The sequence below is a fragment of the Salmo salar genome, chromosome 03 (genome assembly GCF_965601325.2).
Source record: "Salmo salar chromosome 03, fSalSal1, whole genome shotgun sequence".
In the NCBI taxonomy this organism is placed as follows: Eukaryota; Metazoa; Chordata; class Actinopteri; order Salmoniformes; family Salmonidae; genus Salmo; species Salmo salar.
The window spans coordinates 71,676,105-71,748,193 of record NC_138293.1 but is presented as its reverse complement, the minus strand read 5'-3'; the positions used below and the strand labels follow the sequence as shown (position 1 = coordinate 71,748,193).

At 42.5% G+C, this 72,089-nt stretch overlaps 1 protein-coding gene across 1 annotated transcript; it reads right to left on the bottom strand.

Annotated features, from left to right (window-relative positions):
• Positions 1 to 24,367: 24,367 nt before the first annotated feature.
• Positions 24,368 to 47,912, bottom strand: LOC106601407 (SEC14-like protein 1). The gene is made up of 16 exons (XM_014193602.2): positions 47,749 to 47,912; positions 46,795 to 46,886; positions 36,798 to 36,947; positions 36,443 to 36,574; positions 32,725 to 32,853; positions 32,134 to 32,341; positions 31,831 to 31,940; positions 31,480 to 31,669; positions 29,856 to 29,944; positions 29,644 to 29,714; positions 29,386 to 29,557; positions 29,092 to 29,226; positions 28,766 to 28,900; positions 28,309 to 28,563; positions 25,194 to 25,372; positions 24,368 to 24,937 (listed from the first exon to the last, which is right to left on the bottom strand). The coding sequence occupies exons 2-16, from the start codon at positions 46,855 to 46,857 to the stop codon at positions 24,832 to 24,834; spliced, it is 2,124 nt and encodes a 707-aa protein (XP_014049077.1). The 5' UTR covers positions 46,858 to 46,886; positions 47,749 to 47,912; the 3' UTR covers positions 24,368 to 24,831.
• Positions 47,913 to 72,089: the final 24,177 nt, after the last annotated feature.

The window sequence follows — 72,089 nt, the reverse complement described above, 5'->3', positions numbered from 1 at the left end:
ACTCCACAGCAACTCCATTACAGAAATATAGAGCAGTCATACTGTACCTTGCTAAACAATGCATACCAGCACAGGGATGACCTCAGCAGAGTATAAGTACCAGTTCTGCCCCACAGTCCTGGTGATGTGAGTCATCACAGACACATCATGTAGCAAAACATCTGGCTCCTGACTAAGATACACACGCCCCGTTTATACCTAGTTCTAACATGCGTCCTATGTTCAGATCTTGTCCACATTCTGATTGTACCAACATTTTTAGACAGGTGTAGATGATTAAAAGATCCATTGTGATCTGATTGTGATCAGATCTTATAAGTGTAAACAGACAAGATCAGGTCAAGAGTACAGGAAGCGTGTACTGTGTTTAAATGGGGAAAACAAACTCCAGTAGAATCAAAGTTCAGTAGGCTACGGCAGGTCAAGTTGAGTCAAATTCGAAAGACGTGCATTTCAAATCAAAACCTGAGCTGAATACTTATGAACAGCCTTTCTACGGGTGGTGCCCAGTAGGAACCTGGGAGTAAACAGTGTTTTCGTAATGCACAAAGAATGTGTTTGCAGTGACAACACAAAATCTCCATTAAAGATGCTCATTGCAGTCAAAAGCATGTGGCCTAAAACAGATTGTTCTCTGTCTGATCTCAGTCAGCACTACACCTGCTCTACAAAAGCCAGGCTCTTGGACAGCCTCTTGGTTCTGAGAGGGACTTGACTGTCAGTCTCAGCCCACCAGAGGAATAGTGACAAAGCTGATGAAGGCTGCTGAGAGCTGAGCTGCTGATGAGACAGATGCTGAGGGCGTCAGAGACCCAAACTAGTAAACACAGCTTAGAGATGCTCACATGGCTGCTGTGGAAGACGGGGAGAGTGGCACGAAGGCTGGTACTGAAAACATGCACTGACTGGTTGTCCATTAAGCCTCTTTCCAAAAGTAGTGTTAAATAAATGTAATAAGACAATGTAGTATCTTTATTAAAGAGGCTTTTACAATGAATGAGTGACCCATTTGTGTTAGGTCCGTAATGATTACATATGATCATTGAACTAGAGCACATTCAAAACACATTTGACATCAACCCTACGCAGGTCCTAAAACCTGGCACAGTGATATTGAATAATCCCTGGTATGACACAGGCAGAGGAGTGGTGGGACACAGCAATAATCCCAGGATGTGGCTCTCACCCCAGGTCACCATAGGGACCGGCTCCTAATCCAAGGTCACTTTGTCAACCAACCAGTCTGGTCATTACATAACATTATAACTATGTTACAACAGGACAATAACTGAATACATGGGGAAATGTTCCATTAAACTGCTATTTGTGTCCTTATATTTCTTGGATTGTAGAGTTTGTTTACAATATCAGGCTACATACACTACAAACAATTTATGATAGGCTAAATCCATTTACAGCAAGACAAGAACACATTCCCCCACAGATTTATTGTGTGAGTCAAACTGTGAAGAAATACTGGACTTGAAAGTGAGAGACAGCGCCATAAAAATGCAAATCCAAGGTAATTGTAGAGAAGAAGCGAAACAAACCAGATTATTTTATTTTGGACTGAGTGAACTAATTCCTTATTGATGTTACAGAACTGACATCCCTGAGGCCTTTTACCAAGTTATGTATAGTGGACGTAAGGACAGATGCAGTACTTGAGACTTTTGTTTTCAAAACATACTCTACTTTAGAATTTCATAGAACTTACTACTTGATATAAAATTACATCTATCACTCGTTGAAAAGTTCAGTCCTTTTGAGGACAACTAGTTTTGCTTTATTGCATTTATATTAATGTAGATTCTGAATGGGTAAGTAAACTAGCTCCAGCAAGACCTGTGAAGAAATAATAGGCACCACAAGTACTGAGGATCTGTCCATAGCCCTGCCTAGGCAGGGTGGTGGTGAAGGACAGCCTTGTCACTGGTTGCTGTCCATGGTCCTGTGGAGGTGCTGAAAGGACAGCTCTAAATTGAAGTCTCTGTGGTCACTAGGGATGTCCTCTAATGGTCCCACAATCACAATTAAACATTTTCTTTTGTTTTGAGTGACTCGATGTGTTGTTTATTCAAGGTCAAAGTTCTGAACACCCTCCTATCTTGATTCCGCTTTAGTGCATAATATCAACACGTTTATCAGATTGGATGGAGAAAATAATAAAATTTAAACCTGTAAACAACTATTTTTTATGCTGTCATGCAGCGTGTTTGCTGCATCGAGACAGAAAATCAGAGAGCTGCTATTCAACTTCAATAAGATCAAACAAGGGCATGATATGAAGCCATTCTCTCTCTCATTGTGGTAAATATCATTCTTCCCTGCCTCACAGAGAAAAATATTTTCAACCCAGACCAACGGTAAATGAGGACAATCCATTACAATTCACTTTCTTTGATGGGTGCAACACACTAACAAGTGTGTCCTCAACCCAGCCCCTCCCCAGCTCAGTGCTAAATTGTGTCGTGACTGATCTAATCTCTAGCTCATAAATCAAATATTCATGAAAAACCTGGTCAGCAACGGCGTTCCAATTTCTATGGACGTAGGTCTGTTTTGATAATCCCACAATGGCTACAATAATTTGATATCGAATTGACATACACATATATGAAAGGCCTCGAATGAGTCAGTGTTATCATGTAAAGTGTATCCTTACAGGCTTTACAAAGTAAACTGGGTGAACAGTGAAAACCATTTAATGCTTTTAACTAATAGTGGGTTTATAGAGATACAGACTGCTTTAGCCGGTGGTCTTATGACAGATAACCAGGCTTTGATACAGGCCCAGTAAGACCAGTGCAGTGCTCTATTCCACACAAGACGAGCCCTATGGGCTGGGTCAGAGGCCCATTTAGTCCCTGATGGCGTGACTCGCTCTGTAATTACATTATTGTCTCGTGGTGCCTGCGATGCCACAGCTTAACACTAACACAGGGATTATTGTTAACGTTATTTGATTATTTCATTGGCTACCTAGGTCAGCTTTCAGTATAGTAGTTAGAGAAGAGGCTACCATTTGCATTTCACACAAAATTAAATAATTATTTTGAAGAAATGGTTCCATTTGAATGTATTTGCATTATATGCTCTAGTAGAGCAAGTTGCAAAAACAAAGACATAGGATCAAACTCAGTGAATTACTTTAAACTGGACTTCACTGGCTCACAAATAGACAAAGCACTCACAAATGACAAAAGTTTGTGCTGACATCAGCAAATGCAGTCGATGAAAAAGAGCAAACATTTTCCCTCCAAATCCTGGTAACCAATTTTAAGGGAAGGCACAAAAATATCATGACCCCACATACAGATTTACCTGACATTTTTTCCTGCTGCAGCATACCTGACATATCTAGCCTTTAGAGGGCCTCTGCTGCTTTAATATTGATAATGCTCTGCTGAGGGGAAAACTCATTTTGCAGAGATGGAGGCAGGACTGTGCCTGTTTGGAGGAGAGTGTTTGACCTTTAAAATGAAATATGGCAGGCCTGGTAATTAAAAGAGCTTCTCCCCCTCACTTAGTTTGGACTACAGAGAAATATTTCCAGAACCTGAACCTCACTCCTGACGAGGAGGAGTCTACCGTGTCCGGAAGAGACTTCACCATACATTTTCTGGATTCAGGTTCACTCAAACATAATTTTAAGCTTTGTTTTACTATTGACAGTTACAGCTGATTTGTATATCAATTTGCTCTCCTTAAATAGTTGTCATCTGAAGTATTCATTTCAGTCTCTGAATTGTTTTAATCAAACTTTTCCCCACCTGCTCTGAATATCAAGGCATACAAACTACCATCTGTGTCCTGAATTAGCCTAGTGTGCATGTTCACCCAGCTATATCCTGTCCCGAGCTTGTTGTCCCTGGCTAAACTAGCTGGCTAGCTCAACTACGGTAGTTTTCATTGCCAAACTTAATAAATACTGTACCTTAACTTAAAAACTCATTTGCTAGTTATAGGATCATGTAACGAAGAAATTCGCTGGAAAGAGACTTGAAAATGATTTATTGTTTTGTGGAATAGTCAAGTACAGTTTTGCGATCCACCGGCATCATTGGTGTAGGGTTAGCTGACTGAGATACTGAGATACAAACGTCCCTCTCCCCACTTGGCTCCATGGGATATGTAGTGATTTTGCCAACACAGCCAGATATCTACACAGTCTTGTACCCTTAACTTTTTTTTACACTGACTATCTTATTTGTTGATTAAATCTGACTTTATTAATATAATGAGCAATCCAGGAATGTCATGAGTTAATTGACACGAGAAAACTAGAGAAAATAGCAACTCTACAGAGTGCCAATGGCTATAATGAATGGCTGAATTACTTTTGGACACGAAGGGTCCACGGAGCTCCTCCACCTCAGCACTCTGTGCCAGCCTGACAGAGGGAGTTGTTTAGGGTTAACTTCTAGCTCGTCTAGAAAACAGACATCTGTCACTGAGAGGACATGGAGAGCAGACAGCTTGAGCTACAGTAAAATAAAAGTATGTAAGGAATTGCATGAATCAGTAACACCTCTAAGTTAGACTGTAATTGCAAAATGTTCATACTTTCTCTCTGCCGTTTTCTCCCAACCCTTTAATTCAAGACAACTCTTACGAGTTAAGGTGAAGTAACTTTCCTGGCATGTGATGGCAGGCAAAGTTAAAGAGGAAAGGCTGTGGGATCCAGAGACAGACAGCAGTACTCTATGTTAAACATGCCACACTGTCAGATGCAATAGTCATTGTAGCCCTCTCTGCTGAGCTCTTGTTTTCAGAAGTGGGACAAAATGAGAGTACTGTCCAAGGTAACATATCCTTGCTTGATAAACACTTCATGGAGCTCCTCATCAATCAAAGCCATTCTACCGTGTATTCACTCATGTTATTCTTCTCTTGACAAAACAAATGGGAGTAGTGCTCTAACAAATGAATCCAGGCTGGAGAGGAAGGTGTGCTGTAAAATAATGAATCATAGGCTGCAGAGGAAGGTGTGCTGTAAAATAATGAATCATAGGCTGCAGAGGAAGGTGTGCTGTAAAATAATGAATCATACCGACGCCCACTACACTCAGACGCAGACGCAGACGCAGACGCACACACACACCACACACACACACCCACACACACACACACACCTAGATACATGTATGTTACACCATGGATGTCATTGTTAGAGGAATAGCATGAGTCCACTGCCTTTAACTCACGGGTGACGCATACTGTACCTTGTAGGAAAGAAAGGGTACACATGCTGTTTTCCTTACGGAATAGATGGTGTTATTTTTCCCTTGACCCAGGCTACTGTGTTGTGTAGTGTAAACTAGCTGTGGGTAATGGCACGTGTGGTAGGCCTTCTGAGTGGCAAATTGAGTGGAGGCTGGTTACTGATACATAAAGAGGGTTGCAGAGCGTGAATGGCTTCCTGGTGCCTCGTCATGGTGTTTGTTCATCGTTATGTCTGTGTGACTCTGATCCCCTGGCATCAGTCAGCCCCCTCTCTGTTCTACCATTCAGACCCTCTGAGTAATGGCCTGGGTGACAAAGCCTGTCTGGGTGCCATTTGTCAGCATTTGTGGCCAGCTTCACTGACTGGAAGAAGAGTGAAGTGATGATACATCTCAAAGTGGGGGATATTTAAAGATCAGAGCTGGCAACACAACCCTTGGCCTGGCCTGGCCAAAGATGTGGGCAACCCAATGTAGGGTACGTATGAAATCTACTGGGAGTTTTATAAAGTTGTTTTGTAAATGATTATTTATGCACTGACCTGTAAGGCATCTAAACCAGTCAAGTGTTACTAACACATGTCAAAGAGAACCCTTGAGAGTTCACCAGTTCACATACTTTGTAAAACATGGCATCATCTTACAACACCAATGAATTAAGAACCTTTCTTTGCCACATAACAAACTGCTATTTCTTCAGACTAGAATAGACTGAAAGATAACAAATCAAAACACTGGTGTATGTTCACTACATTCAATGACCGTATTTCCACCATCATTAGTAACTACAGGCAATACAACAGCTCAGCATTAACCCTGCCATCCCTCAGAGCTAATTCAGCCATTAATAACCACGGAGGATTGTTTCTCTAATGGGAGGGATTTTATGTTAATTTCACTGGACTCCTCAGCAAAGTCAGGGTAACTACCAGTTCTAATCTCTAATGGTTCTAATGCCCACTGACTTTCTTTCCAGTCATTAACCCATATACAAAACATTAGAACTGCTGGTGTTTCTTGGATTGAAAAGCAAATACATACTGCAGCTACCATGGTGAGAGTAAAATGTAAGACACAGGTAAGGGAGATCCTGTCCGATTATATAATATTTTTCAAAACGTAAATAGATAAGGATTATTTATTTGGATTGAAAGAGGTGCCGGTTCTCAGCTCCAGTGAGCTCCTGCCCAAGTCAAGAACTGAGTATTTACCTGTTTATCATAAATCACATATGCTGGTGTTATCTACATCATTTGCACAACAGCAGGTGGCAGCTGCCAGCACAGTGTTCTGAGAGGGAGGTTTGACTCTCTTATATACCTGGAAGACAGCAAAGGTAATCCAAAGCATTCTGTTTACATTGCAGAGACGCATCTGTTTGTGTCAGGTGGATGAGACAGGTGGCTCCAGACATGTAGAGAGGGAGGTGTGTGTGTGTGTGTGTGGTGTGTGCGAGTGTGTCCGCAGAGGGTAGAAAGTTGTGCTACAATCATGCGATGTCATCTGGGTGGAGCAGAGCACACACAAAGAATCTGGTCCTCAGCACAGAGAGAGGTTTGATAGAGATCCCAGATTCCCAGAGCAGAGTACAGCCTAATCTCTACCAGAAGGTACTGCGCCTGGAAACAAAATAACACAGATTGCTCCTCATGGACCCTGTATGTACAATATACACGTTCACACATACAGTACATGAATGGGAATGAACAAAGATCCCTCCCAGTCACACACACACAGTTTTCCCTTTGACGATACACAAATAGCAATCTTCGGATGTGATGGAAGCACTCATCATAATAGACAAAGGGAACCATCGTAGCTACACTTAGCATGATGGATTTTAGCTCCACATTCACTAATAGAATGGCTGAACATTGTCGCGCCATTGTAATAACATATCTGCCGCTATTGTGCCAATTTAGTTACAGATATGCCTGTTATTCTAATGCCTTTAGAGGCCTTGGATCTCTCTATTTCTTCACCTCAGTGTTCAGCCCTGTCCTCCCCCTCCTCGTCTCATATTGACATTCCATCTCATGTACTTCAGATCTTTGCCGTTGCTCTTGTTGTCATTGAAGATTCTGACGTAATGCTATTCACAAAGGCTCCAACAGTGCAGCCGAGGGGGAGGGAGGGGGCGGCGACAGCAGCCTTCATCTGTAAACTACTCAAAAGCCCAGTCCCTCATACTTACAAGTGCTAAAAACATCAATGCTTCCATCTCTGGTTTGTGATAAACATCAAACATGTCCAAAAGCAAAATGTACACTGTATAAGTTCATTTATGCTTTGGTCTTCTGTAAACAACGCCCTCACGCCTGTCTCTTTCAAATGCAAACATATGATACGCGCTCGTACGCACACATGCATGCATGCATGCACACGCACACACGCACAAACACACACAAAGAAAAACATGTTAGTTGGTGTATTTCTATCTGGTTTACTCATCTGATGTTTTTTTAAGTGTATCAACCATGTGTCATTTACAGTATCTTAATGCGATTGAAAATTCCCGACCATTTTGAATTCTGATTTGTTTCTATGAGAAATGTATAAATGCTTCTACAACGGCTGGTTTGGGATTCCCACTGTTAGAGCCTCTCCTGCCCATGATATATGAGACAACATACACATGGCCGCGTTCATAGAGGCATCGTTACCTAGCAACGCACTACGCTACTACTTTTACAACTACTAGTCTTAGCCCCTGTAACTCGTCATGGATGATTTTAAAGTTACTTTTGATTTGTTTTATCCACCAACGTTTAATGAATGGTGCCAACAAGAAGAGGAGGAGGAGGATTTTAAAGAAATAAAACAAGAAGAAGAGTTAGTAAATGTAGCATCACCTTTTGTTGAAATATTGATGGTTTGGGAAATAATGTTGATTTTAATGCTGGTAACCCGTTGTATAAAAGCAATAATACACTCGAGTCCATGTGTTATGACATTTTATCATGGTAAAATGTCATAACACATGGCCTCTCATGTATTATTGCTTAAATAGATAATTTCCAGTAATAGTTTCCTGTAAATGTTCAGATAAATATGAGGGAATATTACCAGAATTTACAACCCTACTCCGTGAATCCTTCCCGACCTTTTACCATTGTCCTCAGCTACCCTGTTCTTCTCTCAATGCTGGCCTGGATATTTAAATCAACCATCCAATTTACACCCCATTATCCATCCATCCTGTTCCCACTCCTAATGCCATTATAGTTTTGCAGATAATGCAGCCAGAGCTGAGGATATAGCAACGCTGGATCAGTAGAACAATCAAAAACAACCCAGGCAGGAGTCAACCTAGGATGTCTATCTTCTCCCTGTCCTCTTCCTCCCAACACCACGCAGTCTTAACACTACTCCACTCCACACACAGTCCACCCAGTAGGATCTGCCCATACAAAGAAGGCATCTGGCCAATGACTTGCATATAGAGGAGTAGAACTGGATATGTGTTTGTTTCCACACACCGTGCTGAGCAGATTGATGCTTTCCTTGCCTGGCTGGTTGGAGGTGCAATATTGATCCATGGGATAATACGGCAGCAGGATACTGTGTAGGAAAACATGAGATGGCTCCCAAGTCAATAAAACACCACATTCTCCTCAGAAGGCTATTTACTGTGTAATGGTGCTGAAAGACACCTGGTTCCACACCTCATAGAGAGTGTGATGTGTTTTATAGGCTACGCCTCAGCCCTCAATGGGTGAAATGAAAACACACTCAACTGACCCACATTGAAATGCTGAAAGTGTTTCTGGGAAAAGCCCTAATGTAATGAAAATGCTGAGTTCATCACGGGTTTGAACAACAACTAATCAAACAAACAGCAAGCACAGCTTATAAATAATCATGATGAACAAGCATATACTGTATGAGAGCAGTCATACAACCACATTCTCTTCCATTAGTCTTGTTTTTGATATCAACAAAAGTGAGAACAGAGCAGGAATAATATTCTGTAATAATCTATACCAAACAAATAGCAACTGCTATGATGGGGCTCAGTTCAAACACAGATACTGTATTAACAATGCTAGGACAGGTTAGATAGAGTTCAAACCCAGACTCTACATGCCACTCTATACCCTTGACAAGTCATTAATATTAAGTCCCCATTCATTTTACATTTTCATATTTTTTTTTCATTCATCCATTGATATAAAGCGGTCTCCACCCCTCACATGCACTGGTCAGCCCTGGACCAATAGTTGGAGAGGTCAAAGTAACATCAATTAACCAGTGTGGATGGAACAGAGGCCAGTTATTCCCAGAGTTGTAACCTTAACAGTACACTCTTAGAAAAAAAGGTGCTATCTAGAACCTTAAAGGGTTCTTACAGCTGTCCCCATAGAACACTTTGAAGAACCCTTTTTGGTTCCAGGTAGAACCCATTTGGGTTCCATGTAGAACCCATTCTACATGGAACCCAAAAGGGTTCTACCTGGATACCAAAAAGGGTTCTTCCTTGAACCAAAGAACCCTTCTGGAACCCGTTTTTCTAAGAGTGTAGCTGTGAGACCAAACAGCACAGCCAGCCACAGAGCCAGCCCAGCAGTAGTAGCAGGCAGGTAAAGTTTGGTACTTAGACCTCCCATTAGTCAGGCAGTCAGGCAGGCAGTCAGTCAGCCAGTGTGAGGAAGTGTGAGCTGGGCACTGCCCTCAAACTGCCGCCCCAGCCTCACCCCACTGACCCTCATTCCCAGACTCGCACAGGTGCCCGCTTGCATTGCTGTGCAATTGAACCCTGGTCTGACTAATTTGGGCCACAGGAGTAAAACCCATAAATCACCTTCCCCCGCTCTGTCTGTCACTAAAAAACCCTTCCCCGCCAGCTGGGAAGCACAGCTTGGCTCGCAGGTTAGCAAGACGGGAGAAGAAAACAATAACTCCAGCAGGTATTACCTCGTTATAGACTTAATAGGCTGGCAGGATTCAGAGGGAGGGCAGCAAACATGGGCGCCACTGATTGTTTTATTAATAACGAATTGATTGTAGCTCATAAAAAAGGATTTACAACAGAGAGAGCATGGCTTTGATTGATTCAGGTATTAAAAAGGAAGTTCACTATCCTCAACACAAAAACAATATGCCTATTGTTTGTTATCCAGACCTTGGTAAAGTATCTGTTAAACATCTGTACATTTGGCACATGGTCTTCAGTCTATAGGTGTGAGGTGGGAGCCACAAATAAACAATATAGTGCTAACATAGATAGGAAGCCTAATGTAAGTATAGAGAATACAGACCCTAGCCTGATCAATTCTAACATCAGTCACATCTTATCAGTAGATTGCACCTATGATTCCCACATAAGGCGCCAATCATGGCTCATGCTCGACTAAGTATGATTCATATGTGCACACTCATACCTACCCTCCACTTTGACACTCGTACCTACACTCCCCTTTGACACCCCTTCGACACATCTGAAATCAGGCTACTGATGGAACTTTTGATAAATGCAGAAAAAAAAAATCGACAATCAAAATAAACGTTCTACCACAGTGACCATGATATTTTTTGGAATACAATTTGATTCTGACTTTGGACATATAAAGTTTGTATGTGAAAACTATTTCTAAGAGAGAGAGAGAGAAACATTCAGCTTTTCCAAAGTCACTTCACTCGCCCATAAGAGGGAGGCTTGTGTTACCTGTGCTGGCACATGTACAGATCAAATATACCTCAGGAACCGCAACCTGGACTCATACATGCTGCTATGAGATCCTGTGGTATAATGGCTAAAAACAACATGCTTAATTCATTCAAACAGATGACAGTGCATGGCATGAAACCAGCAATCCAAGCACTTGTTGTTAAGCAGACTGAATGTGTGTCATTCGGACAACTGCGATGACAGCAGGGGAGAGATGGGGCTACAGCTTGGCTGGTTCAGATCGGAACAGACACCTCAATAACATCATTGATTTAGTAACACTTTATTTTAAGGGTCCGTAATAAACCATTCATAAGGCATTTATAAAGTATGTGTTCACCATTTATTAATCATTACTCTCACATTTATAAACAATTTACTAATCATTAGTAAAGTATTTTTGCAGCCCCTAATCTAAAGTAAGCGCTGTTTATGCTTTATTAATACTTTATAAATGTATTGAGTGACCAGTGTAATTTCTCACAAAAAGCTGGGCATGCTATTGGTAGATATTCCAACAGTACCCGGTAAAAGCATAAGCGCACAACATAGGATGTTTAAGGAAATATATATACATTTGTGAAGTACCTTACTAACTTTTACAAATGCAGGAGTAATGAATAATAAATGGTGAGCAAACTGTTGGTAAATGCCTTATAAATGGTTTATAAATGCCTTATAAACGGTTTATAACGGACCCTTAAAATAAAGTGTTACCATTGATTTTCAGTGAGCAACAAACTGATTGGATTGGTATCTGAATCTTCAAATGAAATGGTTAAACGAGACAGGTTGTTAGCAGTGAACTGAGATAGTTACACAGCAACATGTAGTCATTGAAGGGCTTGAACACAAAGAGCTGAGGTGGAAGCACCCAGATCAGGACACAACCTTAGGGTAATGGGGCTGGGCTAGATAATAACACTGGTAACTGTTCCTTTCTATTGCTCTGCACAAGGCAAGGTCTGGGGAAACTATTCAAACTGAAATTACATTTTAGCACTGCAGCCCTCGGGAACATTACAATGAAATTCTGCAAATTTCCAACACTCACCTGAGGCAAAGACCATAATGAATTTTTATTATTCTGTGCAGGCAATCAGTACAGAATTGAGTGAGGACTGTGAGCATTTAAAGCTGCAATGGATCATTTCCGTTACTGCAGTCAGAGAGAGGGAAAAGGACAGTGGGGGTCCATTTTGAATCATCTCCGTTATCACACAAGGGGACGAATACACTAAGCTCAGCACAGTTCAAGTCAACCAGGAGTACCAAGATATCCCAAATCCCCAAACTCTTTATCTAAATCCTCTCATATATCAGGTGTACATCTGCATTGCAGATCAGTAGTGTACTCCATCAGTCCCTGTGCATGTGCCACTTTGAAGACTTCCTAGCTCTAATCACGTTGAGTAGAGGAAATCCCCAGCCTTGGCATGAGCACACCTTACGCCGGTCCCTGCCACAGAGGCCCAGTCTGGACCCTTTCATCTACTGAGAGTGTGAGATGCGTTTAATCCGGACCCGGCTACCCTTGATTCTAACTGACGCTAGGATCAATCAGATTACACTGAAGCATATGCTGGAACAAAGGAGAGGAACGCCAAGGCATCTTGTCATACTATTCACTTTACAAGTACGAGTTATGGGATACAATTCTGACTGCACTGCTAAGAATAATGTAAACTGCTGCTTAAGTATAGGTTACAAACTTCCATCAATTTAAAGTGATGGTACTGTACTCAAGGACTGACCCCCCTCACCCCTCTCTCTTTCTCTGTTGTGATTAACCAGGCATGGTCTAATTGTCTCAGTTGAAGATCCAACAGACTGATCTAACATAGAGATCCTATTCAAATGCTATTATTATTCTAATTCCTAATTCTATGGTTCTAACCATGAACTTGTTGTTGAGTCATACTGATTAAAATGAATGATTAAAATGCCCACCAAATGGCACTCAGTCACTTTGTGATCAAAAACAATATATTAATGCAGTGGATGATATGACAGGAGTGAGAGAACAGGGTCTGACAGCCAGACAGAAACGTTTGCATCTGGAAGACGCGGATAATAAAGTGGAGATAAAAAGCTTTGTTTGACTACGTAGAATAAGAAACCCATAGAATATGCATGAGGTTGTTGGGCTCACTGCTCAAAACCTTTCTTATGAAAAGATTGAGGAGGGCTTAGAGACGACAGAAAAAGATAGATGGAGAGAGAGATCATGAGGACATACAGTATTGTACAGACACAAACATGGGGCTCCTGTCTGGTGCAGAAAAGCAGAGAGGTGACATCCGGTCCAGACATTGCAGCAGAGCAGAGTACAGAGCTGCTGATGAGAAGTGAAACAGCACAACCAGATGGATGAAAAACAGCTTAGCAGCTTGCTCAACCACAGAGCTGTAGTTTCTCCCAAACCCTAACACAACGATGGCATATCAATATTTGGCACATCTGAATTATATTCCTGTACTATCCAGTATATCTAACTGTGGCTTAAAATGTTTTGGATTAAATCGTTGATTAATGCTGATCAATTATTTCCTTAGTAGGCTATGTCCTACATCCTACCAATAGAAATCACTGTCGAGCACTCCATCACTACAGTTTTCCACTTTGATAACAGGGGGATTCACATGAAACTTGACACACGAGAGCATGATCTTATTGTGCTTTTTACAAGGTCACCTATCATAGTCCTCCTCAACACCGGATGTTAACGAGCCTTTTAACTCCGTTTACTGCATGTAATTCCTCAGCACTCCTCAGGACATCATAGAAATCAATTGCCAAGTCAGACGTTTGCTCTCTATAACCTGGACGGGACCTGCACATTTCATAGCGAATTGCTACCAATAAAAAAGCCAGAAAATGTGGTTGAGCGAGGCAATACTGGGGTATATTAATGTACTCCCTGTTTAGTGCAGTTCACTGCGTTGTTGTGTTGGTCTGAGAGAGGAGGACTGAAAGAGGAAGACAGAGAGAGGACTGAGAGAGGAGGACTGAGAGAGGAGGACTGAGAGGAGGACTGAGAGAGCCCATTTGGATCTGCTTAGTTTTATCAGTGCATCAGGGTGTAATGGCAATTTAATGGAACAGGCTTGAAAGCATTTTCCTTGAGAGGCTGACGGTGAGGTTTATCACTCAGTACACCCAACCACAGAGCCTAGTGATGTCCAGTGAGGACACACAAAGAGTGTCAACGAAATAGAAGTAGCAATGTGTTCACTCAGATCAATTCAGTTAAGAGATAGTTGAGTTATTTTACCTGATCCAGAGAGCAAATTGAAGATGACAAGGGAACTTTACAGGTTGAAGATTGGTCATGTGAGGACATGCCATCCATAACAGTCCCCTGGCTGTCTCTCGGTGCTCGTCTGCTTAGCCATCAGGCTAACCATACAGCCAGAGCCATCGAACAGATGCTCCATGTCTCCTATCAGACGTGCATATATGCTCACCACTAAACAACACAGCATCCATCATGTCTGCTGTGGCGAGCCACTCCTCCTAGCCAGCCTGCTGAGAGTGACTGGGGGAATAGTAAATACTACGTACACACACTGACAAAAGGCCATTTCCCATCATCCATCAGACTTAGACGACTTCTTTAGATGGGATGCAGGAAAACATGGAGTATCCAGACTAATGCTAATATCAGCTTTAAGGAGAGCCTGGCAGCAAGATCAAGTCTCATGGGTAATTGTCTGAGATGTATATCTAGTGGTAAGCCCCTCCTTCACTCGCAGGCTCTAACTGGCTTGTTGGGACGCTTTTTCTTCTTTTCACCGTTGCCAAGGTGACACAGACACACTACCATGACCAGATGACCAGACTGGACACCTGCAGTTGGACAACTCCTAGTGAAAAGAACTCTCCATTGAACGCAGATTGTGTTGACAAATACCATCTAATATAGAAAAATTAAGATTGAGCCCAGCTAAACAGTGATTCACTTTTTAAGGTATTGGGGGCAGTATTTTCATTTTCGGATGAAAAGCGTGCCCAGAGTAAACTGCCTAATACTCGGGCCCAGAGTCAAATATTTGCATATTATTAGTAGATTTGGATAGAAAACACTCTGAAGTTTCTAAAACTGTTTGAATGATGTCTGTGAGTATAACAGAACTCATATGGCAGGCAAAAATCTGAGAAAAATCCAACCAGGAAGTGGGAAATCTGATGCTTGTAGTCTTTTCAAGTCATTGCCTATCTAACACACAGTGACTTAGGGTTCATTTTGCACTTCCTAAGGCTTCCACTAGATGTCAACAGTCTTTAGAACCTTGTTTCAGGCTTTTGCAGTGAACAGAGAGCGAACAAGAAGGCCGGGAAGTTGGTGACTCAGAAAATTACATGAGTTCATTGGCACGCTTTCACGTGATGAGGTAGCTGTGTTCCATAACATTTTTCAAGAAATTGGAATTGTCCGGTTGGAATATTATTGAAGTTTTATGTTAAAAAGGCCCTAAAGATTGATGCTATACAACGTTTGACATGTTTCTACGAACGTAAATATAACTTTTTTTCACTTTTCGTCATGAAATTTTCGGCACGCTTCCTACATTTGGAGTAGCTTACTGAACACGCAAACAACAAGGAGGTATTTGGACATAAATTATGGACTTTATCGAACAAAACAACATTTATTGTGGACCTGGGATTCCTGAGAGTGCATTCTGATGAAGATCATCAAAGGTACGTGAATATTTATAATGCTATTTATGATTTTAGATGGCTCCAAAATGGCGGGTATCTGTATTGCTGGTTTGGTTTTCTGAGTGCTGTACTCAGATTATTGCAAAGTGTGCTTTCCCCGTGAAGCTTTTTTGAAATCTGTCACAGCGGTTGCATTAAGGAGATGTTTATCTATAATTCTTTGAATAACAGTTTAATATTTTATCAACGTTTATGATGAGTATTTTTGTAAATTGTTGTGCTCATTCACCGGATGTTTTGGAGGCAAAATATTTTCTGATCACGCGCCAATGTAAAATGGGGTTTTTGGATATAAATATGATCTTTATCGAACAAAACATACATGTATTGTGTAACATTGAGTCCTAGGAGTGTCATCTGATGAAGATCGTCAAAGGTTAGTGCTTCATTTTAGCTGTGTTTCTGGTTTTTGTGACGCCTCTCCTGCTTGGAAAATGGCTGTGTGGTTTTTCTTGTTGACGCTCTGTCCTAACATAGTCTAACTTTATGCTTTCGCCGTAAAGCCTTTTTGAAATCCGACGTGGTTGGATTAAGGACAAGTGTATCTTTAAAATTATGTAAAATAGTTGTATGTTTGAGAAATTTGAATTATGAGATTTTGTTGTTTTGAATTTGCCGCCCTGATATTTCACTGGCTGTGTCCCGACGCTAGTGTCCCACGTAGCCCACAGAAGTTAAACATGTTGAATAGGCATGTGTAGTAATTCCCTGTCTCCTCCGCCAGATCATCAATCAGACAGGATTGTCCTTTCCACAATAAGTGCATAATAGGTTTAGCAGATCAACACTGCACAAAGACTCTGGATGTACAGTCTTATCCTATCTTGACAGGCTATTTACAGCAGTCCATTCAGGCTGCATGGTGATGGGGCTCAAGCCTTCATCCCTGTCAAGAATTCCCAGCCAGCCAATATGGATAGTTATTGAGTGTGGAGCTTGTTCATTTCCTAAACAGGCCATTACTGGCAAGAACATGGTGGCACATATCTAATGTAATTCTGTCCCAGACAGATTACATTTTCCCTTCAAGCACTGCAGGGCCTGTCAGACTCCATCTACTGTCAGTCTGCTGTCAGAACCACTCTTCTCACAGTCCCCACGGACAGACAATAACAACAGCCCCATCTGCATCTCTGGGAAGAATGACTGTTCCTCTTTTGGACAGCAGAGGAAACGTTGGGTGCATCTCAATTGTCTACAATGGCTTCCTCTGTCCATCTCCTTTCCTTGCTTTGCACTGATTAGAATGAGCAGGGCAGGTGAAGCAAATTCCCAACAGACACCTACCAGGTTGCTTTCACCTATCCTGTGTTATAAGATTAGTTCAGATGAAGGAGAGGAGACGAGGGGAGGAAGCCACTTTAGACAATGAAGATGTCCCCCCCGTCTCTATGAATGTACAGCCCAATAACCCTTCCTGACCAGTCTACCCATACCACTACCCTGGGCTACAGCCCCTCAACCAGATGGACAATTAGTGTCACAGTGGATAGCAAATTGGGCCAACGGGCCTATCAGTCTCCTCCACTGGCCTTAACGATGTGTAATCAGGCCCAGACTGATGGTGTACTTACTGTCAGTGGGCCACATAAACACCAGAGAGGAAAGGCATCCCTCCACGGCCTGAAATGAATGATCTTAATCAACAGTTATGATGAAGCAGTTTGTTCATACGAGCTAGGAAGACACACGGGCTACAAACACAGACAGATTGAGTTGGTTGCCAGTATGCATCATGGGAGCGGTTACGGCCTGGCTTACAGTAACGACCCCATCAGTATAGTAAGAGGGTGAAGACATCATCGCTGCCAAAAAGCATTTTCCTCACAGAGCTGTGCTGCTTCTACTTTCGCTCACTTCTCCCTCCCTGGTCTCTGCTTCATTACAGCTGCATGGAAAGTGCATCTAAGGGCTCAGTACAGGTAACTGCCAAAATAAAGGAAACACCAACATAAAGTGTCTTAATAGGGTGTTGGGCCACCACGAGCCAGAACAGTTTAAATGCACCTTGACATAGATTCTACAAGTGTCTGGAACTCTATTGGAGGGATGTGACACCATTCATCAATGAGAAATTCAATAATTTGGTGTTTTGTTGATGGTGGTGGAAACCGCTGCTTCAGATGCAGCTCTAGAATCTTCCATAAGTGTTACATTGGGTTGAGATCTGGTGACTGAGACGGCCATAGCATATAGCATACATCGTTTTCATGCTCATCAAACTATTCAGTGACCACTGTGCCCTGTGGATGGGTGCATTGTTATCTTATGTGGGCATAGCCATGGTAGCCAAAATAATCGCCTGCTCAGCATATTTATACATGACCCTAAGTATGATGGGATGTTAATTGCCTAATTAACTCAGGAACCACACCTGTGTGGAAGCACCTGCTTTCAAAATACTTTGTAACCCTCAATTGCTCAAATGTTTCCATTATTTGGGCAGTTACCTGTACAGAACACTTCCAGAGGTTGCCGTACACAGTTGAATACTTTTTACCCATAGAGACTGAGAAGGGGAAGAGTTCACTGGATGAACAGACAGAGGACTAAGGAGAGTGGGACAGAACAGTGGCATTGTTGAGACGCCCAGCCACTAAAACAGACGTAGCCACAAGCTGCAAAACAGAAGCCCCTGACAGGAGTCCTGCAATACACCCTCCAAAATAACATTTCAGCACAGCATGAGACGGGAGAGAAAAGGGCCAACAGGCAGCCTGCCAATCCCAAAGGATGCCCAGAAGCTAGCTGTCCTGAATCTCTGTGTCTCGGTCTCTCTCTCTCTTTATCATCTGACCTCCAACCCTTTCTTTTTCTCTATTTCAGTTATTCACCTTGTCCCAGAGTATTGAGGGCTGCCATGCGGCCCGCAGCCTGCCGATACAGTCAGCCTGTGTTCACTGAGGCTTGGCAGGTAAGCCGGTAGAAGAAGGATGTCTTAGACAACGCCCTCTCCTCCCTTCCCCACGGTCTGATTGGCCCTGCCGGCAGAGACAGATATGTCCAGGTAATCACAGCAGACTTTTCCCTCCTCTGCACCAACCATGGTTCCATCTAGACTGGGCTCATTCTAATGGGTCAGGGAACACAGACTGAGAGCAGACTGCTCTGAGCTACACAGCTGGGCTCTCAGTCTAATCTGTTTACAGAAAATCGTATGCAAAAGAATATTCTAGCTATATTGACTTTCATGTCTTGTAGTACGTTCAGAATGTTTTTCAGTTAGTCAGTACCTAGTGTAATTCAAAGAGTGTACATTTTCTATTGCTATTTCACAACATACCAACCTGAGCCATTAATAATTGAAGAAACAAAAGATATTCATGAGCTGAGCCTGGCATTCAGGCTGAAATTGATGGGTGCCCCACGTCAGGGAAAATGGATGGCTTGATGTTCTCGTAACATTTAGGAAGGGCCAGCCTATACCTGACGCACCAGTCCCGCCCTCAGTTTAAGGGGTTATGGAACGGAAATGTCAAGTCTGGACGGCGGTCGGCCAAAAAAACACACCAGAGAAATAACACCAGGATTGATCTTCAGGAACCAATACAAAATGTACTTAAACATAACAGAGACAGATAGCTACAAACAAGGGCAATGCTTGGAAAATTGTCCTAAATTGAGGATAGATTGATGGCACTATTGTTCCAGGGAAAGCAATGCAGTAAGATATGAGAGATAGGATGAGGAATCAGAGAAATAGACTTGAATGTATCTATCTTGTTGTGGACAAATCAGGCCATCATAGTGTATTACAGAATATGAATTTGGTTATTCGACAGCTTTTAATACAACTGAGATACTCAATGTTCTCTGAGAATATGTGTTCCCATGGCTAAAAACTGATCAGTATTCTCTTATTAGACTAACCTCAATCAAAGCGCTGAGGCATGGAGTCAGAGCTGTAGAAACTTTAGACACCGCAAACTAACATGGCACAGGCATTACTTTAAACGTTTCTGTTCAACTTCTTCTTCCCTAAACATTATTTTCCAGACTCATCCGGAATTCTCCTTTTCAATTAACAGGAAGGTCAGGCTTTTCGGATGGAAGCGAAAGAAACACAGCCCTGGTTTTTAATGAGAAGCCAGACTCAGGAGCATGACTTTCTAGCCGTCTGTCTGGTTACACTTACTATGGTCATATGGAGCACAGGACTGAGAGATGGACAGAATGTAGCCTGGGGTGCCGAAAGAGAAGAGGGAGAAAGAGACAGAGAGGGACATAGAAAAGCAAACACATACAATGAGATGCCCTATTGACATCAAACAGAATGAGGCACAGTAAATAAGGTATAGCTAGCTATTCAACATGAATAGCACACAGCATACAGGAAACAAAGTGCAGAGTGGCAGGCAGCAATGACATGATGGTATCACTCTACTTTATATCAATGGCTTCCTAAGAGATTTCAGCCAACTCTGGAAAGTGGCACATGGTATAGAATCATCCCCCCAGCACTATGCTCATAATAGATCAACATCAGTGACTCATCCTGGCAAGATAGCAGCACTCCTCCCCAGTCTGGACTGTGTGTGCATCCTCAGCATACTGTCTACAGAGGTCCTCCCTAACCGCGGCAGCATGTCTATGGTTGAGGTGCCACTGCAACATGGCCAATGCATACACAACCCTGGAGATGAAGGTTATTTCCTGAAGTCAATCACCATCTCTCCACTTTAAAATCAATGGCTGAGCTGTAAGCATGGCTGAGACGTTCAAATTCCTGGGGTCCATCATCTCCCACAACCTCAAGTGGGAGGACAACATCACAGCAATCGCCAAGAAGGCACACCAGAGGATGGTTCAGGTCAATCATGACCAAAACCTCCCGCCACCTGGTTCACGATGATCTTCTCATTCATGGACTATGCACCCTGCACTATCATCCTAGAACTGCACATTGGTCTTTGCACTCTCTACACATCCTCATATGCACCAAACTCATAGATATTTCCCACCGCACATCATCCAGTACATTTAAAAAAAAATAAAAAAAGGTAAACATCTCTACATACATAATTTAAAATGTAGCTTAGTGAAGCTTGTAGTTCTTAGCTTACATAAGATTGTACATACCGCATGTTGATGTGTAAACTCTGATTCTACAGGTTGTCTGTATATCTTGTGCATTGTATACTCCGTGCTCTTACATTTTCTTTTATTTCACCTTTATTTAACCAGCTAGGCCAGTTGAGAACAAGTTTTCATTTACAACTGCGACTTGGCCAAGATAAAGCAAAGCAGTGACAAACAACAACACAGAGTTACACATGGAATAAAAAAACGTACAGTCAATAACACAATAGAAAAGTCTATATGTGTGCAAATGGCGTAAGGAGATAAGGCAATAAATAGGCCATAGTAGCGAAGTAATTACAATTTAGCAAATGAACACTGGAGTGATATATGTGCAGATGATGATGTGCAAGTAGAAATACTGGAAATACTGGTGTGTAAAAGAGCAAAAAAGTAAATTAAACAATATGGAGATGAGGTAGGTAGCTGGATGGGCCATTTACAGATTGAGGCGGAGCTAGTTTGTCTGTCTATCTTGTATATATACAGTTGAATTTGGAAGTTTACATACACTTAGGTTGGAGTCATTAAAACTCCTTTTTCAACCACTCCACAAATTGATTGTTAACCTGTTGGGGCTAGGGGGCAGTATTTTCACGGCCGGATAAAACATGTACCCGATTTAAACTGGTTACTACTCTTACCCAGAAATGAGAATATGCATATAATTAGTAGATTTGGATAGAAAACACCCTAAAGTTTCTAAAACTGTTTGAATGGTGTCTGTGAGTATAACAGAACTCATATGGCAGGCCAAAACCTGAGAAGATTCCATGCAGTAAGTACCCTGTCTGACAATTTGTTGTCCTTCTAGGGCATCTCTATCAAAAATACAGCATCTCTGCTGTAACGTGACATTTTCTAAGGCTTCCATTGGCTCTAAGAAGGCGCCAGAAAGTGAAATGAGAGCTCTGCAGTCTCTGGGCGAAAAACAGCAAGAGTGTTTGTGAGTGGTCAGGCAGGGAACACTGACACTGGAGCGCACGTGCACGAGAGGACTCCATTTATATATTTCTCTCTTTGAACGAATACAACGTCGCCAGGTTGGAATATTATCGCTATTTTACCAGAAAAATCGCATAAAAATTGATTTTAAACAGCGTTTGACATGCTTCGAAGTACGGTAATGGAATATTTTGAATTTTTTTGTTACGATATGCGCCCACGCGTCACCCTTCGGATACTGACCTCAACGCACGAACAAAACGGAGCTATTTCAATATAACTATGGATTATTTCGAACAAAAACAACATTTGTTGTTGAAGTAGAAGTCCTGGAAGTGCATTCTGACGAAGAACAGCAAAGGTAATCCAATTTTTCTAATAGTAAATCTGAGTTTGGTGAGGGCCAAACTTGGTGGGTGTCAAATTAGCCCGGCCATCACAGCTAGCTATCTACACAGAATATTGCAAAATGTGCTTTCGCCGAAAAGCTATTTTAAAATCTGACACCGCGATTGCATAAAGAAGTTCTGTATCTATAATTCTTAAAATAATTATGTATTTTGTGAACGTTAATCGTGAGTAATTTAGTAAATTCACCGGAAGTTTGCAGTGGGTATGCTAGTTCTGAACATCACATGCTAATGTAAAAAGCTGGTTTTTGATATAAATATGAACTTGATTGAACAAAACATGCATGTATTGTATAACAATGTCCTAGGAGTGTCATCTGATGAAGATCATCAAAGGTTAGTGCTGCATTTAGCTGTGGTTTTGGTTTTTGTGACATATATGCATGCTTTGAAAATGCTGTGTGATTATTTTTGGCAGGGTACTCTCCTGCCATAATCTAATGTTTTGCTTTCGTTGTAAAGCCTTTTTGAAATTGCAACTGCACATGGGGACAAAGATCGTACTTTTCGGAAAAATGTCCTCTGGTCTGATGAAACAAAAATAGAACTGTTTGCGCATAATGATCATCGTTATGTTTGGAGGGAAAAGGGGGAGGCTTGCAAACCGAAGAACATCATCCCAACCGTGAAGCATGGGGGTGGCAGCATCATGTTGTGGGGGTGCTTTGCTGCAGGAAGGACTGGTGCACTTCACAAAATAGATGGCATCATGAGGAAGGAAAATTATGTGGATATATTGAAGCAACATTTCAAGACGTCAGTCAGGAAGTCAAAGCTTGGTCGCAAATGGGTCTTCCAAATAGACAATGACCCCAAGCATACTTCCAAAGTTGTGGCAAAATGGCTTAAGGACAACAAAGTCAAGGTATTGGAGTGGCCATCACAAAGCCCTGACCTCAATCCTATAGAACATTTGTGGGCAGAACTGAAAAAGGTGTGTGCGTGCGAGGAGGCCTACAAACCTGACTCAGTTACACCAGCTCTGTCAGGAGGAATGGGCCAAAATTCACCCAACTTATTGTGGGAAGCTTGTGGAAGAAACGTTTGACCCAACGCTACCAAATACTAATTGAGTGTACGTAAACGTTTGACCCACTGGGAATGTGATGAAAGAAATAAAAGCTGAAATAAATCTCTACTATTATTCCGACTTCACATTCTTCAAATAAAGTGGTGATTCTAACTGACCTAAGACGGAATTTTTACAAGGATTAAATGTCAGGAATTGTGAAAAACTGAGTTTAAATGTATTTGGCTAAGGTGTATGTAAACTTCCCACTTCAACTGTATATTGTATACTCTGTGCTCTTACATTGAGGCAGAGCTAGTTTGTCTGCCTGTTTATTGTACAGCACCATTTCACCAAGTTAAATTCCTGTACATGTAAATGTGTTTGGAAAATAAAGGTGAATACTAATGTTTCTCAACATAGCTTGGATATGACAGAGATTTGGTCGACCCCAACACAATGCGGATGGTTACCCGATCAAGAGAACGGAATTAGACTGTAAAGGGCACAAAGTTCAATAATTAACTGGCCAATGAGACTTGAGGAAGTGTGGCCCCGAGTCGGAGTTTGTGGACAACATGTGTCCCAGGAGGTCATTAGAGCGGAATGAAATATTCAGCAAACATCCCCCTGGTAACAACAGACAGCACACTTCCTGTTTTACCAACACTGACAACCCAGCAGGGAGCCCAACAACCAAGCACTGCCAAGCAGGCCGCCTCTCAACCAAGCACTGCAGCCGCCAGCCATTTCATTGTGCACGTATCAGCAGCTACTGTATAACACAATACAGTCAAGGGCAACGGAACGACAAAAGGAAAAATAAATTAGTCGGCTTTAGCTCGAGGCATCTGATAAGTTTATGGAAATTAAAAGTTTTATGTAAATCACAGCCGCACACAATCACAGGGCGGGCGGAGGAACGCAATCCTGCATTTAAATGAGCAGGAAATAATAAACATGTAACAACCCAGTAGCCTGTACCACCTTGTTGACGCAAGGTCAAATAGTGTTTTAGAAAAGACATGACGGAGGTTTAGGAACCTCTCACAGTAATATCGCTGACAGACCATATCAGTTATAACTTATGCCTTTCTCTATTTCAGCAACACAACTTTAAAAGGTTGAGTACAAAGGAAGGAGTGACAGAGTGGCTGGTACGACAATCACTGGCTGGAGAAGGGCTACTGTAGTATGGTTGTGTGTAGCACCGTTCCTCATGTAACACACTGACATCCTATGGTGAATAAGGGTAACTTCAACAGTACCATCTGAAACAGTAGTCATCATTGTATTACACAAATGCTGAAAATAGGAAGTGCTTTATTGTTCAGTTTCAATAAAATGGGAAACATTTGTCACTTCCCTTAAAAAAGAAAGAGGATGATGATGGTTTGCAAGACAGCAGATGTTCCACTTCCAGAGCAATCTTAATGTCACAAATTATAGATACAGATTAAAAAATGTACATGTATATTTTAATAATATATTCCAGTGCTTTAAATCCAAGTACTAGAAGGTGCTCACAGGTAGGAACTCCACTGTTCCACCACATGGCATTAAGGATAGGCTATCCTTGTTCCACACAGTTCATAACAGTTCTCTCATCCCCTTGGCTAAGGTTAAGTCCTCGTTGGCAGGTGTTGGTACGGCACTGGTTTTTCTTTAAGGCAACAGGGCAGAAGTCAACAGTATCAGAAGTCAGTTAGATCCTAAATGGGATCTCCATGTTGCAAAACTCAAACTCCTTCACCTCCTATTGGCTGGATGCTACCTTGATACAGTGGAGCTGGACTGTGATTGGCTAGAGGTGGTGGTGGCGGCACTCAGCTGGGAAAAGCCGCTGTGACTGGACTCCAGACTGGTCATAGAGCCCCTGGACAGACAGACAGACAGGCAGTAGATTAAATATCCATCGAACACCTTTTCTTAGAGCACTGTTTCCTTAAGAATCTTTATAAAAACCCTTATAAATTACCACAAATACATTTCCCCCACACAACTACACACTGCCTAAAAAAACCAAGCTAGCCTAAAACATTTACTCACTGACATGCAGCAGTCCTACACACTAAGCATCACTATAATAATACACTGCGTTAAACAGTATAGTATAGTGAATGGTTACTGACCTGAAGTCTTTGGAGCCCAGCACCTCGGTGTAGAACATGACCTTACACTTGTGGGAGGAGACCTGCAGGGAGGCCAGCACGTCGTCCACCCGGGGCAGGCTGGAGGTAGAGCAGGCCGGGGAGCAGTGGAACCGCCATTGGAGGATGTAGAACCCGGGCCACCGCGTCACATGGGAGCCCTGGGGAGAAGAGGAGGGGACAGGTGAGGTGGAGGGTTAGAGGCAGCATTTCCATTCAAATGCCGGCTATAGCGAATAGCACATTCAATATCTAAAATGACAGACTTTATGTAATAGAAACCCATTAGAATTCCCTCACATGTAGGAAAATACTTCTGAAGGCGTGCCCACTGCCGATTGACACCACATGGAAGTGACTGTAATGATTATTGAGCTACGCAAGGAGGAAGGAAGGATAGCCTACCAACTGAACGTCAGCTCCTTGCATGTCTCCCTCTGTCCCTCTGGCTACTCGACCAGGCATGAGCCTAGAAGAGGGAAGCTAAATGACTTCATCTAAATTCTCCTTGGTGGACATCTCTGTAAATTGTCTTTTAGATTCATCTAGCAAAACGTAATAAAATACTTGAATATTTATCCTCTGTATTCACACAGCTTTGTCTGTTAGACTCACTGGCACGGGAAACTTTGTTGATAAAATGTTGCAAGTTTGCTAGTGAGAGTGTGAACTAAAGACAGACAGCCAGAGTAGACAGATGATGGGATTGAAAGACAACCTGAGCCAACTTCCATGCATTGCAATGTTTTTATTTGTCAGCTTTTAGGTGTGTGTATATGTATGTGTACACACACACACACACACACACACACACACACACACACACACACACACACACACACACACACACATATACTGCTCAAAAAAATAAAGGGAACACTTAAACAACACATCCTAGATCTGAATGAAAGAAATAATCTTATTAAATACTTTTTTCTTTACATAGCTGAATGTGCTGACAACAAAATCACACAAAAAAAAAAATCAATGGAAATCCAATTTATCAACCCATGGAGGTCTGGATTTGGAGTCACACTCAAAATTAAAGTGGAAAACCACACTACAGGCTGATCCAACTTTGATGTAATGTCCTTAAAGCAAGTCAAAATGAGGCTCAGTAGTGTGTGTGGCCTCCACGTGCCTGTATGACCTCCCTACAACGCCTGGGCATGCTCCTGATGAGGTGGCGGATGGTCTCCTGAATCTCCTCCCAGACCTGGACTAAAGCATCCGCCAACTCCTGGACAGTCTGTGGTGCAACGTGGCGTTGGTGGATGGAGCGAGACATGATGTCCCAGATGTGCTCAATTGGATTCAGGTCTGGGGAACGGGCGGGCCAGTCCATAGCATCAATGCCTTCCTCTTGCAGGAACTGCTGACACACTCCAGCCACATGAGGTCTAGCATTGTCTTGCATTAGAGGAACCCAGGGCCAACCGCACCAGCATATGGTCTCACAAGGGGTCTGAGGATCTCATCTCGGTACCTAATGGCAGTCAGGCTACCTCTGGCGAGCACATGGAGGGCTGTGCGGCCCCCCAAAGAAATGCCACCCAACACCATGACTGACCCACCGCCAAACCGGTCATGCTGGAGGATGTTGCAGGCAGCAGAACGTTCTCCACGGCGTCTCCAGACTCTGTCACGTCTGTCACGTACTCAGTGTGAACCTGCTTTCATCTGTGAAGAACACAGGGCGCCAGTGGCGAATTTGCCAATCTAAGTGTTCTCTGGCAAATGCCAAACATCCTGCACGGTGTTGGGCTGTAAGCACAACCCCCACCTGTGGACGTCGGGCCCTCATACCACCCTCATGGAGTCTGTTTCTGACCGTTTGAGCAGACACATGCACATTTGTGGCCTGCTGGAGGTCATTTTGCAGGGCTCTGGCAGTGCTTCTCCTGCTCCTCCTTGCCCAAAGGCGGAGGTAGCGGTCCTGCTGCTGGGTTGTTGCCCTCCTACGGCCTCCTCCACGTCTCCTGATGTACTGGCCTGTCTCTTGTTAGCGCCTCCGTGCTCTGGACACTATGCTGACAGACACAGCAAACCTTCTTGCCACAGCTCGCATTGATGTGCCATCCTGGATGAGCTGCACTACCTCAGCCACTTGTGTGGGTTGTAGACTCCGTCTCATGCTACCACTAGAGTGAAAGCACCGCCAGCATTCAAAAGTGACCAAAACATCAGCCAGGAAGCATAGGAACTGAGAAGTGGTCTGTGGTCCCCACCTGCAGAACCACTCCTTTATTGGGGGTGTCTTGCTAATTTCCTATAATTTCCACCTGTTGTCTATTCCATTTACACAACAGCATGTGAAATGTATTGTCAATCAGTGTTGCTTCCTAAGTGGACAGTTTGATTTCACAGAAGTGTGATTGACTTGGAGTTAAATTGTGTTGTTTAAGTGTTCCCTTTATTTTTTTGAGCAGTGTATTAAAACAAAATGTAAAAAACATCGAAAGCCAGCAATTACCAGCTAACAGAAACACTGGTCAGAGATACTGCCTAGGGATGAAGAGACCAGATATGAGCACAGCACAGAACTCCCATTGACATCAGTGGATGTTTCAGTTACACTCACGTCTTAGGATTCAGCCCTGAGGTTAGTGGTTAGTTTCCGTAGTGTAGTGGTTATCACGTTCGCCTCACACGCGAAAAGTCCCTGGTTCGAAACCGGGCAGAAACATGTTTTTTGGGGGCTCCCGATTGGCACAGCGGTCTAAGGCACTGCATTCTCAGTGCTAGAGGCATCACTACAGACCCTGGTTAGTTTCCAGGCTGTATCACAACCGGCCGTGATTGGGAGTCCCACAGGGCGGCGTACAATTGGCCCAGCGTCGTCTGGGTTTGGCCGGGGCAGGCCGTCATTGTAAAATAAGAATTTGTTCTTAACTGACTTACCTAGTTAAGTAAAAGGTTAAAAAAATGTATACAAATAAAAAGCAGTACATGTTATCACGAACACATATATTCGGAAACGTTCAGAAACACAGCCAATTGAACACACCCACTTACACAAATCAAAATGAGGTACTACCAATCATCAGACCCACCTGTACCAGCTGTGGATGTGACGGTGCCTGTTTCAGTCTCTTACCTGAACACTCTCTCCCTCCTTGCAGGTGAGTGCTGTCTCCACCATACTGTAGTCTTGCCCCAGAATCCAGGATCTGTCAATCAGCTGCATGTTGTTGGTGGCTGGCGACACGATGCTGCTGTGGGCCCCCTGGACGTCCCTCTTGGGGGGCTGGGGGGCCCTCCTGGAGTGGTAGATGTTGAAGATGACGTCCCCTTTACACACGTCAAAGTCCCAGGTGATCACAGAAGAGGGCTCAGAGATTTCGATCAGCAGCTGGAACAGGATTGGTAGTGAGTGAACACAGTAGGACAAAACTACAGAGAAAAGATCATTAAATCACTGTAATAGGTTTTTACAGCTTTTTGCTGGTGTGTTGTATTTCTCCACTAGGGGGAGCAACTCAACCCACTGTTTAAGCAGAGTCAACTGAGAAGCTAGAAAACACATACTGTAGTTACTGTTTAGATCAGGTTACCTCATGTGGGGCCCCCTTGAAGACACTGGCAGTCTTGTAGATGGTGTCTGTCCACAGCCGCAGCTCCTCACTTTCCAGCGTCTCTGCTGTTCTGTACAGAGATTTGGGGACCATACCTCCTTCAGGGATCTCACACTGGATATGACATGACAGACGACACAAGAGACAGAGACAAAATCAGCCCCAAGTTCTATCAGCACACACAGCTAGGAAAATGGTTAACTATATTATGTACTAGCAGCATTAGCCATTATGAATTCATATGCATGTAGAAGGGTACTGTATACAACAGCCAGATGAGACTCCGGTCTGCCAGACAGACTCACCAGGCAGTCTCCTCCCAGGAAGTCAGGGATGACCTCTCTATCGATGTAATCCACCAGACCTCCAGGCCCCTGGTAGTCATTCGCAGCATACACCAGGAACTTCTTCCTGGTGTTCTCGTCAATGAATGGACTGACCTGAGAACAGAGCACAAACACTCAGGGTCAAAGGACGTCTCATATGTTTGCTCTGCACATGCAATTGAATACAACTGAATATGATCAAGTTGGAGAGAAAGAGAGAGAGCACTGTACAATGTAATGTACACCACAATGTGTGATGTTAAAGGCTCTCACCAGGGTCCAGAGCACAGGGAAGACCCGTGGAGCCCTCAGAATGAGCAGACATCCCAGGGTCTCTGGGTAGTTAGCCTCCACCACCTCTATGATCCTCAGCAGGGCTTTAACCCCCGGACGCCACAGGTGACGCATGTTTAACCCCTCCAGGTCCACCAGGCACGTCCAGCAGCTGACAGATAGAGACAGGAGGGTTATTGGACATACTGTATTCAGGGATGAGAGACATAAGAGGAGTGAGTATGAAATGGTAGCTACCTGATGGGTCGGCCAAAGACTCTGGTGTTCTCTTCACAGCGCCTCAGACCTTCTTCGTTGATGGACAGGACCTGAGGGAGAGTGAAGAAGTGAGAGGAAGGGAGAGCATTTGCATATACTATGCGTTTATGTATTTATGTGTGTGTTTATACCCAGCATCTGGATGTGTGTGTGCGTGCGTGCGTGCGTGCGTGCGTGTGTGTCATACTCACTTGTCTCAGAAGGGACTCCTCGCCCAAGGCGCGTACTAAACCCTTGGTATCCATTTGACCGAGTCGCAGAATATACAGAGGGCGTCCATCTATAGACAGACATGGACACAAACACATGACCTCACTGTTAAAGCTACAAGAGGATCAGTAATGATCATGACGCAATGGACAGTATTCAGTTAAATCGAGAATTAGATGGTGTTGACCATAATCACATCTACAGTATATCATCCATTTACAACTCACATTAAAGTCATTTATGTAAATATAGGCGTTTTACTACCAGCTGTATTTGCTTTTAGGTGGGGGTTATTGTTATTATGGTTACTATGGGCCACTTCCTGGTCTGAGGTCGTAGATGTCCGATTGGCTATCATCTAAGTGGAGATAATGGGTAATTTCCTCTGCCCAGACGTTTCTGACACATGCCAGATCTTACAATGCCTGGACAGGTATTTTACGTCTCTGCTAACCACATCATATGCTATAGAAATCTGTCAGTTGATGACACAGCAGGAAAACGCGACCAACAGCTACCCGTCTGACTCATGCCCACAGACTGGGAGATTTCCCTTGACACATAGTAGGCAGGTTTCCATTGACCCAGGTTTATACAAATATAAAAAACTTGTGGCAGTGTAATGGAAACGGCAGCTGTAGGAGAAACGTTCTAAAGATCAACAACATTGTATCTGTTTGACAGGGGTGGATTTTTATTTTGTCCAACATTCTTTATTGCGACAAATTTTAGAAACGGTGCTTTCGAATAAATAATGATTGCCCAATCATTTTGACGGTACGCGGGTCACGTGACGTCATCATGTTACTATAAAGCTCCACTCCACACTTCATTCTAAATGCCTACTGCTTGCTAAATCAAAATGTTCAACTATATAAATAATGTTCTTTGCAGGACAAGGATTGTCCTGAATTTCAAGAATGCCTGAATTGCTTTGCCTTGCTTTTCTGGTTGTTTCACCATCCAACTACTTCTGAGCGAGAGGAGTGCAAGTTTCACCATGGCACAGTTCGTGGCATACATCGGCACATGAGAAATATGTCATTTCTTGCATTCTATCCATGCTGACATTTGCAAGCTACCTGAGACATGAAACGGATCGGTGGGAGTGGGCATACAGGCATATTAATGCACAATTTGCCAAAATGGATAATGAAAACACTTCAATCACTTAAATTTGTGTTCAAAACTAGGTTTTTTCAACAATTTTTTTATTTTTAGGTGTGACGTCATTACGTCCAGCTGTTTTTATCAGCACAAAACAGTTCAACAGAAATGCACCATAGCAGGCACTTGTTGCAACTATTTTTTATGCAAAATGGCAAAAAATAAACTACAAATAATCACTGGACAAGTTCATGGAAACATAGCTAGTGATGTCACTTCCAGAGAAGCAACCAGACATTACCAATACATATAAGAGCTGGGACACATTCACTAGAAACCAAACGGAAGAAAACACTGTGAAACTGTGGTGGTGCAGTACTTCCTGAATTTGTGCAATAAGAACTCATTTCCCATTTTAAATATATTTTCATCTTCTGTCTGTGCCCATTGAACACAACCCTGCCGTTAAAACCCTATCCTGCTCCGAGAGGTACCTACCTCTGTCATGGTGGTGCCAGCCCCCGGTGTAGTAGTCGTGTAGCAGCTGAGGTCTCTCCCAGGAGTCCAGCAGGAAGTCCACCTGGTGCTGCTTCCTCCAGGTGAGCGACTGACACAGGATCTCCCTGGCCTTCTCCAGGTTAAAGTCCCGGGCCCGCAGGAAACGCAGCACGTGCTGGTCTTTAGGGATCTAGGGGAGGGAGAGGAGATTGTGTTTATTCAGATGTTGTGGTGTGTGTGAGTCGGATGTGACTTTTACTTACATCTATGTTCTTTGGATTCAGGTTTTGCTCTTGTTTGCAGCTATTTGAGTCAGAGTTTGAGTGTTAGGTGTGTTCATACACATCTCACCTTTCCCTTGTGGGTCTCCTGCAGCCACTGGCGTAGTCTTATAAGACAGCTCTCCTGCAGCGGCGTCAGGTCTCCTAGGTAACGCCTGATGTAGTCTGCATCCAACTTGTCTGCAACCGAAACACAGTCAATTCACACACATACCCCAATGCATACCCACAGTCTACCAGCCCAATGCAGCCCAAGGCAAGGCCAGAATGTTTGCTTTCAGAGCCAGTGGAATGGGATTGGGACTTCAGCCGTGACAGATCCTTCAGATTGTGTGTGTTTATTATTGTGTTGATTCTGACTCGGAACACTGACCATCTGGGGAGCCAGCCGGTAGATCTGTGGGGCTGGCAGAGGGGGTCTCTTTGGCAGTGGGCACAGGGATAGCATTGGCAGGGGCACTGGTGAGTGGCAGCTGGAGCCTGGCAGTGGGTGGGGGGGCCTGAGGGGGGCTCCAGCGGGGGATGTGGGTCACCCCCTCGTCCTCCAACTCCTTCAGGTAATACTCTATGATCTCTTTGCCCTGGAGGACAGAGCACATGACTGCATAAGGACAGTACAGGTAGCTAGTGTAATGAGCAAACACTGTGGGCAAATACTGCAGGTTTGTTTAGACATGCGCCTGTCCGCAGACGAGCACACACCATTGTGTGACAAAGCTGAGCAGGATATATGGCCCAACAGGCAAATGTGAGAAGATCCTGGTTAACACACAGTTTACACAGACCTGCCAGACTGGATCACAGAAGGCCTGGAAATAGACTGCGCAAGCATGCTCATGTAACACTGGGTCTATATGGGGGAGCAGCATGCTGGATGATGATGGTATATCCTATAGCCTCATCCATCCCCCACACTGACATGTATACTGTACTCACATGCTCACAGACTGACACATGAACACACCTTTTTAATACTGTTTGCATACTGCTTCATGGCTAGCTTCTCGGCCGCGTTCTCAAAGCCAAAGAAGGACTTGATGTCCAGACTGGCTGTCTGCTCGAAACACGTCCACTCCTCATTCTCTGGGTGAACCTGTGGAGGAAGCACAACTCATCACATAACAGACGTCAAATGGATGAACCCTTTACACTGGTGGGAATTGGCCTGTATGGATAGGGCTAAATTGAAATGTTTCTTACAGAAGAAACATGAAAAGCATATGCGTAAGCATGGTAGCAATTGAAAGGGAACAGTTTGGAGAATATGGGAAAATTGTTAGGCCACAAACATTACACTGATGATTTTACATTTACTATATTTTTCGGCGCATTTGTTGATCTGAAAATACTCTGGATACATTCAGTAACATGATGAGACTATTCCTGGAAAATGTGGGTAGGTGCAACATAAGAGAAAAGAAATGACAAGGGTTTGAGTGAGAGGACTGGTGTCTCCAAGCAGCTACACACCTCTCCAAAGTGTGCAGTTCCTACGTAACTTCCATGCACTTAAGACACAAATAACAGTGCTAAGATGCTTTATTTTGGCTCTCTTGTCGTTGTTATGTAAGGAACACAACCCTGCATTCCTACCATCACAATTACTGTTGTTGCTTACACAATCCAAAAATGTCCCATTATAAATCGCAATATGGGTCAGGTGGGCATCGATTGAAAGCTTGCTCTATTGCCACCATGACAAGCTAAGTTATAAAATAGGATTTTACAGTGTTAGGCTTTCACAGGGTAATTCAAAGAAACAGATCGTAATGTTGGTGCGCATAGAAAGGAGTCACGCATGCATTCAAGTACACTGAGATTTTTCTTCACAACAGACAAACATGTGCTCATTTTGTTCAGAACAACCCAGGGTATGATGTAGAGGTCGACCGATTAATTGGAATGGCCGATTAATTAGGGCCGATTTCAAGTTTTCATAACAATCGGTAATCGGTATTTTTGGACACCGATTTGCAGATTCTTTTATACCTTTATTTAACTAGGCAAGTCAGTTAAGAACACATTCTTATTTTCAATGACGGCCTAGGAACTGCCTTGTTCAGGGGCAGAACGACAGATTTTTACCTTGTCAGCTCGGGGATTCAATCTGGCAACCTTACGGTTAACTAGTCCAACGCTCTAACCACCTGCTTTACATTGCACTCCACGAGGAGCCTGCCTGTTACGCGAATGCAGTAAGAAGCCAAGGTAAGTTGCTAGCTAGCATTAAACTTATCTTATTAAAAACAATCAATCAATCAATCATAATCACTAGTTAACTACACATGGTTGATGATATTACTAGTTTATCTAGCCTGTCCTGCGTTGCATATAATCGATGCGGTGCGCATTCGCGAAAAAGGACTGTCGTTGCTCCAACATGTACCTAACCATAAACAGCAATGTCTTTCTTAAAATCAATACACACGTATATATTTTTAAACCTGCATATTTAGTTAATATTGCCTGCTAACATTAATTTCTTTTAACTAGGAAAAATGTATCACCTCTTGCAACAGAGTCAGGGTATATGCAGTGTGAAGACTATTTCTTCCTAACAAAGACAGCCAACTTCGCCAAACGGGGGATGATTTAACAAAAGCGCATTTGCAAAAAAAGCACAATCGTTGCACGACTGTACCTAACCATAAACATCAATGCCTTTCTTAAAATCAATACACAGAAGTATATATTTTTAAACCTGCATATTTAGCTAAAAGAAATCCAGGTTAGCAGGCAATATTAACCAGGTGAAATTGTGTCACTTCTCTTGCGTTCATTGCACGCAGAGTCAGGGTATATGCGACAGTTTGGGCCGCCTAGCTCATTGCGAACTAATTTTCCAGAATTTTACGTAATTATGACATAACATTGAAGGTTGTGCAATGTAACAGGAATATTTAGACTTAGGGATGCCACACGGTAGATAAAATACAGAACGGTTCCGTATTTCACTGAAAGAAAAAACGTTTTGTTTTCGAGATGATAGTTTCCGGATTCGACCATATTAATGACCTAAGGCTCGTATTTCTGTGTGTTTATTATATTGTAATTAATTAAGTCTATGATTTGATAGAGCAGTCTGACTGAGCGGTGGTAGGCACCAGCATGCTCGTAAGCATTCATTCAAACAGCACTTTCGTGCGTTTTGCCAGCAGCTCTTCGCAATGCTACAAGCATTGCGCTGTTTATGACTTCAAGCCTATCAACTCCCAAGATTAGGCTGGTATAACCGATGTGAAATGGCTAGCTAGTTAGCGAGGTGCGCACTAATAGCGTTTCAAACATCACTCGCTCTGAGACTTGGTGTAGTTGTTCCCCTTGCTCTGCATGGGTAACGCTGCTTTGAGGGTGGCTGTTGTCGATGTGTTCCTGGTTCGAGCGAGGAGAGGGACGAAAGCTATACTGTTACACTGGCAATACTAAAGTGCCTATAAGAACATCCAATAGTCAAAGGTATATGAAATACAAATCTTATAGAGAGAAATAGTCCTATAATCACTAAAACCTAAAACTTCTTACCTGGGAATATTGAAGACTCATGTTAAAAGGAACCACCAGCTTTCATATGTTCTCATGTTCTGAGCAAGGCACTGAAACGTTAGCTTTCTTACATGGCACATATTGCACTTTTACTTTCTTCTCCAACACTTTGTTTTTGCATTATTTAAACCAAATTGAACATGTTTCATTATTTATTTCAGGCTAAATTGATTTTATTGATGTATTATATTAAGTTAAAATAAGTGTTCATTCAGTATGGTTGCAATTGTCATTATTACAAATAAAAAATAAACAAATATTTTTAAAAAATTTTAACAAAATAAATAAATAATAAAAAATAAAAAAAATATATAAAAAAGATACTAAATAAATAAAATAAATAAATCGGCCGATTAATCAGTATGGCCTTTTTTGGTCCTCAAATAATCGGTATCGGCGTTGAAAAATCATAATCGGTCAACCTCTAGTATGATGCCATGTCATCTTGTAACTGTACATCAAACAGTGATCATAAGCACTGACACTGTATATGACATGAGTTTTATGATATGGAAATGTGATGTGCAGATATGGACTCACGGGTGTTTGGCTTGTATGACATCAAAGCGGTATTTATTACCATCTTCAACGTCTCATCCTTAAAAATACATAGTCGTCTTAATTTACAGCATGTTCCTCACTCAGACAACTAAAAATTTGCACAAGTTGTCCAATTAGCAGGAGGGATGGGGACAACTTCCTGTCGAGTGCTGTGCTCAAGTTCAAAACCCATACTGAGCTGTGAAGTTCAGAGCCTGAGCTCTGATGTCATTAATAGGCGCTTATCAGTCCCCAAATCTGACTTTTTCAACCCATATATGGGTACGAATGTAAAGGGCTACAAGTCCTGTTGCAGTGATAGAGAGAGTATGGCTGCATTTACACAGGCAGCTCAATTCTAATATATTATAATCACTAATAGCCTTCACACATTTAAGAAAATAAAGAGCGTCAAACACACACGACTTCTATATGTTGCTAGTCTTTTGACCAATCAGATCAGCTCTGAAAAAGATCTCATGTGCAAAGATCTGATGTGATTGGTCAAAAGACCAATGAGTGTAAAAAAGATCAGAATTAGGCTGCCTGTGTAAAACGCAGCCCATGTAACTGATGATTATTATAGTTGTGGGACACACCGTGTAGTTGCAGATCTCATGGACGATGACTCTGTTGGAGAAGGTCTCGTTGACGACCTCGATGTGCAGCGCCCTCTCCCTGCGGTCCAGAGTGTTCTTATGGATGAAGTACAGGTAGTCCACACCAGCCATCTAGACACACACAGTAGACCACGGTCAATCAACTCTGGACAACACTAACACAACCTCAACACAACGTCCCTACCAGGATACTCAGGTCTGAGGGGAAATAATCACTAATAGCCTTCACATAAGAAAATAAGAGAATCAAACAGACACTATTATACATTGCTAGCTTGAGTAGCTTCACTGCTCAAGGGAAAAGTTAAAGGTGAAAGGTTAAAAGGTAAGATACCCTTTTGAACAGCCGGGGGGCGTCTGCCTCCACCTTACAGCGCCTCTCAATGAACACAGTGGCACCGTCATCACTGTGCTCCTCCTTCACCACCTCACTGTCCACAAAGATGGGGATCAGGGGGCAGTTTGGAAACCTCCGGACATAGGCCTAATGGGAGAGGGGGAAGGAGAGGGAAAGAGGAAGAAAATATGCAATATTACTCACATGATGAAAAGAAAACGCAATCCATGACATACAGTGAACTTATTTTCTGGGTTATAATCACTTTGATCAAAAAAAGGCCACTGTTACTGTTTTTGTTTCCATGGCGAAGCAGAGGTGGGGAGCGTTGCGCATTAAGGTAAAATAAATTGCATTACATGCTGCTGTTCCATCACGCCTGCAATGACGTCCGACAGAAAAACAGTCTGTTGTTTGCAGAAACGTCTTCGTTGTTGTAATATTGCAAACGGACGTGGCAGTTTCACCATTAAGGATTCCAGCTTTAAGTGCTGATAATCCAACAGTCATCTGGCTCTTTAAAGTGTGCTTTCTCTTTGATTTCATGGCTTATATGACAATCAGGCCAAGACAGACCTACCAGGCTTCCTCTGTCAAGATTGGCCCCCGGTCTGAGTGATATCTTTATAAAGCTGCTAAGGCCCCTGGAGGACTCCCTCTGGACAAAGGTCACCAGATAAGTTAGTAGGTCATGTGACAACCACAGAGTCCAACCAGAGTCAATGTCAAGAGCTGAGATAGTTATGTCACCCCCCCACACCTGACCAATACAAAGAGCACCCATGTTGATGACACATGATGGTTCTCAACTGAACTCTACCCGTAACTCAATGAGTCCCACTGTAACGCTGGCACGTTTTGGACTTCTATCCCCTTTAAAACATGTGTTTCAGCTACAGACTACTGAGTTGTACCATTGGATTTGACCATTAGTCTGTGGTACCAACCATTAGTCTGTATGATTAACGGGGGCTGTATTAATGGCTGAAAGGTCTGAGCTAAACTATATATGAAAATCTGAGACTCTCACAAACACAGAACCTGCCGACTCTGCACAAGAGTCGTTAGAAGGTAAAGGGTTCTTCTACATAGCAGATCCCAGTACATTTATTTTAATTAACTAGGCAAGTCAGTTAAGAACAAATTCTTATTTACAATAACGGCCTACCCCGGCCAAACCCTAACGACGCTGGGCCAATTATGCGCCGCCGTATGGGACTCCCAATCACGGCCGGATGTGATACAGCCTGGAATCGAACCAGGGTCTGTAGTGACGCCTCCAGCACTGAGATGCAGTGCCTTAGACCGCTGCACCACCCGGGAGCCCAGTGTCTACATAGTGTCTATGAAATAATAATAAGCTCACAGTGTTGCTGTCCAACTCCAAACAGTTGTCAGTGACTTGTTGGATATTCATTTCAGTGCGCAAACAATTTCTGTACATACAGCATTCGTATAAATTCATTTTATCAGGTTTTTGTTTTGGCGGACCTTATTGTCCCCAACGATGAAATCGGGGAGGGGACTTTGGATCGGTCTCTGTCCATCCAGCCGTCTGTCCGTACGTTAGTCACACACGATCTCCACAGCACTGGCCCGACGTTGACGAAACTTGGGTGAATGATGCGGCATTTACAATGCATCTTTCGTGGGAGACAACATGTTTACTGTTGCTTTGTTATTGACATTTGTCAATAAAACTCATGAATGCAACTGTTTATTTAAAATTGTTTAGTGTTCTACTTGTATCCCTGGTTGTCCTGAAAAGAAAATGGTAAAATACTTGACTGTGAGGTTAAATATAAGGGCTGGACATGCAGATATATGAAAGTCAGATAAACGGAAAGCTGATTTTTGCTGGAATCTGATAGGGTGAAACCCCAAATTAGCACAATGGTGCAGAGTACACAGAGGTCAATCTGCTGACTCACACATAAAACACCCACCCTTTTCAGAGTCACTGTCTAGGTTTCCATCCAATTGGCGACAGATTTTCATGCAATTATTAGAATAGAACATTTCCCACCAGTGGTGTTTCTACCAAACAGACTTGTTGTGGATAAAAATCAGTGTGATGACGTAGTGCACACAACATGTATTGTTTTGCTTAAGTTTTAATGTACCAAATAAAAATCTAAAGTTCAATGGGTTTCCATCGCATTTTCTACTCTGGCTATAGTTTTGTAACAAAAACTGTTGTATTAAATAGCAAATGTGTCTACTCTGGTCTTTGCACATGTAATCTAGGGAACAGCTCACAGTTACAGTGAGGGTAGTCTACATGACGACATTATTATGGATAAGACCGAGAATATTTGTATTTGTCAAATGGCAGTCAAGCACTGATCACGTCACCAGAATAAAACCCTCAATATTTATTGGAGAGAAGTATCAATCTCCTCACAGTGCACTTTCACCACCCTGTGAAGTTCATCTTAACTTATTTCATTTGTAGCCTAATAAAGTGCATGGTTTCCCGAGTCGTAGTGGGAGGACCAAATGCCATAATATGGCTCCAATATGATGCTTATTTTATAAATATTTACGTATAAAAAGGAATTTCCTACTCCATTTCTCGCATAATTAATTTTACAGATACAAAAAGATCCCAACGAACAAATGATCTGGAGGCATTTATAAAATTGGACCGGTACTTCCTGTTTCCATCACAACATGGTTAATGACAGTGCAAGTCTTCATGGATCAAACAAAGCTGGTGTGCAGTCTGATCGATAGAATGACGAGGCACGAAGACATCATCCGTGAATATTGATTGAATAACATGACAGAAGGATATACAGTTGACTACAGTTACACAACCAAGACATGTAACAACTATCTTTCAATGCTTGGGAACATAAGATAGCGTGTCCATTTCCTTCTTCCCCATTACCAAGCCAAAACACTACACTAGTAAATAGGCTTCAGTGCATAAACCAAGAAGCCTTCAGTTAGATAGTTGGGTGCATTGTCCATCGTCTCTAACAGTGCCTGCATTCAGACAACCAAACTGCCTCAGACGTTCTGAGCCTACATGCATATTCTAAATATTTAGGGCTAAATCTTGCTTCACGATAGATAAAACATATCCATTATGTTGTGTCTGGATTGTGTGTTATTAGTCAATAATACTGGCTTCTTGTTAAGGCTAGGGCTGATTTCAAGGTTTTACTGGTAACCTACAATGCATTACATGGACTTGCTCCTACCCATTTGGTCCTGTTGTACATACCTAGACATACGCTACATTCACAAGACACAGGCCTCCTTATTGTTCATAGAAGTTCTAAGCAAACAGCTGGTGGCAGGGCGTTCTCCTATAGCGCTCCATTTTTATGGAACGGTCTACCGATCCATGTGAGAGACACAGACTCGGTTTCAACCTTTAAGTCTTTACTGAACACTCATCTCTTCAGTAGGTCCCTATGATTGAGCGTACTCTGGCCCTGGGGTGAGAAGGTGAACGGCAAGGCACTGGAGTGACAAACCACCCTTGCTGTCTCTGCCTGGTTGGCTCCGCTCTCTCCAATGCGATTCTCTGCTTCTATTGCGGGGGCTGAGTCACTGGCTTGCTCGTCGCTCTCTCCCATGCCGTCCCTAGGTAGGGTGCATTGTGCCAGGCTTTTTTCCACTCTACCCTACTTAAGTGGGTTGAGTTACTAACGTGATCTTCCTGTCCGGTTTTGCGCCCCCTCAGGCTCGGGCGGTGGGGAGATCTTTGTGGGCTATACTCTGCCTTGTCTCAGGGTAGTGGTCTGTTGATATACCTTTGGTGGTGTGGGGGTTGTGCTTTGGCAAAGTGGGTGGGGTTATATCCTGCCTGGTTGGACCTGTCCGGGAGTAACTTTGGACGGGGCCAGTGTCCCCTGACCCCCCCTGTCTCAGTCTCCAGTATCTATGCTGCAATAGTCTATATGCCAGGAAACTAGGGTCAGTCTGTCCTATCTGGTGTACTGTGTGATCTTAGCTATGATCCCTCTAAAGCCCCCCCTCCCCAAAATCAGCCAAAACACCTCAAAACATGAGATGGTATCAACAGCAAGCTGAAATTAGCCATTTACGATTCCTCACATGGAAGTTTGTCATTCTTGCTAACAAATCTGGCCATCCAGAATCACAACAACACGCTGACTTCTGCCCCATGGAGGCGCGCACAATGTTTTTGTGACATTGTCTGCTAACCCATCTACGGAACCCTGACCTGTTCACCAGACGTGCTACCTTGTCGTGCTGCTGATCCAGTTTCTGCTGCGGCTATGGAACCCTGACCTTTTCACTGGTCATGCTACCTTGAACCGGACCTGCTGTTTCCACCCTCTCTCTCCAGCACCGGCCACCCCTCAGAGCAAGGTTCCTCTCTAGGTTTCTTCCTAGATTCCAGCCTTTCCTGGGAGTATTTCCTAGCCACCGTGCTACATCTGCATTGCTTGATCTTTGGGGTTTTATTCTTATTCATTCTTTTACACTTCTGTGTATAAGGTAGTTGTTGTGAAATTGTTAGATTACTTGTTAGATATTATTGCCTGGTCGGAACTAGAAGCACAAGCATTTCGCTACACTCGCATTAACATCTACTAACCATGTGAAGGTGACCAATAAAATTGTATTTTTATTTGAATATGAAAAACAAATCTGTATACATAAACGTTCCCGAGAACGGAGGAATGTTGTCGTCAGTGATAAGCGGTAAACCAACATGCCAGGTTTGGTGTGATGATGGTGTCAGGACAGGAGTGATACTGTAATGGCTGTCAGTGAGCCAAACCAAGGATCAGTCACTGGGACGGTCAGTCAGAGGACAGAGGAAGCCTCTAGTATGGCTAGGCCCTCTATCTAGTGTGAACTGCTGTCATTAAAACAGCCTTTTTACAGCCAGGCAGCCGCGCAACCTTAAAATAAACTGACCATCTTTGAAGTGGCTTTGAATCACGCTGACAGTGTGTGAATGGAAGTATAACAAAACATTACCAGACATTTAACAGATGTTGCAGAGACTAGAACTGAGATAATAACTCCTGGGGGTCAAAGGTTGGGTTTTTTGGTGAAGCAGAGCCACGGCTGCAGTTAGAGAAAGAACAGAGCACCTGACTTCCACTGTAATCAGGTTGCGTAACACAGGACACTTACAAAATAAACAATTTCAGTGTTTTTAACGAGCTAAGCTTTTGTTCAGTAATGACCTTTTCCAGCACTGACCTTCTTATTATACAATGTAACTTGCTTCTGGCTTAATAGATAACCCCAAAGAACAGGAAGTGGCACAGCGTCTCAAACAGAGCAGAAACAAGGTAAACAGATGCCGAGCCAAGACAGAGCCAAGAGCTTAAATTCAAGAGTTTAGAAAATAAAAGTGGATATAAAGCATAAGATATAGTGATTGCATTTTAATGGATTTTGGGCCAAGCTATTCACCGTAAAACACTGAGGCTGTGCACTGAACAGATGTGGGGGTTGATATGATATAAACAGCCCTTCATACAGCGTGTTCTGTCTGAGTGAAACTGTACTAAGCCACAACTTCCCCAGGATGGAGTAGTCCTATCAGCCCTAACAGGGCAGACCAGCTGTGGCGGTAGGCCAGGCAGCAGACGGGACTAAGCACAGCGAGGGGAGGCCTAATGACACCCAGGGCCAAGTTCAGAGAGCAGCCAGTCAGCCACAGCTAAGCACGAAGTCACAGTGGGAGCAGCAGACACAGACAGTACTGTACAACTAGGCCCAGGGGAGAGACGAGAGAAGATAGAAATGAGAGAAGAAATTATATGGGAGGAGGAGCGACGACTGGAGTACTGCTTGTTCTGTGTCACAAGCCAGAATGCACCCCATATCAGAATGAGAAGACTAGTACATCCAAAATAGATAACCTTCCCAGGCAGCCACACCAATGCTCTTAAACATAAAACCCATAGAGCATGATGGGGCCTCTGACAGATGATCCTGAGACAGACAGCTGGTGGTGAGAGAGAGGCAGACTATGGGAGGCGCATAGTAATATATAGTAATCCTTCTAAACCCCCCCCCCCCCCCCCCTTAAAAGATTTAGATGCACTATTGTAAAGTGGTTGTTCCACTGGATATCATAAGGTGAATGCACCATTTTGTAAGTCGCTCTGGATAAGAGCGTCTGCTAAATGACTTAAATGTAATAAATGTAAATGTAATGTAATGCATAGAACTGCATAGAGCCATGGCTACATGGAACTCTTCCACATCAGGTAACTGGAGGTAACTGATGCAAGCAGTAGAATCAGATTTTTTTAAAACTGATAGAAATACACCTTATGGATCAGCGTGGACTGGCACATGATAAGACATGCACGTACACATGGATTTTATATTGTAGATATGTGGTAGTAGAGCAGTGGCCTGAGGGAACACACTTAATGTGTTGTGAAAAGTGTTATGAAATGTAATGTCATGTAATATTTAAATAGTATATAACTGCCTTAATGTTTCTGGTCCCCAGGAAGAGTAATGGGGATACTAAATAAATATAAATATCATGGTTAAACATAGATTGTGGTTTGGGCCTGACTTCCTCTCCAGTTAGGATCTGACTGTTAGAACGCTGTGCCCCAACCACCCCCACTCTGAAGCCCTGCGAGCTTCACTGAACTGGGTTTAGAAGACTGTTGACATCCTGCCAAGTCACAAGATACACATTTGTATTTATTTATACACACACACACACACACACCTGTTCAAAAGTTTAAATTAAATAGTACCCGCAAAACACCAGTCTCAACATCAACAGTGAAGAGACAACTCCGGGATGCTGGCCTTCTGTGTTCTTTTGCCCATCTTAATCTTTTCTTTTTATTGGCCAGTCTGAGATATGGCCTTTTCGTTGCAACTCTGCCTAGAAGGTGATAAGGGAATTTATATGTTTAAAGGTAATGATTAAATAATTCTACCCTGAAACCTAACTATTAGTGATTATTAGGTTATGTAGCATGTATAATGAATAATTAAAGTACTAAACATAAGTCCAATAAGGTTTGGTAGAGATGTGAGGGACAGAAATGGAGTGAACTATAAAATGGATGACTTTGTATTATGGACTTGTTCTCTGAATAAACTGTACGAACCTTTTGCAGAAGCTGAGTCTTTGACTAATTATTATTAACACAGTGTCTTACAAACCTTGGGGATTGGTCAAAGCTTATTGATTGATAGTTATTATCATTGGGATTGAAAATTCTCATGACAGAAGGCCAGCATCCCGGAGTCGCCTCTTCACTGTTGACGTTGAGACTGGTGTTTTGCGGGTAGTATTTAAGGAAGTTGCCAGTTGAGGACTTGTGAGGCGTCTGTTTCTCGAACTAGACACTCTAATGTACTTATCCTCTTGCTCAGTTGTGCCCTGGGGCCTCCCAATCCTCTTTCTATTCTGGTTAGAGCCAGTTTGCGCTGTTCTGTGAAGGGAGTAGTACACAGCGTTGTACGAGATCACCAGTTTCTTGACAATTTCTTGCATGGAATAGCCTTCATTTCTCAGAATAAGAATAGACTGACGAGTTTCAGAAGAAAGTTATTTGTTTCTGGCCATTTTGAGCCTGTAATCGAACCCACAAATGCTGATGCTTCAGATACATAACTAGTCTAAAGAAGGCCAGTTGTATTGCTTCTTTAACCTGTCTGGGCTAGGGGGCAGTATTTTCACAGCCGGATGAAAAACGTACCCAATTTAAACAGGTTACTACTCTGGCCCAGAAACTAGAATATGCATATTATTATTAGATTTGGATAGAAAACACTCTGAAGTTTCTAAAACTGTTTGAATGGTGTCTGTGAGTATAACAGAACTCATATGGCAGGCAAAAACCTGAGAAAATTCCAAGCAGGAAGTGGAAAGTCTGAGAATTGTAGTTCTTCTTTTGATTCTCTATCAAAACTACAGTGTCTGTGGGGGACGTTGCACTTCCCAAGGCTTCCATTGGCCGTCTAAAGCCTTCAGAAAGTGGTTTGAGCATTTTCCTGTCACTGGGCAGATAATAGGAGCTCAGTTTCTGAGTGGACTGCCTGGCAACAAAGGGATTGGATATGCTCGGTCCCGCGAGCACGCCCCTCCTTTTTCTTCTTGAATGAATATGCCATTGTCCGGTTGGAATATTATGGCAATTTTACGTTAAAAATACCATAAAGATTGATTTTAAATAGCGTTCGACATGCTTCTAAGTACAGTAATGGAACATTTTGACTTTTCGTCTCTCGTTCTGCGCTCGTGCGTTATGCCTTTGGATAAGTGATCTGTACGCACGAACAAAACGCGGTATATGTACATAAATATGGATTATTTCGAACAAAAACAACATTTCTTGTGGAAGTAGCAGTCCTGGGAGTGCATTCTGACGAAGATCAGCAAAGGTAAGAGAATATTTCTAATACTAATTCTGAGTTTAGGTTGTCCCGAACTTGGCGGGTGTCTGAATAGCTCGCCGTGATGGCTGAGCTATGTACTCAGAATATTGAAAAATGTGCTTTCTCCGTAAAGCGATTTTAAAATCTGACACAGCGGTTGCATCCAGGAGTAGTCTATCTATAATTCTTAAAAGAATTATATATATTTTGTCAACGTTTATGAGTATTTTTGTAAATTGATGTGCACATTCACTGGACGTTTTGGTGGGAATACATTTTCTGAACATCACGCGCCAATGTAAAATGCTGTTTTTGGATATAAATATGAACTTTATCGAACAAAACATACATGTATTGTGTAACAATGTCATAGGAGTGTCATCTGATAAAGATCGTCAAAGGTTAGTGCTTCATTTAGCTGTGTTTTGGGTTTTATTGACATGTCCTTGCTTTGAAAATGGCTGTGTGATTATTTTTGTCTATGTACTCTCCTAACATAATCTAATGTTTTGCTTTCGCTGTAAAGCCTTTTTGAAATCGGACAATGTGGTTAGATTAACGAGAAGTTTATCTTTAAAATGGTGTAAAATAGTTGTATGTTTGAGAAAGTTGAATTATGACATTTTGTTGTTTGTGAATTTTCCGCCCTGATATTTCACTGGCTGTGTCCCGCAGGTATCCCACCTAGCCCATAGAAGTTAAATCAGAACAACAGTTTTCAGCTGTGCTAACATAATTGCAAAAGGGTTTTCTAACGACCAATTAGCCTTTTAAAATGATAAACTTGGATTAGCTAACACAACATATGTAGATATTCCATTCTTTTTTTTTTTTTTAAATCTGCCGTTTCCAGCTACAATAGTCATTTACAACATTAACAATGTCTACACTTTATTTCTGATCAATTTGATGTTATTTTAATGGACAAAAAAAAATTGTTTTTCTTTCAAAATCAAGGACATTTCTCAGTGACCCCAAACTCTTGAACAGTAGTGTATATGACATTGTGGATTGGTGTATTTCCTATGACTTTCGCAACCATCTGCAGAAGTACTGCTGTATCAGTACAGTACATCTATGCAGTGGTGATCGGTGACTGAAATCAAGAATGATGCATATTACATCAGGGCAAGTGGAAAAGCTAATATGGTATTGCATTTAACAGAGAGTATCGCTTTAGTCAAGGTGCCTGCAAAAATACTAAAGGCAAAAAGTTACTAATTAAATCGTACTCTTACAGTTTCATACTCAATAATAAATATGATATTGTGTTATCTGCTGCCACGACTAATTAGGTTGGGTGAACAGAAATACTGCAGACTGTGTTTCCACAACAAAAAGGTGGATAAACAATGATCTCACCAACAAAACACTAGAACATGACATAATACAGTGTCCAGGGACACTGTAATACAGTGTCTAGAGATATATTGTATGAGATGAGATTGGCTGCATAGAAACTTAACCACACTTTGTTCCTGCAGCACAAAACACTGGCAGTCTGACTGCCTGGGTGTCTGGGTCTAATTTGCACATGAGCACTCCAACCTCTCACAAACTTCCCACACTACCCACCCACACATATACGCATAGACAAAGCTGCAGCCTAAACACACAAATGTATATAACTTACCGCCATTATCAGCTCAAAGGGGTGTTTGTAGACCCTTACAGGTGACTGGTATTGTTGCACCATAGCTGTAGCTCAACCTCTGGAGCTCTGCCCTGAAATGTACAATAGACAAACCCCAGTGTGAGTTAGAGATCACTTGACACAGCACTGAAGAACTGTAACTAACAAAACATCCTCTGCACATCACAAGTTCACATCATCATGAAGTAAAGGTCAGAGGAATGGGATTTGTAAAGACAACAAAGAGAAATGCTGTATCATCAGCTCTAAAACCAACTAGACAGCTGGCCTGATGCAAAACGCTTGATTGTCCTCAATTGCAAAGGCACTATTCTTTAGGTCATAAACAGTAGTAGCTGATTGATCGGTTAACATGCTGAGATCAACGGTAATCACAGGATGATGATGATGACCATAATGATACAATCAGCTACTGAGCCAGACCAAAATCATTTACCTAGCTGGGATTTGAGAAAAGTGTCATCTAGCATCTGGGCTAAGCCTACGGACTCAGTGGCATTGTGTTATTTTCTTATTTGTAATGAAATTAGTCCATTTTATACAGTGAACAGCTTACACAGATACAGTACAGTAGACTAGCTGTAACTTGGACTTCAAAATAAAGAGTGGTTTTGATGGCATAGCTTTCTAGTTACAAAAACAAAAAATGTACAAGAGTACAGTGGATACAATTATCACACTTTCAGGAAATTCCCTTGTGCAATGACACGTTATATCCAACTATAACTATTACAACCCACAACACTAACTAGCCTGTTTCTCGATACGTAAGCGGCAAGTTATTTATGTCTCTTGACAACTTAATTTTGATGACAGTCAAATCGGCAAAAAAAAAAATATTTAGATGGTCGACATTTTCAGAACGAATTCTACTCCCTCAGACATTAGCGAAATGACTAGGCCTAAACGGCGAAAAATTGACCTAAAACTTACCAGATCGATGACTTTCGGAGATAAGTCAAGTAAAGTTTGTCAGTAGACGATCTACTTATATTAAATCCATGGTACGCTCCAACAAATACGTAAATAAAGCAACTTTCTGAGACGTGTTTGATGTTGAATCCAGGCAAGCGACCGGCGTAGCTAACTCCGCCTCTCTTGACTACGTCACATAATTGTATAACATATTGTCATGGAGCAATGTGTTTTCAACTGAGGATAGACATTACTGGGAATAAGCTAAGGTAACATTGTTGAAACCATTGACAGTAAAATAAAAGGTTGCAACATTGTATATGCTGTCATGAATGAATGAAACCATCATAGTAGCCTATCCTAAAAAATACATGTGTTTGTATGGAAATATACTGATGTTAATCAATTTAATTTCAGCTTTTGTTGTATTTTGTTTTTAATTAGTTACAGTTAAAGTAATAGTAAAATAATAGTGACTCAAATATGATCAAATGTAACTTGATCAAGGGAATATACTGTGTGAACGGGTTACATTTTAAGAAAATGGTCTGTAGATGGCGATAGAGATTCACTATTAACACTACATCAGGACAGTATAGCTTTTTCCATTAACTTGTCCAGTGATTTTTTTTGTCAACATTTAAAAAGTTTGCATAGAAAATACACTGAACAAAAATATGAACAGCAACGTGTAAAGTGTTTTTCCCATGTTTCATGAGCTGATATAAAAGATCCCAGAAATGTTCCATATAAACAAAAATATTTCTCTCCAATTTTGTGCACAAATGTGTTTATATCCCTGTTAGTGAGCATTTCTCATTTGCCATAATCCATCCACCTTAAATGTGTGGCATATCAAGAAGCTGATTAAACAGCATGATCATTATACAGGGGCACCTTGTGCTGGGGACAATAAAAGGCCACTCTAAAATGTGCAGTTTTGGCACGCAACACATTGCCACAGATGTCTCAAGTTTTGAGGGACCGTGCAATTTGCATGCTGACTGCAGGAATATCCACCAGAGCTGCTGCCATGCCAGAGAATTGAATGTTCATCTCTATACCATAATCCACCTCCAACGATGTTTTAGAGAGTTTGGCAGCACTGTACATCCAACCGGCCTCACAACCGCAGACCACGTGTATGGCATTGTGTGGGCGAGCGGTTTGCTGATGTCAACGTTGTGAACACAGTGCCACATGGTGGCGGTGGGGCTATGGTATTGGCAGGAATAAGCTACGGACAACAAACACAATTGCAATTTATCGATGGCAATTTCAATGCACAGAGATACCCTGACAAGATCCTGAAGCGGTACAGGAGGTACAGTGACGTTGCGTAATTCAGAGCAGGTGGGGCAGTTATTTTGACATTAATACACGTCACATATCAGTTTGCAAACAATGGGTGCTGGGTGCTGCCATAGACTTACATTAGAAGTGCCCACCCAAGAAGGCTCAAGGTCATTGGCCATAGATAAAATTACGTCAAATCAAGTTATATCTACCGTAACTTTGATTGGGTTGATCATGTCATACTTTCAAAAGCTAGCAAGCTAGACAAGCAGTAATCATCATGCATCATGTTGGCAATCTACTGGCAGTGGTGTAAAGTACTTAAGTAAAAATATTATAAAGTACTACGTAAGTCGTTTTTTTGCGTATCTGTACTTTACTATTTATATTTTTGACAACTTTTACTTTTACTTTACTAAAGAAAATAATGTACTTTTTACTCCATACATTTTCCCTGGCACTTTAAGGTACTCATAACATTTTGAATGCTTAGAAGGACAGAAAATGGTTCAATTCACACACTTATCAAGAGAACATCCCTGGTCATCCCTACTGCCTCTGATCTGGCAGACTCACTAAATACAAATCATTTTGAATGGTCATCCAACTCAGAATTCCAAGTCGGAATTTCTGGCCTCTTTCTAGAGCCCACAAGAAGGACCGCCACGCCATCTTCCTGTTCAGGTGAGCACAGCACAACAAGGTGAGTCCAAAATATATTGTATGCTGCTGCATAAATTAAGGAATATGCCAAGGAGAAAGTAATACTAAGTGTATGTTGTGTAGTAAGCTGTTAGTAGCCCATGTGCCCCACCCTAATAATTTGATCCCCTTCTTCCCTCATAACCTACCCTGCTGTTCTGACTTGATGGTGCACATGTAGCCTGTTTTAGAGAAATGTAATCATTGAATATTGTAAGAACTTTCATTGTCTGCTTATATGCCGCCTTTATTTATCCCACGGTTCTGACTTGGTGTACAGGGAGATTACTGTAAGAACGACCCATGTTCTGAATTCTGTCGCTGTACATTTCAAAGGTGCTGAACAAATAGTTCTTGACTACGTCCGTCCTAGCTCGCTCATTTCTTAATCGAAATTACGGATTGCCTCTTATCCACTCATGCCATAGTTTGTACATCTCAATTGTCAGTAGAAATCACATTTGTTTAAGCAAGTCAGCCATATCAGCTACAGTGGCAAGAAGAAGTATGTGAACCCTTTGGAAATACCTGGATTTCTGCATAAATTGGTCATACAATTTGATCTGATCTTCATCACAACAATAAACAAACACAGTCTGCTTAAACTAATAACACATTTTCATGTCTTTTTTATTTTAATAGACAAGTCAGTTAAGAACATATTCTTATTTTCAATGATGGCCTAGGAACAGGGGCAGAACGGCAGATTTTTCACCTTGTCAGTTTGGGGACTCGATCTTGCAACCTTCGGTTACAAGTCCAATGCTCTTACCACTAGGCTATCTGCTGTTCTTTATTGAACACACCGTGTAAACATTCACAGTGCAAGGTGGGAAAAAAAAGTATGTGAACCCTTGGATTTAATAACAATAATCTCAACCAAACGTTTTCTGTAATTGCAGATCAGACCTTCACAACGGTCAGGAGGAATTTTGGACCATTCCTCTTTACAAAACTGTTTCAGTTCAGCAATATTCTTGGGATGTCTGGTGTGAACTGCTCTCTTGAGGTCATGCCACAGCATCTCAATCGGGTTGAGGTCAGGACTCTGACTGGACCACTCCAGAAGGCGTATTTTCTTCTGTTGAAGCCAATCTGTTGTTGATTTATTTTGTATTTTGTTAGGTTTATATTCTTTATTTTCTTTCCTTCTTAACTTGGCATAGATTATGGGAAGAACACAGCTGCAGAGATAAGAACTGGTTTATGTGGCAATAGCACTTATCTTGTAGACCTGCCTTTTATAGCTTGTTTATATCTCTTAGTGAGGGTAGAGAGAAATACACTTAAAACCTCTGATTTCTCTGTATTTCTCTGTATTTTTTTGCCAAATACACTGACTAAACATCCTCAAAGATGACATAGGTCAATAGTTCATTGCATACCATTCATTTTGAGGTGATGAGGGTTCCACGTCCAGAAATGATCTACCAATGATATCCCGCATAGCAACCAACCTTGTCCAATCCTTTCTAAATGAAATAAAAGCCTGGCATAGTGAACCTCTCAGCCTACCAGCCCCGTACACAGGAGCAGAGCTGCAGATCCCAGCACCTTTTCACCATGTCAGTGCTCCACTGTTTTTTTCTGTCTTCTGAGCCTAGCTGTAGGTGTTCTGTCTGGCCAGGATGGAAAGCTTTTCCAGGGCTCCTGCTCCATGGGCTGGTACAAGTAAATTGCCATGCGTGTTGATTGGGCCAATGCAGAGTCACACTGAGTGTCTCAGAAAGATAACCTGGCCTCTGTCCAATACCTGGATGAACACTACATTATAAACAACCTGATCAAGAGCTACGACCCTGCTGAGAGTCCCACCTGGATCGGACTGAGTGACACTCACAAGGAGGGCAGGTGGATGTGGTCTGACGGCTCCCAGGTGGACTTCACCCACTGGAACGGAGAGCAGCCAGATAATGACCAAGACACTGAAGACTGTGTTCTCACATACTGGCCCGGTGGAATGCAATGGAATGATCTCACCTGTTCCAACCTGTTTGCCTTTGTCTGTGCCAAGCGACTCAACTAGATGGTCATAGTAGTGGAGGATACTCAGTCAGACTGTGTCAGAAATCTGCCTTGATTTTCAATAATAAACCCCTTTTATTGAACAAATGTTGTTTGTGTTGTTTGTCACAATAATGTATTGCATTATATAACCCATTGTTTAAAATAGTCCTTATCATCACATTGCACTCAGTTGTAAAATGAGAGCTCACCAAAAATGTACATAGTTTTTTTATGGCTATGGTGGTAGCTGTCTTAACTGTGTGTGTCTGGACATCCTTTGCCTCAGCCTGGCTGTGGCCTTGGTTCTGGCTCTGGTTCTGGTTAGTAGTATGGCTCATAAGGCAGCATCTGGAGAGGGATTCAAAGCTGCTGGATCAAAGATGTTCTGGCAGAAGCTAAAAAATCATTTGCATAGAGCAGGGGCAGGAAGGGGGAATGGAGTTAAAACAGTTAGACTTGAGCTGACTGGAAGAGAGTTTCCTAGTGTATAATGCCATCTTGTGCCACTATGCCCTCCCAAAGATCTTCTAGACAAAAAGAGACTGCATTATAACATAACACTGTTTTGGCATTGAGGGGCTTTTATCTGATAACACAGCCCCTGGTTTTAGATCAATTGAGTGAAATTGTGCCATCTTTGGCATCAGTTAAGAATGCTTTAAAATACAAATGGCCAAAACAAAGGCAGAATATTACTTCTCGCCCAGCTAGCACATAATGTTCTGAGAACCATACGTTTCTTAGCGCTTGGTGAGAGCGTGTTTGTCCTATGGTTCTTTTGCATACAATCTTCCCACAACTTTCTGGGAATGGTGAAGGAAAGTTGTGTGGCTTTGGAACATTCTCAGCACATTTAAGGAACTTGACAAAAAAATGTTATTTTCTTGGTATTTCATTACTTTAACAGAACGTTTCCTAAAAGTTCAAAGATAGTTACATTTAATTTCAATTTGGTAATGGTCTAGGAAGTTTGTCCAACTGGAATGTTCTAAAAGAGTTCAGCGAACATTAAGGAATAATGTCCTTCTGTGGAAGTTTCAGTACTTCAGCATAACGTTTCCTCATGGTTCTATTTAAAGTCATATTCTCAAATTGTTCCTAGAATGTTAAGAAAACTTTCCATAAAAACCACAAAACTTTTGTAACGTTCTAAGAATGTTATTTAAAAAGATGCACATTCTATTCTTCTCAGCATCAACAAAACTCTATCCTTTATCTTGTTAAGTGTGTTCAGGTTTGTTGGCTGCGCCCACTAATTGGCCACACCTGATCCTAATGAGTGCTTGATTCCTTTGAAATGGGGTCTGCTTGAATAGACTAAAATTAACCACTTTGTACGAGTTTAAAAAAACATATCATGCTAGCTCTATCCTGAAGGCGCAGTGGACTAATTCCATGGATAGAGAACAGAATATTATAGGTTTGAATCTACAATTTAAAAAAATTAATTGTTTGCATGATTAATGCCTAAGCAAATTCATTTCCATGTGTCCCATCTGTGCTTGGAGTTTAATCCAAACTAAGCTAGGGGTTTTAATAAAAGTCTTATTGAAACATGTTCTCAGAAAGTAATTGAATTATCTTCAAGTAACCTATAATTTCCGTTCTCAGCAGAAATTAATAAAACCTTTCAGGAAAACATTAAGGGAACCACAGTAAAACATTCTCACAAACTCCCTGCAGCCTAAAAATGTACATTCCCAGAACAGGTGAAATTTTCACTTCCGTTCTCAGAACGTTTAAAAAAACGTTCCGTTAAACTGGACAGGAACCATATGGCTTCGTTCCAGAACTAATGGAAAAACTCAAACGTATGTTCACACAACTTCCAAGAAACCAAATGTTCGAGCTGGGGCAATATGCCATGGTTTTCAGGAGGATCCTGGTTGGGTTTGTGTGTTGACAAACCTGCCTTCAACATACTGCACAAAATAAATTAGTGGAGGTTACTTAACAGCTGGGACAGCAGAGGAAACTGTAACAATGTATTTCACAGTCCTGTTTCAGACTCTATTGACCTGGTACTGAGTCACAAATCACGTCGTACAGTAACAGTTTGTACATTCAGTTATTTACCAAATGATACAGAGGGCTATTTTCTCCATGAATCCCAAAGAAACCGAAAGGTAATTATAATAATCATCATTTTGACCTAGTCATTTCAAAGAAAATTCCAAAAAGGGCAGACTGTTTAATAAAACACCAATGCATAAATGTTATTTTTACACACGACTGAAATGCACAGCTGGAGCCTGTAATGTGCTGGCCATGCCAATATTTGAAGTATGCTTCTGCATTTTTCTGCTATTACTCCCACAACTGCTGTTGCTTGTCAACACGGATAATGATCACTAAAAGACGACCGTCTGAGTAAACAATAAAGCTCTATATCTCTAGAAATGTCATTAAGGTAGCCACAGCACCAATAGATGTATTCACTTTCTCCAGCCGACCTGTATTAACCCTTTCATTGCACCCATATGGGTATAGCCCCCATCCTTTGTTCTCTTTTATATCGATGTTATTGTTTCCTATCCCCATTTTGAAAGCATCTCAGTGAGCATCTCTGCAGACAGTCCTGTCCAAAGGGAGGTTCCAGACCTGCAGTATTACACTCAGCTCCTCTCTCCCCTCCAACCTGACCTTATCATCCTCATTACTGACACATTATCTCTCCTGTCTGATTAACTGTAATTCTGCAATTGGCTCTAATTGAATGTTGTCCTCCCCTGTACGCCGCCTCCAGATCTCACACACATCCAGAGCGTCACATCTCTCTCACAGACACACACACACACACACACACACACACACACACACACACACACACACACACACACACACACACACACACACACACACACACACACACACACACACACACACACACACACACACACACAGATTGTGTTGTCCCCATCTTTGTCTGTATCTATAATTCTCCCTCATCTTTACCATTGTCAACAAAGAGATCATGAACATCTAGGCAATAGCAACCTTAACACGTGATGTTCATGTCCTGGGTGACACCATCCTGTTTCATCTCCCTTATTGTAGTCTTTAAGTTCCCTCTTTTTAATTTGCAGCAGTGAGTCAGTGTGATAGATAAGGCTTTCCCCTGGTGATTCAGTGTCACCATTGTGCTTTCTTTCAGCTCCGTATAGTTTTCTGTGTTTCTCCTATAGTAGTTTTGGGGAAAATATCCTAAGGGAAGTCAGTTGAAATTATAACTAAAGCCCTCTCAGAAAACGAAAAATACAAAAGGCTTTGAAGGAATTTAACTCACTTCAGAACCAACAGTAAACTTGTTCCAAAAGCCTCACACTGTGGAATGGATCATTCAAAATCCAATTAAAATACCCCCTCACTCACTCTCAACAAACAGCCCAGGAAATCCCCTTATAGAAAGAGAATGTGTGCGTGTGTGTGTGTGTGTGTGTGTGTGTGTGTGTGTGTGTGTGTGTGTGTGTGTGTGTGTGTGTGTGTGTGTGGTGTGTGTGTGTGTGTGTGTGTGTGTGTGTGTGTGTGTGTGTGTGTGTGTGTGTCCAAGATGAAAAGTACTATTGGCATCAGAGTGAGAGAAGTGTGCCCGAGGCTGAACTGACTCAGGATGATAGCCAGTTGATCTGTATCAATAGCTAATTAAAACACACAAACACAAAGTCTAAAATGTTTTTGTCTCATTACAATCCCTTTAATTTGTCTCAGTATGAAGCTGGAGCCTGTTTGTGTGGAGTGATTGACAGCTCGGTGTAGAAGGCACGGATCTAGTAATTACTTCGGAGAGATTGGGGGTTCTGTTTTGATTGCTTGCCTTGCTTTTAAATTTTGTTCAGTCTTCAATCTGGTAATTAACTAGTGCCGCCCAGCCCTTCTTTGTTCTGCAGAAACAGCTTCTTCTACATAGATGTGATTTCTTATCTGAGGTCTTTTTGAGTTCAAATATGAGGGAATTACTATTTAGTGCCAATAGCCAATGATTCATTGAAGAAAGTACTGCAGGTTAAAGCTATGTCCGAGAGCACTAACCACACTGTGCCTTGGTCTACTCCATTCAACAGTCGTTACATGAACTCATAATTGAGGAAAGGCTATCTGATCATAGTAGGTAAAGGTTACACCCAATGCAAATACCCATGATGAAGAGAGAGATTCTAATGAAAGCAATTTCAGCCGTAATAATGAACAATATACAGTATGTAGGGGCTAGCGCGTCAGGAAAATTACACTTCAGTGTGTGTGCAGTAAAGGTCAAGATATATGAAGGAATGAGCAGAAGCAATTTATCAGTCCCTTAAACCCGGTCAGCCTTTTTCTATGAGTGAGAGATGGGGCTAATCTCTCCATTCAGCAGCTGGTTTGATGGGGGGGTGACAGTGAAAGCAGCCTGACCAAACACCAATAGCATGGCTGTCCCCCGTCCGTCCTCCATGTCCCCTGTGAGACAGACAGCACACCATCGGTGATCAACTGGGTGATTGACTCAGGGTTAATTTATTGTACAGTGACTGTAGTTAATCTTCAGTCCACTAGAGGTCCTCACCCCATTGTCAATTTAGGACTCCCAGGCAGGTACTTTGTCAATGACAAAAAAAACTGCATAGTTACCATCTGGGAGATTTGCTCAGCCACACACACAAACTCACACTCACACACTCCCAGCAAACAGGTAAACAAAACTATGATTCTTTCAGACTCGCAGCAGCAGTGTTCAAAGTAATGCACGATGCCAAAGACAGAGGCAGATTGTAGCCTAAGAATTATCTTGTCTGGGTGCAGGAGGTTCAGTCTCTCAAGGAATAGTTTTAATGATCTATTATCATTACTTGTATATTGAAGAGGCCAGAAATCACTTACAGAAATAATCATATATTATAATTCCTCCATGGATGATTCATTAATATAATTAATTTATGGCTGCAGTACGGATACTCTGTTTTTAAGCGGGATTATTTATTCCCTCAGTCAGTGCCACCCCCACACTAACCTCTTACTATACATGCAACATGATGTTCCAACAGCAGTCAGGAGTCTAATCTGAAGTGATGTCTGATGGGAAAGTAATTTCTGCACAAGGAGAAAGAGGCCAAGAATGAACACTTACATAAATTCTAATTGCTTGACAGATGTAATTAAGTTATTGATGTGTATAAGCCTACATTAAGACTGATACCCACTTAAAAAGGTCAGGGTGAATAAGTGGTCTGGAGGGGGGGGGGGCATTTACTGTATGTGTGTGGGTACAGGAGGAGACTTAGAAGACATGGGTGACATTAGCGAAACAACATGGAGTCCAAAGTACCAATACATTTACACTGTTTAGGAAATAATGGATGTGATGTGAAATTTTGCTACATATTTACAGTAACGGTACCTTGGGGGCCCTGGGGCCTCATTAATCATGCATAGGAACAAATCTGTGCCGTAAACCATGCGGGGGATCATTTCAACGCAAAGTGTAAGATTTATCCATATCAACGTTTGCTTGAGAGTTTGCGTACATTTACGCACCACCATGATCATTGGTGGAATAAGGAACTGCTTGTCAAGTGTAGAATGGGTCAAATATATGGTGAAAATGTGTGAAATTGTGAGAGTAATAATTCAATCATTTTTCCATTTCATTGTATTCCCATTGTGAATTCATGCAACATATCTTGACAAGCTACAGTATGTAATTTGACTACATCAGTGCATTTGTTACGATAAATCCATATAAAGTACAGTAATTTGTTAAATGACAAGTATGTGTGAAAGTGAAACCATTGTTGAAATAAAATAAAAGACTGAGATAATGGAAAATCGAATGAGTTGAGAGCTCAAGGGAGGCCTGCTTGGTGGAGAAGATGGCGGACAAGGAAAAAAGGATGAAAGTGGAACATATTATGAATAAATATGGAGTGGGGATTGCACAAGCCTTCTGGAAGATCTGGTAAAAAAGAAGATAGCGGATAAGGAAAAAAGTGGAATATGTTTAGAGGGAATATGGAATGGAGGATCGCACAGAACTTTTGGAAAAGCTAGAGAATGAAAGTGAACGTGACGAGTGAGGGTGAATTAATTGTAGTGGCAGGTGCAGTGATGACTGCCAAGAAGGAGCTGAGGGAAGGTTGGCTTCAAGTGCAAAAAGTAGGATACCTGCTCTATTAGCTCAGAGATGGAACCTGAAGAGAGTATGGAGGTAGTATATGCGGTGAGGCCTGCCGAGTTTGGACCTCATCCTGAAGATGAAAAGGATGATTCTGGCCCAGTGGGAGTGAGATTTGTGGGTCCTTGCATTTTGGCTGATCCATATTGGGTGAAGAGGCTGGGGACTGTTGAGTGGTGAGTGTAACTCGGGAGTGGAATAGTGATGATTTATCATGTTTCTTCCGTCCAGAGGGAGTGGGCACTCCGGATCACGTGATTGGGGAAAATAAATGTCTTGGTTTGCTCTTTGGAGCACGGCGCCATTGAAAGGAGTAATATTGGGGTGGCATTAAGTGTTGAGGAGGATCAGTTGAAATTTAAGAAATTCTTGGTATCTGTGATACCGGTCGTTTGGTGCGACACAGATCCGATGGAGAGCATGTGAAGAAGACATTGTCTGTCCTGCTGTAGAGTCTTTGCCCAACAATATCATGTACGTTATCCCGTGAGAGCATTGCTAAAAAAATACTACAGTGTTTTAGTTGTCAAGTTCATGGGCATGTTGCAGCAGTGTGTAGGAGGGAGATTCCTAGATGTGAGAAGTGTGCAGGAGGTCATGAGACGAAGGAATGTGTAGTTTCGGTGGAGAATGTTGTGTGTGTTAGCTGTGGGGGTGCCCATGGGGCTGGAGATTGGAGGTGCTTGGTGAGAGAAAGGCAGAATGAGTTTGCCATGGTTAGAGTTGTACAGAAAGTGTCATATGCCGAAGCAGTGAAGAGAGTGGTAGAGGAAGGGTGAGGGATACTTAGAGGATTCCTGTGAGTAGGCAGAGACCAAGCAAGAGAGATGGGAAGAATATGTGCTTCAGTAAGGTGGGCTTTTTAGCATTCATAGCCATGGTGGTCAATTGTAATGCAGAAGTGGATCAGAAGTCACAGAAAATAGAGGTTGTGGTGGAAGAGAAGTACTTGGAATTGTGAGGATTTACTGCAGAATAGTTGCAGGGGGTTTTGAATGGTAGTGTTCTGTCCTCTCAGACCGTTGGTCTCAAGTAGGATTAGATAGGGTTAAATAGTGGAATGGGGTGGTGTTTTTTTAGAGAGGGCTAGTAGTTGGCAGGGCAATTTTCCTTTTCCCCAATTTTGTATTACCGAATCAAGAATTTAATGTAGGTAGGCCGTAAATGGCCTCACACACCAGTACAGTAGGTGGCGGTGTATGCACCTAAAAGTTGGATGCGATCCGCCAACCAAATCCGAAAGAAGAAATCGAACGAGCGATATCTGATTTTGCTCTGTTTGAAGATTTGACACACTCTACATTTAGCAGAGTGCATTTTTAGAGACAGGTGGGACTTTTTCTGCAAAAAGTACAGATTGGATCAGCAAATATTGTTTCCAAAAACCAATCTTTAGGTTTTTTGAGGAGATTTAATACAAACACAAAAAAGGCAAACACATGCCATTCCGGTGCACATCCAAGCACTATCCACCCCCAGGTTTTTGTTTTTTGGCAATGGCACTTTTCAGTAGGAACTTGCCGATAGGCATCTCACAGCCCTCGATGAGCCAATGTTTTGGACTATAGGCAATGTTGGCCTATACGCCTGCAGGAGGGAGCTGTTGAGGATGGATGGCTTATTGGTGAGTGTTGCCTTCTCATTTAAAGTGTATTTTCCATTGCTAAAGCAACTTGAATCGTCAAATGGACCTCTTTGTAGCCATGTTTTAATTTTTACTGGTCAAGCCACAACTGCAGGGAGCTAATTAAAACATTTTGGTTGTACTCAATCTCTGACACCAGCACCTCCATTTCAGTCTCAGAAAAGTAAAAAAGCTATTTGCTTTTTTTGGTTGTGCCGTTGTATTTCGTTGTACTGTGTTGTATATTCCACACAGGCTTTAAATGGATGATTTGGCCATATGTTTAATTAGGGGAGTTTCAAAATGCAAACAGCCAAGGTCATGTATGACCACTGAGGCTGAGAACAATTGGTATTTATCAATGGTTATCGCCTACCAGTGTGTGTATGACGCATGTAAGATTGTTTGATAAATAACTTTCTATGCGTACGACCATTCTAAATTCCATTCGTAAGTAGTGGTTTAGAATAGTTTTTAACAATATTGATAAGAGGCCCATGGCCTGTTTGAATTTCATTGATGGCCTCAGAATATATTAATAGTAAACCCATAATGTGTTGGTTTTCAAATGGCGAGATGGATTCGAATTTGTTAAACTCAAAATTAAAATGGAACTTCCTTCAATCTCTTCTGGATCAAACAGGATGATGAACACACAAATCCTTCCACATTCAGATGATAAAGATGTAGCCTTCACAGGGCTGCCCTGCCATAGTAAGTGAAGTCTGCCAAAAGACCAGAGAGAGAGAGATGAGCTCACTCCGTGTCTGTCAGCTCGGCTTCATCTCATCACCAGGACATTAATAAACTGGGCACCTGAGAGGAGTCAGAGAAGAATCACGCATTGTGACCTTTTCTCAAACAGTGGCTCAAAGACCTCAGTGCCTTTTATAATGGGCCACTCCAGTCTGCTCACCTACATATCTACAGTAATGGAGAACCTAGAAGATTTAGCCATACTCATCATATTATTCCATTCAATATTTTAGTCTGCATAGTAACCCAATATAACATGCCAGACCACAGGTAGTCACAAAGAAACAGGCATTGACCATAGGCAGAACAGGCTTTCAGATAAGTGTTTATCAAGTATCAAGTGTTTATCTGTGCTGGCTCTAATTAGCAGGCCCTGACAAGCTGGGTGACAGCTGTTTCTGCTGCAGCTGAGGCAGCCTTAACCAGCGCAAATGAGATCAATTAGGCCTGATCAAAGCAGGAGATTACAGCTGTTTGTGAGACGGGCCTGAGTCATGGCATCCTGATTCATTATTCAGCCTGCCTCTGCTCTGCCACCCAGATACAGACGCCCATCATTCAGGCCCTCTACGTCAGCGCAGACAGGGAACGGGTGAAGCATAACATTAACTGTTTTGTATGTTTTTAAAGTTATCGTGCACTTATTCCCTACGGGAATAGTTTTTTAGAGTATCCTTATTTACAAACTTGGTGGTGTGGTTTTATATATTTTAATTGTTGGTTATTTCTGGGGCTTTGCTTGGCTTGCTTAAGTGACAATAGCAGATCAAAAACCGTCCACTGGAAATAATTGTGTGATACCAAGCGGCAATATTAATGTTCTTGGGGCGAAAAGGTGAATTGAATAGTGAGAAAGACAGAGCGAGACAGAGGTGTGTTGCAATGAGGAGAGAGACAATCCATAATCACACGGTTCACTATGTCTCCCCAGGAGATCCATCCTTAGTGAGATTGCTGCAGTCACTTCTAAAGCTTGGCCATCTCATTTGGAGAGATCAAAGGGGATTAGACACTATCAGAGGCTGGCGGAAGTATCTCCATAATCAGAGCAGACGACTGGTGACTGACTACTGGTCATCTTTGCTGCGGTTTCACAGTCTACAGGAACACTATCATTGTACTGAGGTTCTATCGAGTTCTGGATCAATCCACTACATGCTGAAAATCAAGGATAAATATATGCCAGGCATTTAATTAATCATTTATTAAGGTAAGAGCAGTGAAAAACCTCCCCCCACTCCTCGCTAGCTTCCTTTAACTCTCATAGTTCAGGGGCAGCAAGGAGACTGAATGGAACTTTTTGTTTCACTCTCTCTCTCCTCTCTCTCTTCCCTTTCTCTGAATTGGACCCACAGCTGTGCCCTGTTCCCTGTGGCTGCACCATGTAAAGTGGGAGATACTAGAGTTCTCTTCTGCTGCGTTGCTGTGTCTGAGGATGGCTCTGGGGATATGCCTGCCAGTATGTAGTACAGCATATCCCTTCTCTCTCTCTCACACACACACTGACTCCCCCTCTCACTCCATCAATCCACAGCATGCTAAATAACTCATGAGAACAAGTGGGTTGGAAACAAGCTGGCTCTGAAATTCACACAGGCTTTGATCTCTACCAAGACTTTAACATCAAGGATCTAATTGGATGGATTTCAGAATGATGCCATTCTGTGAATCCCGTTTGAGGCTTCTTTCCTTCATATATTCTGGATTTGGATCAGAAAAGATCACTCACCCTGTGCTGTTTTCCTTTGAATTTGAAAGTTATATTGCTTGAAAGAGTTTCATGAGATAATTTTTGGGTATTGAGAGTGTATTTTTGACTGGTCTGTTCAAGACAGCCTGGTGTGCTGCCAATGGATCAGTGGTGCTGAGACTGTGAATAAGTCCAGAGCAATAGCAAATACCAACTGGGCACAGACATCAATTCAATGTCTATTCTACGTTGGTTCAACATAATTTCATTTAAATGATGTGGAAACAACGTTGATTCAACCAGTGTGTACCCAGTGGGTAGAAGTGTCTTCAGTTTACCTCTCTCCTGTTCTCTCCCTCACTTATTCAATCTACCTCTCTCTTCCACTATTCTAAACTCAGCAAAAAAAGAAACGCCCTCTCACTGTCAACTGCGTTCATTTTCAGCAAACTTAACATGTGTAAATATTTTTATGAACATAACAAGATTCAACAACTGAGCCATGAACTGAAGAAGTTCCACAGAAATTGAATAATGTGTCCCTGAACAAAGGGGGGGGTCAAAAGTAACTGTCAATGCAGCTGGTGGCCACACCAGATACTAAGTACTGCAGTGCATCTCCTCCACATGGACTGCACCAGATTTGGCAGTTCTTGCTGTGAGATGTTACCCCATTCTTCCACCAAGGCACCTGCACGTTCCCAGACATTTCTGGGGGGAATGGCCCTAGCCCCACCCTCCGATCCAACAGGTCCCAGACGTGCTCAATGGGATTGAGATCTGGGCTCTTCGCTGGCCGTGGCAGAACACTGACATTCCTGTCTTGCAGGAAATCACGCACAGAATGAGCAGTTTGGCTGGTGGCATTGTCATGCTGGAGGGTCATGTCAGAATGGGCCTGTAGGAAGGGTACCACATGAGGGAGGAGGATGTCTTCCCTGTAACACACAGCGTTGAGATTGCCTGCAAAGAGAACAAGCTCAGTCCAATGATGCTGTGACACACCGCCCCAGGCCGTGACGGACCCTCCACCTCCAAATCGATCCCGCTCCAGAGTACAGGCATCTATGTAACGCTCATTCCTTCGACAATAAACACAAATCCGACCATCACCCCTGATGAGACAAAACCGCGACTCGTCAGTGAAGAGCACCTTTTGCCAGTCCTGTCTGGTCCAGCGACAGTTTGTGCCCATAGCCGACGTTGTTGTCGATGATGTCTGGTGAGGACCTGCCTTACAACAGGCCTACAAGCCCTCAGTCCAGCCTCTCTCAGAGTATTGGGGACAGTCTGAGCACTGATGGAGGGATTGTGCATTCCTGGTGTAACTCGGGCAGTTGTTGTTGCCATCCTGTACCTGTCCTGCAGGTGTGATGTTCAGATGTACCGATCCTGTGCAGGTGCTGTTACACGTGGTCTGCCCCTGCGAGGATGATCAGCTGTCCGTCCTGTCTCCCTGTAGCGCTGTCTTAGGCGTCTCACAGTACGGACATTGCAATTTATTGCCCTGGCCACATCTGCAGTCCTCATGCTGCCTTGCAGCATGCCTAAGACATGTTCACGCAGATGAGCAGGGACCCTGGGCATCTTTCTTTTGGTGTTTTTCAGTCAGTAGAAAGGCCTCTTTAGTGTCCTAAGTTTTCATAACTGTGACCTTAATTGCCTACCGTCTGTAAGCTGTTAGTGTCTTAACGACCGTTCCACAGGTGCATGTTCATTAATTGTTTATGGTTCATTGAGCAAGCATTGGAAACAGTGTTTAAACCCTTAACAATGAAGATCTGTGACGTTATTTGGATTTTTGCGAATTATCTTTGAAAGACTGGGTCCTGAAAAAGGGACGTTTCTTTTTTTGCTGAGTTTATTTTCCCCATCTAAGTGACAATTTTACTCTCTTTTGATCCCTCACTCTTGATTTCTGTCCCATTATATGCCATTATTTTCATTCAGCCTCATGTGTCCCTCTTACTGTGTTCCCTCATTCTTTCTCTGCTTGTTTTCCCTTAGCGCTCTCCTTCTCATCTCCTTTCTCCATCAATACAAGTGGGCTCAGATAGTTTGGCAGGCCACTCAGACACCAGGATCATGTAAAGGGAATGTCTGGGGGATTAGAAACCTCTTCTCTATCTATCTGTGTCTTCTCGCTCTCTCTCTCTCTGCTCCACCTCTCACAGCCAACAGTCACCCTGCCACTCACCTTTCCTAAAAGCCAGACCACAGATGCTCTTCAGTCCTTCAGCAGCACCTGATTTACCACTGAGAGTGGGTATACCGTCTGTGTGTCATGCTGCTAGATCCCAGTTTATAAACTCTGTAATTGTGTGACCTTTGCAGTGACAGCGTGTCTGCCAGAACAGTGACAGATGCAGTATGAATAGACTGGTCCTGGATCTGCCAGCTGGCCCGAGCTGCACAGACTCACCTGCCGATGGGTATGTCTTCTGTACTCAGCTCCTCTCCACTGTCGGTTAGCACACACCTTTACGCCTTGATCTCTAGCTATTGTTCCACAAACAACTACTTTGGGTGGGTAGCATGTGTGCAGGATGCCATGCACCACTGAGCTTGCTTGATCGGATAGCATGTGACCACGCTGAGTGACATCAACTATAGATGACAACAACATCAACCATAGATGACAACAGAAGAGTGAAAGGGCATTTTGAGTGAGTGGGCTGATATTTGAGGGCATTTTCCAGGAGAGCCTATTTCCTCAGCTCTGTGGAAGACTTTGCTGCCTCTCTGACTTTGGAAACTGACTTTGGTATCCAAAATGAGAATGATTGGTGAATATCCCCTTCCAGATTAGTTTTAGCCCATCATTTCAGGCCAAATGAACTTTAACAGTAGTTGTGATTTGAAAATCTCTGCACTCGCTACCGAGTCAAACGCCTTGGATATGACCCTGAGCAGGGAAGCAATTAAGTCAGCCAGGATGGAGACTGCATTAGCCAATGTGATTACCACCTTACATATGAAAATAACTCCCATCCGTAGAGGTGAACTGCCCGAGCGTCCGGCGGGGTGACTGACAGATTGCTAATGAGATGAAGAGGCAGAAACACGGTCGGGTCCAAACCCAACCTTCCTCTTTTCAGATGCCTCTGGGCAGACTCGGCACCAGTGGCCCAGATCTGGATGATACTACCCAGCTAGCATATTTGGTTCCTTGGGAGTTGTGGGAAAGTATGTTTTTGGTTTCATGTTGGTTCTGGGAACATAAGCCATAAGTTTCTGACCAGTAAAACGGAACGTTTTTTTTTCTACATCCTGAGAACACATGCTACCCACCCAAAGTAGTTGTTTGTGGAACAATAGCTGGAAGGCCATTTGTTGTTGCATACAAAGCTGTTCCTTTTAGTAATTAAAACAGACCCCATTTCAAAGGGAAACAAGCATTCATTAAGATCAGGTGTGGCCAATTAGTGGGCGAGGCCAATCAACCTGAACACACTAACAAAATAGAGGATAGAGAGAGTTTTGTCGATGCTGAGAATGGAATGTATATATTTGTAAATAAATCTTAGAATGTTCTCTGAACGTTACTAAAATGTTCGTTTTTTTTATGGAAAGTTTTCTAAACATTCTTGGAACAATTTGAGAACATGACTAAGTAGAACCATGAGGTAACCAGTAGGAAACGTTATAATGTACTGAAATTTCGTTGTTCCTTAACGTTCTCTAAACTATTTGAAAACATTCCCAATGTCAAACCAGTTGGAGAATGTTTCTAGAACATTACCAGAATTGAAATCTAACCATGTTTGAACCTTTAGGAAACGTTCTGTTAAAGTAATGAAATACCAAGAAAATTACATTTTTGTCAAGTTCCTTAAATGTGCTGAGAATGTTCCAAAGCCAAGCAACTATCCTGCACCATTCCCAGAAAGTTGTGGGAAGGTTGTATGCAAAATAGCCATAGGACAAGCATGCTCTCACCAAGCTCTAAGAAACATATGGTTCTCAGAACGTTATATGCTAGCTGGGTATAGTCTAGAGCTGGTCCCCCCCTGTTTAGACTGCTCTCTCTCTCTCTACCTACCTGCCTGCCATGTGTCTTTCCTCTGGCCCAATTCAAATTGGACGAGCTTCCCTCAGAGAGACGGGAGCAGGCTTATCATGCATGCACAACACTGTCTGTGTGTCTAAGGGAGGTGCAGCAAGGTTTGAGTCAGGAAGTACAGACGTAGACAGGGATTGTGTCTGCATGCTCTGGGTCCTGCACTTTTATATGTTTTGGTGAGAATCACATTACTGTATACATTATGTACACATGTGGGTGTGCAGGAATATGCAATATCCTAATTTGCATTTTGGGTATTTTTCTACACATTGACTTTTAATGAGCTCAGCCCCTCAAAAATACCGAATTTGGTTCATCAACACCGGACCGAATCTGAATCAATCATACACTTCACAAGTTTGGACATCAAAGTACAGCACAGTAGAGCTTAGTAGAGGACAGCACAGCACAAAACAGAGTAGAGTTTAGTTTAGTTCAGTACAGTACATTATAGTGTACTCAACTCTAGTGTTCTCTACTGTGTACTGAACTCTACTCTACTAAATTCTACTCTACTGAACTGTAAGCTACTTTTCTTTACTCTGCTGTACTGTACTGAACTATACTCTACAAGTGTGTACTGTACTGTCCAAACTTGTGAACCCAACTGTGGTTTGTGACTACTATGATTTCCCATTGTAGCCAATTTAATTGCAGAAATTACCGATTTGGTAATGGAATTTCGAGTTTGAAGTGGTTAATAATTGCTAAACAAAATTGATATCAGTACAAACACTAACTAATTGATAGGTCTACCTTTACTTGTTATCTCTGTGAACTTTCATTATCCCCCCATGAGTGAGAGAAATTTGAAAATATCTTAAAGATGTGAGTTTTTGGTAAAGGAATTAAGGCACAAGGCAATATTTCTTAAGCATACAGAAGGCAGAAACATTTCTTTTAAAATTAAATATAAGTTTTGATATTAGTTGGCAGGGGAATATACTCAAACATTATTGTGCTTTGATGTATTTCTAATACCTTTTTAAGACTTTTTCTGGTAGATTTTTCCATCTGTTTGACCAGAAATCAAAGAATTTGCTTATTCCAATTTTTTTGCATGGAAAATGGTTGAAAAATGTATATATACACCTTATTTTCCAAAAAATATAGACTCCTAACTTTCATTTGACACACACAGTGTATATATATATTTTTTGTTGCCTTATTTTTCCAGGTAAGTTGACTGAGAACACATTATCATTTACAGCAACGACCTGTGGAATAGTTACAGGGGGGGGGGAGTGAGTGAGCCAATTGGAAGCTGGGGATGATTAGGTGGCCATGATGGTATGAGGGCCAGGACACTGGGGTTAACACCCCTACTCTTCGATAAGTGCCATGGGATCTTTAGTGATCACAGAGAGCCAGGACACCCGTTTAACGTTCCATCTGAAAGACTGAACCCTACACAGGGATATTTTGGGGGGGACCATAGGAAAGAGTGCCACCTACTGGCCCGCCAACACCACTTCCAGCAGCATCTGGTCTCGCAATTAGGGACCGACCAGGACCAACCATGCTTAGCTTCAGAGGCAAGCCAGCATTGGGATGCAGGGTGGTGTGCTGCTGGCATATGAACTTCACATGTTGGTGTTGGGTCTTTTTACATGGAAATGACCAGCAGCAAACCATAGCTCATAGCTCATTAAGTAACACTAAGACAAACAGGCCAATTTCCCTCCCCCAATGCACGCTTTACTCAGATAGAGCCGGACCATTTGAGAAAATGCAAGAAGTGAACCAATTTCATTGTAGACGCTTTGCCAATTAAAATATGTGAGAGAACACACAGACACATGAGTCAGATTCATTTGAGAGAGCAGGCGAGGAAGCCATTAGAGGTGTGTGTTGCATGAATCAAAAGGGAAGGCTGCTGGTAGGGGACATGAGCAAGCAGCCTTAACCCCACTGTCACGCAAATAAAAACACCACAGAAACCAGAGAGAGGAGAAGAGAGTGGGAGGCCTGGCCAGCAGTTTAGATAAAGGTGATTAATCCTAGCCTGTGACCTCTCTCTGTGGGGAAGTTGGCCTCCCTCGCTTTGAATCATGCGTTTCATTGCCACTGTATGGGCTAATTCACTGATGGACAAAACACATTTCAACTGGTTGACCGGTGGCTGTCCACTCTACTTTATACTGAGCTTACATATTGTTCCTTACCTACAGTGCAGCCAGTACACTATGTTCTGTATCTTTTAATTTCATACTGAAAGCCTTGGATTAACAGTGACATCTGTGCTACAGTATGCTAAAGGTTATGATTATTATTGATTACTATTACCATTATGTATTATCCTGTTACCAGTCACTTTCTACCCCTGTTCACATGTACATAACTATCTCATTTGCTCCAGTACCCCAGCACATTGTAATAATGGTACTGGCACTGACCTGTACATAACTTCCATTCTCCTGTTTTGTTCTTCTCTTATTTCTTGTGTTTTCCTTATCTATATTAATACTGCATTGTTGGAAAGAGCTGCAAGTAAGCATTTCACTATGCTGTTATACACCTGCTGTATTCTGTGCATGTGTAAAAGGTGCGTGACTGGCTGCAGGGAAGTCAGACGCAGGAGAGCAGAACTGGATAATAACCGGAGCAGTTTAATATGCAAAACCAACGGCACCCAGAACAACAAAATATGGGTACAAATAACCCGTTGCGAACCAGTCAGAAGTGCACACACTTTACAACAAACAATTCCACACACAGACATGGGTGGAATAGAGGGTTATATACACGACAAGTAATGAGGGAATGTAAACCAGGTGTGTGGGAAAACAAGACAAAACAAATGGAAAATGAAAGGCGGATTGGCGATGGCTAGAAGACCGGTGACGTCAACCGCCGAACACCGCCCGAACAAGGAGAGGAACCGACTTAGGCGGAAGTCATAACAGCGTGTGACAATACAACTTTGAAACTGAAGGCTAGAAATATAGTTTTTTTAAGGACGGGACACGGACGCATACAAGAAGTCCTGCCACAACCTCCGTCAAGCCATCAAACTTCTGAGCTTCTGAGTTGACCTTTATATTTTAGTCTTATGCACACTCACATTCCAACATGCATACAAACTCACTATCATTTGCTCTGACACACATAATATGCACATACATTTACACTGACTTTACACACGCCCACTCACATACAAGCATCATATACGCTGCAACTACTCTGTTTTATCATATATCCTGATGCCTGGTCACCTAGTGGAGCTAGGTGACAACTGTAAGCTCACAGAACGGGACAGCCAAGTGCTGAGGCGCGTACCGAGTAGAAATCATCTGTCCTCGGTTGCAACACTCACTACCGAGTTCCAAACTGCCTCTGGATTCAACATCAGCAAAATAACTGTTCGTTGGGAACTTCCTACAATGGGTTTCCATGGCCGAGCAGCCGCACACAAGCCTGAGATCACCGTGCACAATGCCAAGCATCGGCTGGAGTGGTGTAAAGCTCGCCGCCATTGAACTCTGGAGCAGTGGAAACGTATTCTCTGGAGTGATGAATCAGGCTTTACCATCTGGCAGTCCAACGGTCTAATCTGGGTTTGGCGGATGCCAAGAGAATGCTACCTGCCCGAATGCATAGTGCGGTGGAGGAGGAATAATGGTCTGTTGTCCTTCTGTTTTTCATGGTTCGGGCTAGGGCCCTTAGTTCCATTGAAGGGAAATCTTAATGCTACAGCATACAATGACATTCTAGATGATTCTGTACTTTTAACTTTGTGGCAACAGTTTGGGGAAGGCCCTTTCCTGTTTCAGCATCACAATGCACAAAGCAAGGACCATACAGAAATGGTTTGTCGAGATTGGTGTGTGGAAGAACTTGACTGGCCTGCACAGAGCCCTGACCTCAATCCCATCGAACACCTTTGGGATGAATTGGAACGCCGACTGTGGGCCTAATCGCCCAACATCAGTACCCGACTTCACTAATGCTCTTGTGGATGAATGGAAGCAAGTCCCCGCTGCAATGTTCCAACATCTAGTGGAAAGCCTTCCCAGAAGAGTGGAGGGTTGTAACAGCAAAGATGGGACCAACTCTATATTAATGTCCATTATTTTGGAATGAGATATTCGACGAGCAGGTGTCCACATAATTTTGGGAATGTAGTGTATTTACCTCTATCACTCCAGTATCCCTGCACATTGTAAATATGGTACTGGAACTGACACTGTATATGGTATGCTTGCTTACTTTGTTGTTCTTATTTTTATATCTTGTGTTTATGTTCTACCTTGTTATTTTTAGTATTACATTGTTATTGATTACTGCATTGTTGGGGTTAGAGTTTGCAAGGAAGGCATTTGACTGTACTTGTGCATGTGGCATTAAAACTTGAAACTTGAAAAACACAGCAAAAGGACAATACTGGAACAAAATGGAATCCTACTACAACAGCTCCAACGCTCATCAGATGTGGCAAGGCTTGCAGACTGTTACAGATTACAGAGGAAGACCCAACCGTGTGATGCCTCCCTCCCAGACGAGCTAAATGCCTTCTATGCTCGCTTTGAGATAAACAACACGAGCCATGCATAAGGGTTCTCACTGTTCCGGGCGACTATGCCATCTCGCGCTCTATGATCCAAGATGGCGTAGCAGTGCAGACATGGTTTGTCGTCCTCTCGTTTACTTTTTGTATTTTTTTGTATACATTTACATTTATTTTCAATAGCTTTTCTATTTTTAAATTAAATATACCTTCCGGTAACCCGCCTCACTCAATGTGACATGGATCCGCTATTTTTTTTAGACCTTATAGCCAGGACCTCCATCAGGATCTAGCCATCAGAAGCTAACCAGCTAATTAGCTACTAGCTTTTTAGTCATTGTTAGCCACTGCTAGCGTCCTTCACCTTCTGCACAGGCACCAATCGTATTTTTTTAGCCAGGATAATACCTACCAGCCTTGGAGTGTTTTTCTCCACTATAATGCCGGATTCCTGCCGTAAACCCTGGATCATTACTCCTGATCATCACAGCTAGCTAGCTGCCACCGAGTGACCCAGCCTCGAAGCTAGCCCTGAGCTAGGCCCACCTCCCGGCCCACTCTGTGATCACCCGTCTACCCAGCCGATGCCTCCCGGACACGGCTAGAATCCACTGCTCCTACTGGATACTTGCCGTAAGCTCTGGCCCTTTGCAGCGGATCATTGCTAGCTAGCTAACGCCCCTGCCCTGAAGCTAGCACCAGTTAGCCGCGAGCCAGGCACATCTCCCGGCTAGCAAACAAAATTACTACAACTACAATACCTCTTTCGCCATCTGGCTCGGACCTTTTGTCGACACAATGCCCTGCCGTACCACCACGACTGGTCCGCAGACGTAATTCCATCCTCTGTGCCTTCAACCAGCCGTTGCCGGACGTCGGAGCAGACGCTTCTACTTACCCCGGCCTGCTAACTTTAAACGCAGTGTCTCCCGCATGCTAGCGTAGTAACGACTACACCGCGGCTTCCCTGCTCCATCTATTGCTGTTTACTGGACCATATGATCACTTGGCTACATAGCTGATGCCTGCTGGACTGTTCATTTATCACGGTACTCCATTTTGTTTATTTTCTACTTTTTGTTTATCTGTTGGCCCTAGCCCCGAACTCAGGTCCTGTGTGTAGTTAACTTCTTTGGGATAGGGGGCAGTATTTTCACGGCCGGATAAAAAACGTACCCGATTTAATCTGGTTACTACTCCTGCCCAGAAACTAGAATATGCATATAATTAGTAGATTTGGATAGAAAACCCTCTGAAGTTTCTAAAACTGTTTGTGAGTATAACAGAACTCATATGGCAGGCCAAAACCTGAGAAGATACCATACAGGAAGTGCCGTCTGACAATTTGTTGTCCTTCTGTTGCATCTCTATCGACATTACAGCATCTGTGCTGTAACGTGACACTTTCTAAGGCTTCCATTGGCTCTCTAAAGCCGCCAGAAAGTGGAATGGGGTGTCTGCTGTCTCTGGGCAAAGTACAACAGCAGAGTTTGTAAGTGGTCAGCCTGGGGACAGTGAGACTGAGATGCGCGTTCACGAGACTTCTCAAATTTTTTTTCTTTCAGC

Bases quoted from the DNA above. Each gene is read 5' to 3' on its own strand.
- LOC106601407 (XM_014193602.2), bottom strand. From the start codon at position 46,857: ATGGTGCAACAATACCAGTCACCTGTAAGGGTCTACAAACACCCCTTT. The intron at 36,948-46,794 runs GTAAGTTATATA...CTCTCCCATTAG, and splicing joins CCTTTGAGCTGATAATGGCG to GCCTATGTCCGGAGGTTTCC. The intron at 29,558-29,643 runs GTAGCTACCATT...TCTATCTGTCAG, and splicing joins GTCTTTGGCCGACCCATCAG to CTGCTGGACGTGCCTGGTGG.